This window comes from Myxine glutinosa, chromosome 13, assembly GCF_964187855.1.
Source record: "Myxine glutinosa chromosome 13, kmMyxGlut1.1, whole genome shotgun sequence".
Lineage (NCBI taxonomy): Eukaryota > Metazoa > Chordata > Myxini > Myxiniformes > Myxinidae > Myxine > Myxine glutinosa.
Genome location: NC_136273.1, coordinates 89,105,228 through 89,177,316, shown reverse-complemented (window position 1 = coordinate 89,177,316; position 72,089 = coordinate 89,105,228). Strand labels below are relative to the sequence as shown.

At 47.0% G+C, this 72,089-nt stretch overlaps 1 protein-coding gene across 2 annotated transcripts; it reads right to left on the bottom strand.

Annotated features, from left to right (window-relative positions):
- Positions 1-52,769: 52,769 nt before the first annotated feature.
- On the bottom strand, positions 52,770-61,906 carry OSR2 (odd-skipped related transciption factor 2). 2 transcript variants are annotated; one of them, XM_068134815.2, is made up of 4 exons: positions 61,764-61,906; positions 56,182-56,902; positions 55,847-55,984; positions 52,770-55,233 (listed from the first exon to the last, which is right to left on the bottom strand). In XM_068134815.2, the coding sequence occupies exons 1-3, from the start codon at positions 61,849-61,851 to the stop codon at positions 55,873-55,875; spliced, it is 921 nt and encodes a 306-aa protein (XP_067990916.1). In that variant the 5' UTR covers positions 61,852-61,906; the 3' UTR covers positions 52,770-55,233; positions 55,847-55,872. The 2 variants fall into 2 exon arrangements, with proteins under 2 accessions (XP_067990916.1, XP_067990914.1); XM_068134813.2 differs by having other exon boundaries at positions 54,607-55,233; positions 55,885-55,984.
- Between the last annotated feature and the right edge of the window lie 10,183 nt (positions 61,907-72,089).

Here is a 72,089-nt window from a genome sequence, read left to right as displayed (position 1 = left end):
TGTACCCCGGCCAACAATAAGTCGACCAGGGCCTCCCAATCGGCGAGGGTCTGGGCCGCGGTTTGGGCCGGGGGCGGTGCTACATTTGGCCAGCGTGCGTGTACTTTGGCCTGGTCCCACACCCGCGCGGGCAATACAGCCTTCCCCATGTGGCAGACGTCTCGCCAATCTGCGCCTGTATTTTGTATCCACAACCGCATAAATTCCGGTATCTGACCGGGATGTTCAGCCAGCAGGGTTCTCACCCGCTCCTGCATAGACGCCAAATCTGATTCCCTCCAGGGTATCCTGATGTTAATGGGTGCCCCCCTGTTCAGTCCTATTGTTTTTAAAGGACACATCCCAATTGCAGGTTGTGGGTTCTCTGATTCCGTGCACCCTTCCAATGAGGGGTACAGTTCTCCTGGCCCCTCTGGGGCCGTGAACCCGCTGTCCGCCCCATTAATTTCTTGTCCTCTAAAAGGATTGCCCGGGCTAAGGTGAACCTGAGGGGCGGCTGGTCTAGTTTTATGGGGGTCTAACCCCTGGGGGAACAGGGGCGGGGGTGGGAGAGGTGGCGCCTGTAGCCCTGGGACAGGGCTCAGGGCTTGGGGGGGTAGAGGCATGGTGGCTACCTCCCCTGTCGCGGGGTCTTGGTCCGGATTATGGACGAGCGGCATTAGCCGCTGATTTGCTTGCTTAACTACCTCCTTAATTGTTTTGTCCTGCTGAACCCTGTCTGCTTGTTTCTTTTGGCCCTGAAGCTTCAGTACTTCCCCTGCCAAGCTAGCCTGTCTTGAGGCTGCCAGTCGCTTCATTCCTTCCTTTTCCCACCAACCATACGCTTTCCAGTAATCGGGTGGGAAGTGTTTCTTTTCCCTTTGTAGCTTATCCAAAGCTCCGTACAACACTTCCAACTTGTCAAGTGCAAACGATCCCTCCTCTGGCCAGGGACTATTTAAATCTTTAGTTAACACAGCCCAGTCCTTTAATGGTCTTACCGCGGCAAAATGATGCCTCTTAAACATGAAAGATGCCGGGGTTCCCTTAAGGGGTTCCCTTTCTTTCGTTAGCTTGCTTCCCATCTTATTGCTCTGGGCTGATCCTTCCTGGAAAGTTCTTGGCCTGGCTCAACCTTTACGGCTGTCCGACCTCACTTTCCCCTCCTGGTGCTAACTGTAACTTTAAGCTTACTGTTAAGTCCTTACTTGTTTATCCTGGCTTTAACAAAACCACGTCATTCTGAGGCCTAAATGAGCCTTTACTTACAATTTCTGTTCGAGTGCAGACAGCGCGGATGACAGGGAAGCGGACTGAACCCGTTCGAAGAAGCAAGGTACAAATTTGGAAAGATAGCCCTCTGGTGTAAAACAATTGCTCACCTTAATCAAATTAGAGTGCCAGCGTCCCGGCCTCGAGCAGCCTTCCTTCTGTCGCCCGGGTTCCGCTTCCCGTCCTCCGCGTCTGTTGACATCCCACTTCTGACACCATTCGTGAAGAAGCAGCTCTTCGTTTGCAAAAGAAGTCCACAAATAGCCTGGAAAATGACGCAGCTTTATTAAAAACCAACTTATACAGATCCGGAGGAGACAGACATCTACAGCAAGAGCCAGTCTCATGCCAAGTCAAGCCTTCCTGAAAACGCATTGATTCTCATTCACTTATATACGAATACGATTATCAGAAAATCTCCGAGAGAACAAACAAAACTGGGAGAGGTTCCTCCCCGGTGGGCCAAGCCCCCACCGTCATCCGCTGTTCGGGGGAGTCAGCCCTTCCTTATCATTCGGACCAAATGTTTCTCTGGGCTCCGAGAAAACAGAAATGTAACTCACAAAGAGGAGAGTGTATGCTTGGCCAAACAAACCCATATATTTTATGGGTTTGTGTACATGAGTAATTCAAAGCATGTTTATACAGAGTCATGCGTTGCTGTGATTAAAACAAAATATATATGGTTAACGATAGGTTCATGTCATTCTACTAGCATTACGCAAAAACACGCGCATGTGGGCGTGGTTTTACGACCAGCCTCGAAAAAAGCACACGTATACAATTGTCCAGCATGACCTCATTTTAAACACAAACTGAAGCATGTTTATTAAAATTCAGGCGCCGCTATGATTATATAATTAATGTTTTTCAAGTTTATATCTGCAATTCGAGCACTCCGCTTGAAACTACACATTCCACGCGCGCATGAACGTCCGACATCCAGCGTCCGATATTCAGCAAAGTCGCAATGACCCACAATGCATTTGGGCACACATCCTCCGAGCAACCTCATACAGCACACCCGTGACTCGCGGCTCGCTCGGCTCTTGCCTAAAAACACAATAACTCTACTCTAACTTCCACGGAGCCGCACGGCGGAAACGCAGGTTTGTACCACATTTTAATTAAACGAACATTGCCAGGATTCTCGGATAGACGTTTAATTTTACAACACACATGACAAAAATCCGATTTAAATTCAGAGATCGCCGATCGACCTGGCACAACCATCTTAACGCGATGACGCCACGCCGCCCCCCCCCCCCCCCCCCGTCTTGGCGCGCACCCTCGTGCCTCCGCACGAATCTCAACACTCCCTGCACGCCGCTCTATTCGCGTTCACGGCGGGGTTTACCTTACGTTGGGACATGCAGTCGGCTGTCATAACAGAGAATTGTCAATAAAGAATCTACGACTTGACATTCCTTCCTCTTGTCTCGTCGAGACAAAGTATCTTAAGAGACAACGTGCCACATCGGGCTTTATTGAAAAATAATTGTGTAATGCGGGTATTGAAAAAATAATTGTAATGCGGGTATCTCCCAAGGGCATATCGTGCGCCCAAAGCGCCTCGCCCGTGCATTTGGCGAACGTGTCGTGTGGTGCGTGCTCGGAGCCTGAGGGCTCAGAACATGAAAGTCCATTAACGTTTCGGATCCACAACGAAGGTGTCTGGTCCAGATGAGGTTCTGCTCCGCCAGAGGGCCCGTCACCTCCCCTGCGGAACTTGCTCCCCCCACCCTTTGCAGACTCAGTCCTTGCAGATCTTCGAAGTTAATCAACGATCATGCCCATGAGGTCCCTCACGTGCTGCTGTTCTGGGGAATACATAGTATTGTCAGTATCTTGTGTCTCAATTTCCTGGTCAGGGTACAGAGCGTAAAAATCCGATTCACTTGAAGCATTTGAACTTAATACATATGAAGCAAAGAGAGGAACTTCCTTTATGTCAAAGTCTCCCATGGGCGCCTGGTCGGCTTGCGGGTCTAGGACATTCGCGTCGGGTCCCTCGACCGCCAGACCCAGTGTCGCAATCAGATCCATAGTTGGGTCGGAAGGGGGCGTGCAGCTGTCAGCTTGTAATACATAAGCAGCGTTAGCCAGTACACGCAAGGGGTTTATAGCACAAGTATCACAGTCATCACATACACCGTTACAGGCAGCAGCCAGTTCCCACATGGGATCCGCACAAGTATCACAGTCATTACAAAATTCAATGCAATTTTCTGGAGCGCCGGTCGCAACTGCCTTGTTGAAGGACCCGTTCAGGTCGACGGCCTCTGTGGTCAGAGCCATAGTCGTTGTCGGCGGCTTTTTCACTTTCCATCCTGTAAAATACTTTCTCATACAGAGGAGGACTAGAGATTTCATTAGTGCCCCCCAAATTACTACCCCGATTATCACAGCCAGTGCGGTCAATAACCACTTCACTATGGTGCCCGTCCATCCCTGGAACCAGTCAGTGAGCCAGCTAAATGTATAAGAATTTTCGCGCGCGATCCGATCGATCGTCAGGGCGTGGCTAGTTTCCCTTAGTCTCACTATTGCGGCTGACACTCCTTCAGATGGATCGGGTATGTAAGTGCAACATTTTCCCTCTATAATTCCGCATACCCCTCCTTTCTCTGCCAGGAGCATGTCCAAAGCCACCCGATTCTGCATCACCATTGTACGCATGTGAATTACCGTGTCCAATAGTATGTCATGAGCCGTAGCGGTGTCGTTTGCCACCTTTTCTAGGGTCAAAGCCAATTTGTCTATTCGGAAACTATCCATGACTGTGCCCGCTCCTGGGAAGAAGAAACCAAACACCTTTCCCATAGACTCCCGTGTAGTTTAGTGGTTCCATCTTCGTTCATGACTGACCTCTTATAACGCCTGTCCAAGGACTTTGGGTCTAGCTCATCCAGTATCTCAACGTCAGGAAGGACTGAACCCAGATAACATGTGCCCCCCCAATTATTTGGTAAATAGGGGTAAGCCTTGTCGCCGCATATAAACATTGTCCCATGGGGTGGGACCAGGTGGGTGGATAAGCACTGGAGTCCCTTTACCACCCCATTAATCCTACTAACCCCCCTAGAGAATGTTATAGCCGTTATGTTGTGGTTGTGTTTATCTTGCAGTACTATTCGTAATGTAATCCCCGAGCTCCCTTGTCCCAGCTTCCCGGGGAGAGTGTAGGCGCATTCTGATTCTCCCATACGCAAGTGGCCGGAACCCTGGAGGCAGACCGTCCCTTTCTGTGGTTTGACCCAGACGGGGGCAGGCCTCTCGGCCACATGGGCAATCATTGACGGGCGATAATTAAATTGTCGATTGCAACTCTTGCCGTTGTCAACCCCTTCTCTTTCCAGCGTGGTGACTAAACATGGGGAATCGATAGGTTGTGAGCAGAGGTCATTGAGGGACAGAGGTAGCACTATCATGTGTATTCCTGTGGTGCCTGCTTGGGGAAAGCGCATGCACGACCAGCAGTGTGTCCTATTTTGAATTGTTGCCACCTCCCTGGCCACTTTCCAATATGTGTTTTCACCCTTCTTTGGGGCCTTATTCTGGGGTTGTGGCGTGAGTATGTATTCGATGCATGGTATGTAGTTCTTTTCGCCACCGGCCGCGCCAGGGGTCCAGACGCTGCACCGGACCTGCATGGTCATGTCTTTCCCTAGGCGTGTGCGTGTTTGTAGCTTAAAATCAGGGGTTCCCCATTGGTATCCTGGTTGGGCCAAGGTCTTAATGCTAGCTTGCCCGTCTTCCCGGAACTCTCGTTGCTTTTGTAGTACCATGCCAACGCGTCCAGGCCCTGCCGACAGTGCTAGCCAATTTATGTTCACCCAATTTGTGTGCAGGGCTTTCTGTTCGAAACATGGTAGTGATACTCTTTGTCCCCATGTTACGGTGAGGTGTCGGGTTTTGTTTTCGCATCTATTGGAATCGGAGTTTCCCCTAGCTGCTGTCGCTATCAATAGTATTGTACCTATGATTAGGCCCATCCTTACTGTGGTTGCTGTGGTGTAGTGTCTGGTGCTTGTATGGCCAACTTACAGTGCGTGGCGTGGATCCACGAAGTCTTGCCCTCGCAAAAGACTGCCGTTGGTGTAGTCAGCAACACCTGGACTGGTCCCTTCCACCTTGGTTCCAAGGCGTTCTTGCGGGTGAAGTGTTTTACGAGCACGTAATCGCCGGTCTGGAAGTCGTGGATGGCGTGGCTTGTTGGTTCAGGCAACGCCTCTCGTACCCGGGCGTGAATTCTGCGTGCCACGTTGGACAATCCTCTGCAAAACTTTAAAAGCATGTCATCCATCACAGGCAAGTCAAGTTTGGACATGTCCATCGGTGCCGAAACAGGCAAACTCATAGGTCGTCCCATTAATATCTCGTGGGGGGAAAGGCCCGTGGTGCAGCCCGGGGTGGACCGGATACTCATTAACGCCAGCGGGAGTGCTTCCGGCCACTTCAAACCTGTGTCTGCACAGATCTTGGCTACCTTGAGTTTCAGCGTCCCATTGGTGCGTTCCACAAGTCCCGCTGATTGTGGGTGATAAGCGCAATGGAAAGATTGTTTCACGCCCAGTGCCTTTAGGATACCCTTAATCACCTCTCCCGTGAAGTGGCCCCCTTTGTCTGACGAAATTTTCTGAGGGATGCCGAATCTGCACATGAAATCCCGCACGAGGCGCTTGGCTACTGTCGGGGCGTCTGACTTGACGCATGGATAGGCCTCGACCCATTTTGTGAACATGTCCACGATTACCAGGACATATCGGAACGACATACTTGGTTCCATGTTAATAAAATCGAACTGGACATGACAGAAGGGCCCGATTGGCCGAGGATGGCCCGCATTATGTGGGTGCCTAGGGGGTGCCCCCCTGTTGTGTTGTTGGCAAACCGCGCATGACCGGCACACCTCTGATGCGATTCGCGACAGTCCCGGTGCCGCCCAGGTATAGTTTATCTGTTCCATCACCCCCCTCTGGCACACATGGCCATTTTGATGTCCCATACGTGCCAGCCAAGGCAGTAGTTCCTTGGGTGCTATCGGTTTTCCGTGAAGGGTCCACATCGCATTTGGTCCGGGGCGTGTGGCCCCTCTTTTTACCCAGTCATTGTGTTCGGCTGCTGTTGCTGCGTTTTGAAGTTTTATAACGTCCTCATTAGTTGGTGAGGCGGTGATGATGGTGCACCCAATTTGCGGGGAGGGGGTAGGTCCTGAGGTCGGTACGTTGGCAGTTTGCGTGTGTGCCCCCTTTGCTCGCGTTACCATCGGCATGTTCTGTCCTATTTGTTGGTTGGCCGCTTTTCCTGCCGCTGCGTCTGCTCTGGCGTTGCCTCGGGCGACGTCAGAGTCTGTCTTTTGGTGGCCGCGACATTTAATTACCGCGATAGCGCGGGGAAGCAAGATGCTTTGGAGTAGCCCTTCAACCAGTTCGCCGTTCTTTATGACCGAACCCGCGGATGTGAGAAAGCCTCGCATCTTCCAGATTGCCCCTTTGTCGTGAACTACCCCGTGCGCGTATGCTGAATCTGTATAAATGTTGACGGCCAGGTCCGCCGCCAAGCTGCATGCTCTAGTCAAGGCGCACAGCTCCGCCTGCTGGGCGGAAAATGTGGGCGGAAGGCGCCCACTTTCTACCGTCTCGCTATCTGAACACACCGCGTATCCAGATAGCAAGGAGCCGTCCCATCCGCGTTTAGCCGACCCATCGACGTAGTACACACGATCGGGGTCGTTGAGGGGAACGTCCTTCAAGTCCGGACGTACCGTGGAGACTTGCTGTACTACATCGACACATACGTGGGGTTCGCCCTCCTCTGGGGTGGGCATCAGTGAGGCCGGGTTGAGTGTAGTGCAACGTTTAATGGTGACGTTGGCGGCCGTAATCAGTGCTGTTTCGTAATGCATTAATCTAGTGGTCGACAAATGTTGTGTTGTCCGCTGTAGTAACAGTGAAGTGACGCAGTGCGGTACCTGTAGCGTTACCGGGTGCCCCATCACAATGTCCGCTGTCCTTTCCACAGCGTACCTAGCCGCTGCCACGGCTTGCAGGCACACCGGAAACCCTTGCTCGACCGGTTCCAGCTTTTTACTAAAGTAGGCTACCGGTCGTTCCTTATCTCCATGAGTCTGTGTCAAAACGGACTGAGCAAAACCCCTTATTGCATGAGTGTAAAGGGTGAATGGTTTCGCATAATCGGGGAGTCCTAAAGTCGGTGCCGTTACCAATGCCTTTTTCAGCCCCTCGAAACAGCGCATCAATTCGTCCGTCCAAACCAAGTAGTTTGGTTCTCCTACTCTAGTGGCTTCGTACAGCGGTTTAGCAAGTAGCGCGTAGTCAATTATCCAAGAGCGGCAGTAACCCGTCATACCTAGGAAGCGCAACATCTGTCGTTGCGTACTTGGCCGTGGCGATTCCATGATGGCGGTCACCCGTCCAACATGCAGTTCCCGCTTCCCGTGTGAAATGGCATGACCCAAATAGGTTACTACCTTCCGTACAAATTGGAGCTTTCTCCGTCCCACCTTGTGGCCCTTGGCCGCCAAGGCTCTTAGCAGGGCCATGGAGTCCACTTCACAGGCTTCCTTGGAAGGGGAACAAATCAACAAGTCGTCAATGTATTGCAACAACACCGAACCCCCTTTTAGTTCCACGTCTGCCAAATCGCGGTGCAACGCTCGGGAGAACAGGGTGGGGCTGTCGGAGAACCCTTGGGGTAACACCGTCCAGGTGAACTGGCGCCCCCTAAAGGTGAAGGCGAACAAGTATTGTGACTCGGGTGCGATGGGTACGGAGAAAAAGGCCGAGCATAAGTCAATGACGGTAAAATGTGTTGCGTCCGGTGGAATAGATGTCATAAGGCCTTCCGCGTTCGGTACCACTGGGTGTATGCCTTGTATGACCTTATTCACTTCCCTCAAATCCTGCACGAACCTCCATTTATCCTGCATTGGTTTCTTTACGGGCAAAATTGGTGTGTTGCATTGGCTGTTAGTTTCTACAATTATTTTCTGTTTCACCAAAGATTGAATCACTGGCTCTATGCCCGCATCGGCCTCGTGCCGCAATTTATATTGTCTCACGTTTGGGAGGGACATTCCTGGTTGGACCGGTATTACCAGAGGCTTGGCATCGCGAATTCGCCCGACATCGTTGTCGTGTTGGGACCACAAATCGGCCGGAACCTCCTCCAAGAGGTCATCGGACTCGCCCGGGCCCTGAGACACCGTTCGTACAACGTGGTTGCCCTTTGGGGGCAGGTCTGTCTCTTCAAATTTTCCTTCTATACTCTGCTCCTCAAGGGTGATCAAATACCCTTCGTCATTGTCGAGCATCGTCACTGTCCAGTGGTCCACTTCATAAATGGCGCTGCACGGAATTTCTCGCAAACGCCCCATCATCCATCCTATACTTTCCGCCGGCCATCCTTTGGCGGTGGTGAGGGTAACATGGGCGTCCACCCCTGCGGGGTACTGAGACAACGCCCGCTGTTCCGCAGTTAGGGTTACCTCGACGCCTATTCCCTCCCGTCCAACCCATATATTTGACAATATTAGGTCCGAATTCTTACCTATTGACCCCTTTATCTTTCCTCGGTATTCGTCGTCATCGCCCCTAGCATCGTAGTAGGCCGTGCAATGGGGAGGGTTGTCCTTTATGTCTGTTGTAATTTGGTGTACGTGCAGCCAATCTCGCAACCCGTCACTCTGGGAGCATACTGTGTCTAGGACGTGTGCCCAAGAGGCCAAAGCCCCCTTTTCCAGGCTCCACCAGTATGCGGTGGGGCCGGGCCGAGACAATGCCGTCATTAACAGATCGCGTTTGGATTCCGCGACGTCTACAAAAACTCCCTGCTCCGTACATGAAATTTGGCAGCCTAAACGGCAAAGTAAATCCCGTCCCAACAAGTTAGTCGGGGCGGTGGTAGTCATCAAGAAAGCGTGTCTAGCCTCTAATGGGCCGCACACCACTCTTACCTCTTCTGAAATGGGAAGCGCTTGGGGCAAGCCTGAAACTCCCACTATCTGAACATCTCTATCAGTGGGGCGCAAAGATGGTAGCTGCCCTTCGTTAATAGTACTGTGAGTCGCGCCCGTATCTACGAGAAAATCTACCGGTTGCCCATCCACGTCTAGTGTCCAGGTCGGCTCCTCGGTTGGTGTCATAGTCAAGAGGGGGCATTCTACGGGCGGCCCGCCGGCGTCCCGTCAATAGGCTACTTGATTTCTCTGTGGCGGGTATCCCTGGCGGGGCCCCCGGCAATCACGTTTCCAATGTCCCATCCGTCCGCAACGGAAGCACGCCCCTTGTGGAGCGGTGGATGCGGGATGCCTGTTACTGTTGCGCTGACCCTGTTGCGTCGGACGCCTCGCAGGCTGTTGGTTCCGCTGTCCCCATTGTGGCGGCCCATTCCCGTTTGCTCCGCTTGGGGTCCAATAGCTTGGGGGAGGCCCATCGATTTGGGGAGGGGGTCCCTGTGGATACCCGTTCTGGGGAGGGGGCGTTTGTACTGCCCAGGTCTGTGGAGGGGGTGGTTGCATGGCCCAGCTCTGCGGCGGTGGAGGGGGCCCCTGCATGTTCCAGTTTTGGGGAGGGGGCCCTTGTGGGTTCCAATTTTGGGGAGGGGGCCCTTGTGGGTTCCAATTTTGGGGAGGGGGCCCTTGTGGGTTCCAATTTTGGGGAGGGGGCCCTTGTGTCCGCATGTCGACTCGTCCATTGTCGTTGTCATCAGCGTCATTTTCGTTTTCGTCGTCGCGCCCCCACTCTTCGTTGGGCTCTAACCTGGTGTCCCGATTCTGGGCCCGTCCTTGGCCTTGATTTCCCTTCTTATTTTGGTTGAGTCGGTCCCGTTTCTCCTGGACGAGCATTTGCAACATGTCGTCCTTAACATCGGCCTTCTTCTCGTCGCCCTCGCCACATTGTTTGGCCGCTTCGACTAGTTGGTCGGTTGGGGTGTTTCTCCATCCTATCATAGCCGTTTGAATGCGCTTCTTAACTGTCGGTCTCATTCCTTCTACAAAAAAGTTGTTCACTACAGCGTGAGGGAGATCTTGTGCCCGCACCTGGCCCAGTCCTCCCCACCTTAACACTGCTCGTTCTACCCTCTCTTTCCAATCGAGGGCTGCCTCGCCATGCTTCTGTTTTAGGCCGTATATTTTATTCCAATCTGGCCCCGCGGCTGGCATCAGTGCGGTATGTACCCCGGCCAACAATAAGTCGACCAGGGCCTCCCAATCGGCGAGGGTCTGGGCCGCGGTTTGGGCCGGGGGCGGTGCTACATTTGGCCAGCGTGCGTGTACTTTGGCCTGGTCCCACACCCGCGCGGGCAATACAGCCTTCCCCATGTGGCAGACGTCTCGCCAATCTGCGCCTGTATTTTGTATCCACAACCGCATAAATTCCGGTATCTGACCGGGATGTTCAGCCAGCAGGGTTCTCACCCGCTCCTGCATAGACGCCAAATCTGATTCCCTCCAGGGTATCCTGATGTTAATGGGTGCCCCCCTGTTCAGTCCTATTGTTTTTAAAGGACACATCCCAATTGCAGGTTGTGGGTTCTCTGATTCCGTGCACCCTTCCAATGAGGGGTACAGTTCTCCTGGCCCCTCTGGGGCCGTGAACCCGCTGTCCGCCCCATTAATTTCTTGTCCTCTAAAAGGATTGCCCGGGCTAAGGTGAACCTGAGGGGCGGCTGGTCTAGTTTTATGGGGGTCTAACCCCTGGGGGAACAGGGGCGGGGGTGGGAGAGGTGGCGCCTGTAGCCCTGGGACAGGGCTCAGGGCTTGGGGGGGTAGAGGCATGGTGGCTACCTCCCCTGTCGCGGGGTCTTGGTCCGGATTATGGACGAGCGGCATTAGCCGCTGATTTGCTTGCTTAACTACCTCCTTAATTGTTTTGTCCTGCTGAACCCTGTCTGCTTGTTTCTTTTGGCCCTGAAGCTTCAGTACTTCCCCTGCCAAGCTAGCCTGTCTTGAGGCTGCCAGTCGCTTCATTCCTTCCTTTTCCCACCAACCATACGCTTTCCAGTAATCGGGTGGGAAGTGTTTCTTTTCCCTTTGTAGCTTATCCAAAGCTCCGTACAACACTTCCAACTTGTCAAGTGCAAACGATCCCTCCTCTGGCCAGGGACTATTTAAATCTTTAGTTAACACAGCCCAGTCCTTTAATGGTCTTACCGCGGCAAAATGATGCCTCTTAAACATGAAAGATGCCGGGGTTCCCTTAAGGGGTTCCCTTTCTTTCGTTAGCTTGCTTCCCATCTTATTGCTCTGGGCTGATCCTTCCTGGAAAGTTCTTGGCCTGGCTCAACCTTTACGGCTGTCCGACCTCACTTTCCCCTCCTGGTGCTAACTGTAACTTTAAGCTTACTGTTAAGTCCTTACTTGTTTATCCTGGCTTTAACAAAACCACGTCATTCTGAGGCCTAAATGAGCCTTTACTTACAATTTCTGTTCGAGTGCAGACAGCGCGGATGACAGGGAAGCGGACTGAACCCGTTCGAAGAAGCAAGGTACAAATTTGGAAAGATAGCCCTCTGGTGTAAAACAATTGCTCACCTTAATCAAATTAGAGTGCCAGCGTCCCGGCCTCGAGCAGCCTTCCTTCTGTCGCCCGGGTTCCGCTTCCCGTCCTCCGCGTCTGTTGACATCCCACTTCTGACACCATTCGTGAAGAAGCAGCTCTTCGTTTGCAAAATAAGTCCACAAATAGCCTGGAAAATGACGCAGCTTTATTAAAAACCAACTTATACAGATCCGGAGGAGACAGACATCTACAGCAAGAGCCAGTCTCATGCCAAGTCAAGCCTTCCTGAAAACGCATTGATTCTCATTCACTTATATACGAATACGATTATCAGAAAATCTCCGAGAGAACAAACAAAACTGGGAGAGGTTCCTCCCCGGTGGGCCAAGCCCCCACCGTCATCCGCTGTTCGGGGGAGTCAGCCCTTCCTTATCATTCGGACCAAATGTTTCTCTGGGCTCCGAGAAAACAGAAATGTAACTCACAAAGAGGAGAGTGTATGCTTGGCCAAACAAACCCATATATTTTATGGGTTTGTGTACATGAGTAATTCAAAGCATGTTTATACAGAGTCATGCGTTGCTGTGATTAAAACAAAATATATATGGTTAACGATAGGTTCATGTCATTCTACTAGCATTACGCAAAAACACGCGCATGTGGGCGTGGTTTTACGACCAGCCTCGAAAAAAGCACACGTATACAATTGTCCAGCATGACCTCATTTTAAACACAAACTGAAGCATGTTTATTAAAATTCAGGCGCCGCTATGATTATATAATTAATGTTTTTCAAGTTTATATCTGCAATTCGAGCACTCCGCTTGAAACTACACATTCCACGCGCGCATGAACGTCCGACATCCAGCGTCCGATATTCAGCAAAGTCGCAATGACCCACAATGCATTTGGGCACACATCCTCCGAGCAACCTCATACAGCACACCCGTGACTCGCGGCTCGCTCGGCTCTTGCCTAAAAACACAATAACTCTACTCTAACTTCCACGGAGCCGCACGGCGGAAACGCAGGTTTGTACCACATTTTAATTAAACGAACATTGCCAGGATTCTCGGATAGACGTTTAATTTTACAACACACATGACAAAAATCCGATTTAAATTCAGAGATCGCCGATCGACCTGGCACAACCATCTTAACGCGATGACGCCACGCCGCCCCCCCCGTCTTGGCGCGCACCCTCGTGCCTCCGCACGAATCTCAACACTCCCTGCACGCCGCTCTATTCGCGTTCACGGCGGGGTTTACCTTACGTTGGGACATGCAGTCGGCTGTCATAACAGAGAATTGTCAATAAAGAATCTACGACTTGACATATATATATATATATATATATATATATATATACATATATATATATATATATATATATATATATATATATATACATATATATACATACATACATATATATATATATATATATATATATATATATTTTTTTTTTTTTATATATATATATATATATAGATAGATACGTATATAGATATATATATATATATATATAGTCACGTGAAAAAGTAAGTACACCCCATGTAAAGTTTTGACTTTTTCCACATATTTCAACATACAACTATTTAATCTTCATTTCAACAATATTGATAGATAAAGGTGATATAAGATAACAAATATCATGAAACATTTACATTTTGTAGTCCGTTGTATCTATCTATAATTCCAGCAATCTCTGTGTGTGTGTGTGTGTGTGTCTGTGTGTGTGTGTGTGTGTGTCTGTGTGTGTGTTTGTTTGTCTGTGACCGCTGTTTCTCGACAACCACGGGTCCGATATACTTGAAACTTGCCAGGTATATTGCTGGGGACCCGAGGATGTGCCTTTTCAAGGTTTGAAATTAATCGCAGAAGTAGTTACCGAGCTATGTCCAAAAAACGATTCAACCAATCAGAGAGCAGCGAGCTATCACGTGTGCCGAACGTGGCGAACAGACTCTGCCTCGGATGGCACATTTGAGAGCGTATTCATTTATTTCCCGTCGGCAAACTATGTTGGCGCTATGTTGGCGTTAAACGATGTTTTAAAACTACTATAATTCCAGCAATCTCTGTGTGTGTGTGTCTGTGTGTGTGTGTGTGTGTGTGTGTGTTTGTTTGTCTGTGACCGCTGTTTCTCGACAACCACGGGTCCGATATACTTGAAACTTGCCAGGTATATTGCTGGGGACCCGAGGATGTGCCTTTTCAAGGTTTGAAATTAATCGCAGAAGTAGTTACCGAGCTATGTCCAAAAAACGATTCAACCAATCAGAGAGCAGCGAGCTATCACGTGTGCCGAACGTGGCGAACAGACTCTGCCTCGGATGGCACATTTGAGAGCGTATTCATTTATTTCCCGTCGGCAAACTATGTTGGCGCTATGTTGGCGTTAAACGATGTTTTAAAACTAATTAAAACTAATTTGCGATTCTTTCGCTTTCCTGCGATATGCGACCTTCCGGAGCTCCTGTGAGAGCGTGCGCCATTACGGATAGTAATTCAATTAAAAACATAAAAACATTGTCCCAATTCAGTCAGAGCGAAGGGCGTTGTTTTAAGCGAAGAGCGTTTTATTTTTCCCCTAAAATTCAGTCGCCGGACGGTGAAAACTTTTTTTGGGGGGCAGCTACTGGCAGCCACGTACGGCCAATCATAGGACACGTCGTTGTGTCGACGTGCCGTGTTGTTTTCCCTCGCGGTTTGGAATGTTTTTCCTTTTCATTTTTTTCCCTCTTCTCTTTCTCCTTTTCCTTGCGATTAAATTGCAAAAAGCCAAAATACGTTGGCGAAAATTGAATAATTGGGCATTAATAGATAGATAGATAGATATGCGATATGCGAACTTCCGGACAGTGAAGACGTCACTTCCGGCCTTACGAAAGTGCCGACTTACTGTCTCGATTGTATCTTCCCACTGTCTTATTGTTAGATCTATCTTTTCTATCTTATCTATACTTACCGTCTATATACTTACTGTCTATCTTATAGATAGATTGTAGATAAAGACAATGCCCCAATCGAGTCGTCGTTTACGAGAACGAAGGAACGAAGCTGCACGTAGTGCACGCGCAATGGAATCTGACGAAGAACGAGCTGCTCGCCTGGCACGCGACGTTACGCGCGTGACAAGGCGTCGTGCAGCTGAAAGGGATGAAGAATGGACTGCTCGCTTGGCAGACAACACTGGACGCGTGACAAGTCGTCGTGCAGCTGAAACGGATGAAGAACGGACTGCTCGCTTGGCAGACAACACTGGACGCATGACAAGGCGTCGTGCAGAAGAAACGGATGAAGAACGGACTGCTCGCTTGGCAGACAACACTGGACGCATGACAAGGCGTCGTGCAGAAGAAACGGATGAAGAACGGACTGCTCGCTTGGCAGACAACACTGGACGCATGACAAGGCGTTGTGCAGAAGAAACGGATGAAGAACGCGCTGCTCGCTTGACACGCGACGTTACGCGCGTGACAAGGCGTCGTGCAGCTGAAACGGATGAAGAACGGACTGCTCGCTTGGCAGACAACACTGGACGCATGACAAGGTGTCGTGCAGAAGAACCGGATGAAGAACGGACTGCTCGCTTGGCAGACAACACTGGACGCATGACAAGGCGTCGTGCAGAAGAACCGGATGAAGAACGGACTGCTCGCTTGGCAGACAACACTGGACGCATGACAAGGCGTCGTGCAGAAGAAACGGATGAAGAACGGACTGCTCGCTTGGCAGACAACACTGCACGCATGACAAGGCGTCGTGCAGAAGAACCGGATGAAGAACGGACTGCTCGCTTGGCAGACAACACTGGACGCATGACAAGGCGTCGTGCAGAAGAAACGGATGAAGAACGGACTGCTCGCTTGGCAGACAACACTGCACGCATGACAAGGCGTCGTGCAGAAGAAATCCCTCACCAGCGAGAAGACCGGCAAGTAAGGGATGCCCTGCGCCATGTGGATGTACACCGTGTGAGACTAGAGCAGGCTCACCATGACAATCGCAACCTTGCTCGATACGATGATACCGATTTTTTCCGAGAGGTACTTCATGGTGAGTACAGGCACGCGTTGAGCAGGACCTCAATATTTCAATGCACTAAATGCTCGCATTGTGCTGCTTTGGTGTGGAATGAGGAGAGAAGAGGATTTTGCTGCAACCACGGCAAGGTCGATCTTATGCATGATCCTACGACTCCAAAACCCGGTTCAATTCCATCACAACCTCCAGATGCTATTAAAAACCTTTTCCTTAACCAGGACTTTGTGAAGCACGCGAAACAGTACAACAACGCGCTGGCAATGGCAAGTATCGGTGTCCGAGAGATACGTATGCCTGGCTTCAATCCTGGAGTGCGCATACAAGGTAAGGTTTACCATTACATTGGTGCTCCTCTTGCCGATCTGGGTTGTACCCCACGCTTTGCTCAGATCTACTTTCACGATCCAGCCCATGAGCTGGATTATCGTCGTGCCCACACCTCGAACAGTGGCCTGAATGAGCAGTTTTTGCTAAGAGCATAACAGGCCATTCATGAGTGCAACCCATACGTCCAGCAATTCAAATCAGCCATTGAGTATGTGGTTCATAATGATAGCGCCAATGAACTGAATATTGTGTTAACAGGTCGCACGCGGCGCCAAGACCTTCATCATGGTACCGTCAACCTTCCCTCCCCAGACAGCGATGTGGCTGTCATTGCTCCAGGGGCAATGACAACTGAGCAGTTTGGAAGGCTGGCAGTCGCTGTTCACCTCAGAGGAGGAGGTTTACAGACAATAGACGCCATGCATCCAGCGTATGACCCATTATCATACATACTTCTGCTACCCTGCGGCTCTCAGGGGTACCACACTGAGTTGGCAGGGACAACGCCAACAACTTTCTACCGCTACCATCTACAAGTACGTGATCCTACTCATCACTTCAATCTACTGCTTCGTGGTGGAAGGTTGACACAGCAGTACGTATGCGACATGATGGCAAAAATTGAGTCACACCGTCTCACTTGGATTCGCTGCAACCAGAAGTCAATTAAGGCAGAAAAGTATAAGATCATCGTTGATGCGTTGAACAGTGATGCTGAGGTGCTACCTGGACGCCTCACCATTCTGCCACCGTCAATTTATGGGTCGCCACGTTGGTATGCCAAAGAGTTTCAGGATGCAATGGCTTTAGTCCGAGTCAAGGGAAAGCCAGACTTTTTCCTAACATTCACCTGCAACCCAAAGTGGCCAGAAATTAAAGAATCGGTTTTTGAGGGTCAGCCACCCAATGCTAGACCTGATATCATCGCCCGGGTGTTTCATATGAAGGTGGAAGCACTCCTCGCAGACATCCTCAAGCATGACATCTTGGGGCATGTGGACGCTTACGTGATGGTGAAGGAAACGCAAAAGCGTCACCTTCCCCATATACACATGCTCCTGACCGTGGTACCTCGCGACAAGCCCAGGACACCAGCAGATGTCGATCGCGTGGTCTCTGCTGAGATTCCTGACAGACTCACAAATCCGGAACTACACCGTATTGTGACATCACACATGATTCACGGCCCATGTGGGGAATGGAACATCTTGAGCCCTTGCATGGCAGACCGGAAGTGCACAAAGGACTATCCCAAAGCCCTACGACAAACGACAAGCTTCTCTGATGACTCCTATCCCCTGTACAGAAGACGGGCAGAAGCTGCACCTGGTGATCCCATCATGAAGACAATACGAGGCGGTGCTAACGTATTAGTTAACAATGCATGGGTTGTGCCTTACAATCCATATATTGTCCTCAGGTACGATGCTCACATCAACCTTGAGATCGTCTGTGCTGTCACCTGTGTCAAGTACCTGTACAAATACCTTGAAAAGGGCCCGGACCAGTGCCTGGTCAGACTTGAGCCTCATGAGAGGATGCGAGAGGCATTACGACATGATGAAGTGGCACGCTACGAACTAGGGCGTTACATCACCGCATCTGAGGGATACTGGCGCATATACGATTTCCCCATTCAACGCAAGTACCCACCAGTCGAGATGCTGGCACTCCATCTACAGGATGAGCAGGTGATCACGTTCAATGACGAAGGTGCCGTACAGAACGTGGCAGAGTCAGGACCCCCTGCAACAACCCTCACCGCCTTTTTCGAAGCCATGAATCTCCATCCACACATGCGTCATGTTCTATATCCAGATGTATTCCAACACTTCACCTACTTGAGGAAAAGGTTTCAATTGCGGAAGAGAAGGCTGAGTTTCCAGGATAACCGTAAGGCTGATACGGTTGGGCGGATCCCCATTATTCCCGTCAACTCACATACTGCCGAGTTGTACTATCTCCGCATGCTACTGTACCGCGTGCCTGGCCCCACATGCTTTCAGGATCTCCGTCGTGTTGGTGGTAGGGTCATGGAGACCTATCTGGCAGCCTGCATTGCATATGGCATCGTTGACAATGACCAGGAGGTGGATTCTGTTATGGAAGAGGCTGCAAATATTGCATTTGGCCCTGCAGTCCGCGAAGTATTTGCCAACATGCTCATATTCGTTCTCAGAGGCAACCACGTGCAGTTCTGGGAAAGGCACAAGTATGTGCTGTGCGAGGACTTCATGCGTGCAGCAGGTGTGAATGAACCAAATGGACGCATTGTGAGTGCAGTGCTACTAGAGCTGAGGAACAAAGTTGAGTGCCACGGCTTTTCGCTCAGTAAGACCTTTGGCCTTCCTGAGCCTGAACCAGTTCATTTCCAGTCTCGCATTCCGCGCGTCATCGAGCACGAAACAGTGCACAATATAGGAGAACTTGAGGCTCACATCGCTCAAACAGAGTGCCTTCTTAATGACGAGCAGCGCGTTGTTGTCGATACAGTGATGCGGAGTGTGGAACACGGACATGGCTGCATGCTTGCAGTTGATGCAAGTGGTGGGACTGGGAAAACATTCACATTGTCTCATATACTCAACAAAGTGCGAGCAATGGGCAAAGTGGCTCTTGCAACTGCTGCAAGTGGTATTGCAGCTACGCTGCTGCCTAAAGGGGCCACCTTCCATAGTAGGACCAAGTGTCCTCTCATTCTCACTGATGAGTCCACTTGCAACATCAGTGAAAATGACACCACTGCAGCACTCATACGCATGACTAATCTAATGGTGGTGGATGAGGTTTCAATGATGGATCGTCGTGCATTGGAGGCAGCAGATCGAACATTCCAGTGGCTTCGGGGCTCAGAGGAACCATTTGGCGGCATCGCAATGGTTTTCAGTGGTGACTGGAGGCAGATCCTTACTGTTGTGCCACACGGTAGCCGTATTGACATAGTTGGAAGGTGCTTCAAGAGCTCATACCTGTGGAGAAAAGTGCAGATACTTCGTCTCAGAGTAAACATGAGGATCATGCAGGGTGCTGGAGAACAACAGGACGAATCTGATTTTGCAAAATTCCTGCTGGATCTGGGTGAAGGGAAGATTCCTGTCAATCCAGAAGAGGGTGAATTTGCTATTGAGCTCAGGGAACCGCTCATTCTTCCAGGTGAAAAACTTCAGGATATTGTCACTTGGGTGTACGAAGACTTGCATAACAACATTAGCAACCCCAAGTGGCTATGCGAGCGTGTTATACTATGTCCGACCAATTCCGAAGTCGATCAGGTAAATGCCTACATGACGACCATATTTCCAGGGGAGGAACATGTTTGCTGTAGCGTCGATACAGCGGAATCTGAGGGTGATCATTTGTATCCGCCTGAGTTCCTGAACACCCTCTGTCCATCTGGTATGCCGCCACATCGAATCTCTCTCAAGGTGGGTATGGTAATCATGCTGCTGCGAAACTTCGACCAGCAAAGCGGGCACTGCAATGGCTCAAGGTACATCATTCTTCAGATCCTTCCAAATCTGTTGGTTGCACAATCTGTGATGGGTGTCAATTCTGGACGCACATTGCTCATTCCACGCATAACCTTGAGTCCATCTGACAACATGTTCCCGTTCACTCTGCGGCGTCGGCAGTTTCCGGTACGACCCTGCTTTGCCATGACTGTGAATAAATCCCAAGGACAGTCGCTACACCATGTTGGGATCTTCTGCACACGAGACTTCTTCAGCCATGGTCAGTTCTACGTGGCGGCCAGTAGGGTTGGCAGATCCAGCAGCCTCCGCATTCTTGCCCTGGACGAGGAAACAAAGAAGAAGCGCCGTTTCCTCAGCAACGTTGTTTATGAAGAGGTGCTAACGAGATAACGGTGTGTACAATGTACATGTAGACAATTTTTATTATTATTTATTTTTTGAAGAAAAATTGTTTCGAAACGAATTCATCAAAAAAAGTGCACAACTTCTTTTGCCAGTCGTACACCATGTTAGGATCTCCTGGAGAAGTGCCGTTTCCTCAGCAATGTTGTTTATGAAGAGCTGCTAACGACATACAGGTGTGTACATGTGGACAATTCTTATTATTTATTTATTGATTGAAGAAAAATTGTTACTAAAAGATTTCATCAAAATAAGTGCACAACTTCTTTTGGCAGTCGCTACACCATGTTGGGATCTTCTGCCCAAGACACTTCTTCAGCCATTGTCAGTTCTACGTGGCGGCCTGTAGGGTTGGCAGATCCAGCAGCCTCCGCATTCTTGCCCAGGACGAGGAAACAAAGAAGAAGCGCCGTTTCCTCTGCAATGCTGTTTATGAAGAGGTGCTAAGGAGATAAAGGTGTGTACAATGTACATGTAGACAATTTTTATTATTATTTATTTATTGAAGAAAAATTGTTTCGAAACGAATTCATCAAAAAAAGTGCACAACTTCTTTTGCCAGTCGTACACCATGTTAGGATCTCCTGGAGAAGTGCCGTTTCCTCAGCAATGTTGTTTATGAAGAGCTGCTAACGACATACAGGTGTGTACATGTGGACAATTCTTATTATTTATTTATTGATTGAAGAAAAATTGTTACTAAAAGATTTCATCAAAATAAGTGCACAACTTCTTTTGGCAGTCGCTACACCATGTTGGGATCTTCTGCCCAAGACACTTCTTCAGCCATTGTCAGTTCTACGTGGCGGCCTGTAGGGTTGGCAGATCCAGCAGCCTCCGCATTCTTGCCCAGGACGAGGAAACAAAGAAGAAGCGCCGTTTCCTCTGCAATGCTGTTTATGAAGAGGTGCTAAGGAGATAAAGGTGTGTACAATGTACATGTAGACAATTTTTATTATTATTTATTTATTGAAGAAAAATTGTTTCGAAACGTATTCATCAAAAAAAGTGCACAACTTCTTTTGCCAGTCGTACACCATGTTAGGATCTCCTGGAGAAGTGCCGTTTCCTCAGCAATGTTGTTTATGAAGAGCTGCTAACGACATACAGGTGTGTACATGTGGACAATTCTTATTATTTATTTATTGATTGAAGAAAAATTGTTACGAAAAGATTTCATCAAAATAAGTGCACAACTTCTTTTGGCAGTCGCTACACCATGTTGGGATCTTCTGCCCAAGAGACTTCTTCAGCCATTGCCAGTTCTACGTGGCGACCTGTAGGGTTGGCAGATCCAGCAGCCTCCGCATTCTTGCCCAGGACGAGGAAACAAAGAAGAAGCGCCGTTTCCTCTGCAATGTTGTTTATGAAGTGGTGCTAACGACATAAAGGTGTGTACAATGTACATGTAGACAATTTTTATTATTCTTTGTTTGGGAGGGAGATGGGAGGGTGATGGGGCAGGGTGATGGGGCAGGGTGATGGGGCAGGGTGATGGGGCAGGGTGATGGGAGGGTGATGGCAGGGTGATGGGAGGGTGATGGCAGGGTGATGGGAGGGTGATGGCAGAGGGTGATGGGAGGGTGATGGCAGAGGGTGATGGCAGAGGGTGATGGCAGAGGGTGATGGCAGGGTGATGGCAGGGTGATGGCAGGGTGATGGCAGAGGGTGATGGCAGAGGGTGATGGCAGAGGGTGGTGGGAGGGAGATGGCAGGGTGATGGGAGGATGATGGGAGGGTGATGGGGGGGAGATGGGAGGGTGATGGGGCAGGGTGATGGGGCAGGGTGATGGCAGGGTGATGGCAGGGTGATGGGAGGGTGATGGCAGGGTGATGGGAGGGTGATGGCAGAGGGTGATTGCAGAGGGTGATGGCAGAGGGTGATGGCAGAGGGTGATGGCAGAGGGTGATGGCAGAGGGTGATGGGAGGGTGATGGCAGAGGGTTATGGCAGAGGGTGATGGCAGAGGGTGGTGGGAGGGAGATGGCAGGGTGATGGGAGGGTGATGGGGGGGAGATGGGAGGGTGATGGGGCAGGGTGATGGGGCAGGGTGATGGGAGGGTGATGGCAGGGTGATGGGAGGGTGATGGCAGTGGGTGATGGCAGGGAATTAACATTAACGAATAAAATTTGTAATGTAATAATTTGTAATAATTTGTAGTAATATAATAATAATAACGAATTCTGCTCTGTTTCAATTCTGTTTCAATTTGGTGATATGCTTTGCAAACCTTTTTTTTTTTTAACTATTTTAAAACTACAACAATTCGAACATGGAATACATACTGACACTGCACTTTCAGGTCTCCTACAAATCCTACCCTGTCGCCTCACCGTGGCGTAGGAGTGGCAATGGTCAATGGCATCGAATGTCATGGCTAGCAAAGACAGGGAGGTAAACTTGATTTAAATTTGGCAAAAAAAATTTTTATTTTTATTTGGCAAGGAACGGGCACCCACGTACGGGCACGTCCTAGTAATATAAATAAACATAAATGCAAATTTCACATGTGGAAAAAGTAAGTACACCCCTACATTTATCACGACTTCAAATACCTAAAATTAGAATCAGGTGCACCAGCTCAGGTGCAAATGATTAGAACATCGTTTGAGAGGATCTTGGAGGAACCTGTCTTATTTAAACCTCAGACATTTAGTTTGGTTTGCTCTTTGTTGTTGAAGTGTGCGGCGTCACCATGCCCAGATCAAAAGAGCTCTCTAAGGCTTTCAGAAAGAAGGTTATAGATGCCTGGGAGTCTGGGAAGGGATTTAAAAAGATCTCCAAACAATTTGAAATCAATCATTCGACTGTCCGGAAGATCATCTACAAGTGGAGAAGATTCCAAACAACTGCCAACTTTGTTCAGGCCAGGCCGCCCCAGCAAGTTCAGCCCGGGAGCAGACCGCAAAATGCTGAAAGAAGTCTCTAAGAAGCCCAGAATGTCATCACGGGACCTACAGGTAGCTCTTGCCATTGTTGATGTCAAAGTGCACGAGTCTACCATTAGAAAGAGGCTGCACAAATTTGATCTACATGGGAGGTGTGCCAGGAGGAAACCTTTGCTGAAGAGAAAGAACATCAGGGCAAGACTAAAGTTTGCCAATGAACACCTAGGCAAAGACCAGCACTTCTGGAACAATATGCTCTGGACAGATGAGTCAAAGGTAGAGCTATTTGGCCACAGTACCAGAAGACATGTTTGGCGAAAACCAAAGACAGCATTTGACCACAAGAACCTGATAACAACTGTAAAGCATGGTGGTGGAAATATTATGGTTTGTGGCAGCTTTGCTGCATCAGGGCCTGGGCCGCTCACCATCATAGAATCCACTATGAATTCTTCATTGTTCCAGAGGGTGCTTGAGGATAATGTGAGGCCATCTGTTGGAAAGTTGAAGCTCAACCGAAGGTGGACCTTGCAACATGACAATGACCCTAAACATACCAGTAAATCCACCAAGGAATGGCTGAAAAGAAAGAAATGGAGGGTTCTGGAATGGCCAAGTCCAAGCCCCGATCTAAATCCCATCGAGATGTTGTGGGGGGATTTGAAACGAGCTGTGCATGCAAGAAACCCCTCAAACATCGCACAGCTGAAAGAATTCTGCATGGAGGAGTGGGCAAAAATTTCTCCCAGTCGATGTCAGAGACTGGTAGACAGTTATAAGAAACGCCTACTTGAGGTTGTTTCTGCCAAAGGGGTCAATACCACCTATTAGAGCCAAGGGTGTACTTACTTTTTCCACATGCGAAATTTGCATTTATGTTTATTTAAATTATACAATGGACTACAAAATGTAAATGTTTCATGATATTTGTTGTATTATATCACCTTTATCTCTCAATATTGTTGAAATGAAGATCAAATAGCTGCATGTTGAAATATGTTGAAAAAGTCAAAACTTTACATTGGGTGTACTTACTTTTTCACGTGACTGTATACTGTGATATATATACACACACATATATACTGTGGGACCCTGCTATTTGCAGGGGATATGTTCCTTGAAAATGCCGCGAATTGCAAAACCGCGAAGAGCGGGACATTGTTTCAATGGAAAAAGGGGGGATAGGGTCCTGAGTCGCGAAAATCTGCGAATAGAGAGGACCAAACCGGGAGTGGCGAGGGAAAATCCGCCAAAGGTGAGGCAAATCCCGAGAATGTTGATGAAAATCCGTGAATGCATGCTGTGCCAGTTTAAATGGGGGAAAAGAGAGACAGCTAATTGCACTCAGATTTTGTGGAGCGTTTTCATTCTTGACAGTAAATCGCGGGAATGACGTGTTATGCAGCTGGTGGAACATCCCGCAAAGCTCTCAATTATAGTGCGGCAAAAATTTGCGGCCTCAAAAGCAATGAAAATGCAAAACACACAGCAGTGAATGTAGAAGCAAGTCATACTTGCAGCAGATGCTTTTTTGTACATGTCCACCTGCTTCATGCAATACTGGTGAAAGATAGGTTTTATAAATGTGTCAGGATAGCAGCTCGTGAATTTTTTTTTGCGCCCCTGAAAAACCGCAAATTCGTGGAACACAGCCATGAATAGGAAAAAACAAAACTGCGATTTCGCGGAACACGGCCGCGAATGGAAAAAAAAACCCGCCACTTTGCCGGACACTTTTCAGTGAATGGAGAAACACGTCACATTTTATCAACCGCGAATACGCGGAAACCGCGAATATCGGAACCGTGAATAGTGGGGTCTGACTGTATACCTATATATATACACATATACCCATACACACACACACACATATATATGCAACTGCATATATGTGTACCGGTATATGTATACACACACACACACACACACACACACACACACACACTTCCAGAAACCCTGGGAACATTTTGAGGAACGATACCTGCAACAAACAACTAAGTTTATTATTGTTCTTTGGTGCAAAACAAAACATGATTACTCGTAAAAGGATGTGACCGCTTTAACACACACAGACGTCACGTGATACGCAACAGGGTGTGGTGCATCACGTGATATGGATCAGGGTGAGCTTCACTCATGTGCTGCACGCATTTGTCTTTGCATTAGTTCAGTTTATTGTGAATTAGACGCCCTAATATGACGGAGGATATCGTGAGACACAAAATTTGCGATGTACGCTTGTATTCTGCATCTGGAAATTCAGCTGAAGTTCACAGACAACTTGTCAAAGAATGTGGCACTGACACAATTGACAGAAGAACCATCGGCAGAATAAACAAGCAGTTTGATGAAACCGGCACCATCTATCTATAATTCCAGTAATCTCTGTGTGTATGTATGTATGTATGTATGTATGTATGTATGTCTGTGACCGCTGTTTCTCGACAACCACGGGTCCGATATACTTTAAACTTGCCAGGTATATTGCTGGGGACCCGAGGATGTGCCTTTTCAAGGTTTCATATTAATCGGACAAGTAGTTACCGAGCTATGTCCAAAAAACGATTCAACCAATCAGAGAGCAGCGAGCTATCACGTGTGCCGAACGTGCCGAACAGACTCTGCCTCGGACGGCACATTTGAGAGCGTATTCATTTATTTCACGTTGGCAAACTATGTTGGCGTTAAACTATGTTTTAAAACTAATTAAAACTAATTTGCGATTCATCGTAACTGCGATTTGCGACCTTCCGGACAGTGAAGACTTCACTTCCGGCAGCCAATCACAGAACACGTTGTTGCGTTTTTCACGTTGTTGCGTTGTTGTTGCGTGTTTTTCCTTTTCATTTTTTTCATTGAATTGATTGATTCCTTGCGCTTAAATTGCAAACAGCCAAAATACGTTGGCGCTAATTGAATAATTGGGCATTAACACTAAATGGCGAATAATCGTAACTGCGACATGCGAACTTCCGGACAGTGAGGACTTCACTTCCGGCCTTACGAAAGTGCCGACTTACTGTCTCGATTGTATCTTCCCACTGTCTTATTGTTAGATCTATCTATTCTATCTTATCTATAAGATTATACTTACCGTCTATATACTTACTGTCTATCTTATAGATAGATTGTAGATAAAGACAATGCCCCAATCGAGTCGTCGTTTACGAGAACGAAGGAACGAAGCTGCACGGCGTGCACGCGCAATGGAATCTGACGAAGAACGAGCTGCTCGCCTGACACGCGACGTTACGCGCGTGACAAGTCGTCGTGCAGCTGAAACGGATGAAGAACGGACTGCTCGCTTGGCAGACAACACTCGACGCATAACAAGTCGTCGTGCAGAAGAAACGGATGAAGAACGGACTGCTCGCTTGGCAGACAACACTCGACGCATAACAAGTCGTCGTGCAGAAGAAACGGATGAAGAACGGACTGCTCGCTTGGCAGACAACACTCGACGCATAACAAGTCGTCGTGCAGAAGAAACGGATGAAGAACAGACTGCTCGCTTGGCAGACAACACTCGACGCATAACAAGTCGTCGTGCAGAAGAAACGGATGAAGAACGGACTGCTCGCTTGGCAGACAACACTCGACGCATAACAAGTCGTCGTGCAGAAGAAACGGATGAAGAACGGACTGCTCGCTTGGCAGACAACACTCGACGCATAACAAGTCGTCGTGCAGAAGAAACGGATGAAGAACGGACTGCTCGCTTGGCAGACAACACTCGACGCATAACAAGTCGTCGTGCAGAAGAAATGGATGAAGAACGGACTGCTCGCTTGGCAGACAACACTCGACGCATAACAAGTCGTCGTGCAGAAGAAACGGATGAAGAACAGACTGCTCGCTTGGCAGACAACACTCGACGCATAACAAGTCGTCGTGCAGAAGAAACGGATGAAGAACGGACTGCTCGCTTGGCAGACAACACTCGACGCATAACAAGTCGTCGTGCAGAAGAAACGGATGAGGAACGGACTGCTCGCTTGGCAGACAACACTGGACGCGAGACAAGGCGTCGTGCAGAAGAAATCCCTCACCAGCGAGAAGACCGGCAAGTAAGGGATGCCCTGCGCCATCAGGATGTACACCGTGTGAGACTAGAGCAGGCTCGCCATGACAATCGCAACCTTGCTCGATACGATGATACCGATTTCTTCCGAGAGGTACTTCATGGTGAGTACAGGCACGCGCTGAGCAGGACCTCAATATTTCAATGCACTAAATGCTCGCATTGTGCTGCTTTGGTGTGGAATGAGGAGAGAAGAGGATTTTGCTGCAACCACGGCAAGGTCGATCTTATGCATGATCCTACGAATCCAAAACCCGGTTCAATTCCATCACAACCTCCAGATGCTATTAAAAACCTTTTCCTTAACCAGGCCTTTGTGAAGCACGCGAAACAGTACAACAACGCGCTGGCAATGGCAAGTATCGGTGTCCGAGAGATATGTATGCCTGGCTTCAATCCTGGAGTGCGCATACAAGGTAAGGTTTACCATTACATTGGTGCTCCTCTTGCCGATCTGGGTTGTACCCCACGCTTTGCTCAGATCTACTTTCACGATCCAGCCCATGAGCTGGATTGTCGTCGTGCCCACACCTCGAACAGTGGCCTGAATGAGCAGTTTTTGCTAAGAGCACAACAGGCCATTCATGAGTGCAACCCACACGTCCAGCAATTCAAATCAGCCATTGAGTATGTGGTTCATAATGATAGCGCCAATGAACTGAATATTGTGTTAACAGGTCGCACGCGGCGCCGAGACCTTCATCATGGTACCGTCAACCTTCCCTCACCAGACAGCGATGTGGCTGTCATTGCTCCAGGGGCAATGACAACAGAGCAGTTTGGAAGGCTGGCAGTCGCTGTTCACCTCAGAGGAGGAGGTTTACAGACAATAGACGCCATGCATCCAGCGTATGACCCACTATCATACATACTTCTGCTACCCTGCGGCTCTCAGGGGTACCACACTGAGTTGGCAGGGACAACGCCAACAACTTTCTACCGCTACCATCTACAAGTACGTGATCCTACTCATCACTTCAATCTACTGCTTCGTGGTGGAAGGTTGACACAGCAGTACGTATGCGACATGATGGCAAAAATTGAGTCACACCGTCTCAATTGGATTCGCTGCAACCAGAAGTCAATTAAGGCAGAAAAGTATAAGATCATCGTTGATGCGTTGAACAGTGATGCTGAGGTGCTACCTGGACGCCTCACCATTCTGCCACCGTCAATTTATGGGTCGCCACGTTGGTATGCCAAAGAGTTTCAGGATGCAATGGCTTTAGTCCGAGTCAAGGGAAAACCAGACTTTTTCCTAACATTCACCTGCAACCCAAAGTGGCCAGAAATTAAAGAATCAGTTTTTGAGGGTCAGCCACCCAATGCAAGACCTGGTATCATCGCCCGGGTGTTTCATATGAAGGTGGAAGCACTCTTCACAGACATCCTCAAGCATGACATCTTGGGGCATGTGGACGCTTACGTGATGGTGAAGGAAACGCAAAAGCGTCACCTTCCCCATATACACATGCTCCTGACCGTGGTACCTCGCGACAAGCCCAGAACACCAGCAGATGTCGATTGCGTGGTCTCTGCTGAGATTCCTGACAGACTCACAAATCCGGAACTACACCGTATCGTGACATCACACATGATTCACGGCCCATGTGGGGAATGGAACATCTTGAGCCCTTGCATGGCAGACCGGAAGTGCACAAAGGACTATCCCAAAGCCCTACGACAAACGACAAGCTTCTCTGATGACTCCTATCCCCTGTACAGAAGACGGGCAGAAGCAGCACCTGGTGATCCCATCATGAAGACAATACGAGGCGGTGCTAACGTATTAGTTAACAATGCATGGGTTGTGCCTTACAATCCATATATTGTCCTCAGGTACGATGCTCACATCAACCTTGAGATCGTCTGTGCTGTCACCTGTGTCAAGTACCTGTACAAATACCTTGAAAAGGGCCCGGACCAGTGCCTGGTCAGACTAGAGCCTCATGAGAGGATGCGAGAGGCATTACGACATGATGAAGTGGCACGCTACGAACTAGGGCGTTACATCACCGCATCTGAGGGATACTGGCGCATATACGATTTCCCCATTCAACGCAAGTACCCACCAGTCGAGATGCTGGCACTCCATCTACAGGATGAGCAGGTGATCACGTTCAATGACGAAGGTGCCGTACAGAACGTGGCAGAGTCAGGACCCCCTGCAACAACCCTCACCGCCTTTTTCGAAGCCATGAATCTCCATCCACACATGCGTCATGTTCTATATCCCGATGTATTCCAACACTTCACCTACTTGAGGAAAAGGTTTCAATTGCGGAAGAGAAGGCTGAGTTTCCAGGATAACCGTAAGGCTGATACGGTTGGGCGGCTCCCCATTATTCCCGTCAACTCACATACTGCCGAGTTGTACTATCTCCGCATGCTACTGTACCGCGTGCCTGGCCCCACATGCTTTCAGGATCTCCGTCGTGTTGGTGGTAGGGTCATGGAGACCTATCTGGCAGCCTGCATTGCATATGGCATCGTTGACAATGACCAGGAGGTGGATTCTGTTATGGAAGAGGCTGCAAATATTGCATTTGGCCCTGCAGTCCGCGAAGTATTTGCCAACATGCTCATATTCGTTCTCAGAGGCAACCACGTGCAGTTCTGGGAAAGGCACAAGTATGTGCTGTGCGAGGACTTCATGCGTGCAGCAGGTGTGAATGAACCAAATGGACGCATTGTGAGTGCAGTGCTACTAGAGCTGAGGAACAAAGTTGAGTGCCACGGCTTTTCGCTCAGTAAGACCTTTGGCCTTCCTGAGCCTGAACCAGTTCATTTCCAGTCTCACATTCCGCGCGTCATCGAGCACGAAACAGTGCACAATATAGGAGAACTTGAGGCTCACATCGCTCAAACAGAGTGCCTTCTTAATGACGAGCAGCGCGTTGTTGTCGATAAAGTGATGCGGAGTGTGGAACACGGACATGGCTGCATGCTTGCAGTTGATGCAAGTGGTGGGACTGGGAAAACATTCACATTGTCTCATATACTCAACAAAGTGCGAGCAATGGGCAAAGTGGCTCTTGCAACTGCTGCAAGTGGTATTGCAGCTACGCTGCTGCCTAAAGGGGCCACCTTCCATAGTACGACCAAGTGTCCTCTCATTCTCACTGATGAGTCCACTTGCAACATCAGTGAAAATGACACCACTGCAGCACTCATACGCATGACTAATCTAATGGTGGTGGATGAGGTTTCAATGATGGATCGTCGCGCATTGGAGGCAGCAGATCGAACATTCCAGTGGCTTCGGGGCTCAGAGGAACCATTTGGCGGCATCGCAATGGTTTTCAGTGGTGACTGGAGGCAGATCCTTACTGTTGTGCCACACGGTAGCCGTATTGACATAGTTGGAAGGTGCTTCAAGAGCTCATACCTGTGGAGAAAAGTGCAGATACTTCGTCTCAGAGTAAACATGAGGATCATGCAGGGTGCTGGAGAACAACAGGACGAATCTGATTTTGCAAAATTCCTGCTGGATCTGGGTGAAGGGAAGATTCCTGTCAATCCAGAAGAGGGTGAATTTGCTATTGAGCTCAGGGAACCGCTCATTCTTCCAGGTGAAAAACTTCAGGATATTGTCACTTGGGTGTACGAAGACTTGCATAACAACATTAGCAACCCCAAGTGGCTATGCGAGCGTGTTATACTATGTCCGACCAATTCCGAAGTCGATCAGGTAAATGCCTACATGACGACCATATTTCCAGGGGAGGAACATGTTTGCTGTAGCGTCGATACAGCGGAATCTGAGGGTGATCATTTGTATCCGCCTGAGTTCCTGAACACCCTCTGTCCATCTGGTATGCCGCCACATCGAATCTCTCTCAAGGTGGGTATGGTAATCATGCTGCTGCGAAACTTCGACCAGCAAAGCGGGCACTGCAATGGCTCAAGGTACATCATACTTCAGATCCTTCCAAATCTGTTGGTTGCACAATCTGTGATGGGTGTCAATTCTGGACGCACATTGCTCATTCCACGCATAACCTTGAGTCCATCTGACAACATGTTCCCGTTCACTCTGCGGCGTCGGCAGTTTCCGGTACGACCCTGCTTTGCCATGACTGTGAATAAATCCCAAGGACAGTCGCTACACCATGTTGGGATCTTCTGCACACGAGACTTCTTCAGCCATGGTCAGTTCTACGTGGCGGCCAGTAGGGTTGGCAGATCCAGCAGCCTCCGCATTCTTGCCCTGGACGAGGAAACAAAGAAGAAGCGCCGTTTCCTCAGCAACGTTGTTTATGAAGAGGTGCTAACGAGATAAAGGTGTGTACAATGTACATGTAGACAATTTTTATTATTATTTATTTATTGAAGAACAATTGTTTCGAAAAGAATTCATCAAAAAAAATGCACAACTTTTTTTGGCAGTCGTACACCATGTTAGGATCTCCTGGAGAAGTGCCGTTTCCTCAGCAATGTTGTTTATGAAGAGCTGCTAACGACATACAGGTGTGTACATGTGGACAATTCTTATTATTTATTTATTGATTGAAGAAACATTGTTTCGAAAAGAATTCATCAAAATAAGTGCACAACTTCTTTTGGCAGTCGCTACACCATGTTGGGATCTTCTGCCCAAGAGACTTCTTCAGCCATTGTCAGTTCTACGTGGCGGCCTGTAGGGTTGGCAGATCCAGCAGCCTCCGCATTCTTGCCCAGGACGAGGAAACAAAGAAGAAGCGCCGTTTCCTCTGCAATGCTGTTTATGAAGAGGTGCTAACGAGATAAAGGTGTGTACAATGTACATGTAGACAATTTTTATTATTATTTATTTATTGAAGAAAAATTGTTTCGAAACGAATTCATCAAAAAAAGTGCACAACTTCTTTTGCCAGTCGTACACCATGTTAGGATCTCCTGGAGAAGTGCCGTTTCCTCAGCAGTGTTGTTTATGAAGAGCTGCTAACGACATACAGGTGTGTACATGTGGACAATTCTTATTATTTATTTATTGATTGACGAAAAATTGTTACGAAAAGAATTCATCAAAATAAGTGCACAACTTATTTTGCCAGTCGCTACACCATGTTGGGATCTTCTGCCCAAGAGACTTCTTCAGCCATTGCCAGTTCTACGTGGCGGCCTGTAGGGTTGGCAGATCCAGCAGCCTCCGCATTCTTGCCCAGGACGAGGAAACAAAGAAGAAGCGCCGTTTCCTCTGCAATGTTGTTTATGAAGAGGTGCTAACGACATAAAGGTGTGTACAATGTACATGTAGACAATTTTTATTATTCTTTGTTTGGGAGGGAGATGGGAGGGTGATGGGGCAGGGTGATGGGGCAGGGTGATGGGGCAGGGTGATGGGAGGGTGATGGCAGGGTGATGGGAGGGTGATGGCAGGGTGATGGGAGGGTGATGGCAGAGGGTGATGGCAGAGGGTGATGGCAGAGGGTGATGGCAGAGGGTGATGGCAGGGTGATGGGAGGGTGATGGCAGAGGGTGATGGCAGAGGGTGGTGGGAGGGAGATGGCAGGGTGATGGGAGGGTGATGGGAGGGTGATGGGGGGGAGATGGGAGGGTGATGGGGCAGGGTGATGGGGCAGGGTGATGGCAGGGTGATGGCAGGGTGATGGGAGGGTGATGGCAGGGTGATGGCAGAGGGTGATTGCAGAGGGTGATGGCAGAGGGTGATGGCAGAGGGTGATGGCAGGGTGATGGGAGGGTGATGGCAGAGGGTTATGGCAGAGGGTGATGGCAGAGGGTGATGGCAGAGGGTGATGGCAGAGGGTGATTGCAGAGGGTGATGGCAGAGGGTGATGGCAGGGTGATGGGAGGGTGATGGCAGAGGGTTATGGCAGAGGGTGATGGCAGAGGGTGATGGGAGGGTGATGGCAGAGGGTTATGGCAGAGGGTGATGGCAGAGGGTGGTGGGAGGGAGATGGCAGGGTGATGGGGCAGGGTGATGGGGCAGGGTGATGGGGCAGGGTGATGGGAGGGTGATGGCAGGGTGATGGGAGGGTGATGGCAGAGGGTGATGGCAGAGGGTGATGGCAGGGAATTAACATTAACGAATAAAATTTGTAATGTAATAATTTGTAATAATTTGTAGTAATATAATAATAATAACGAATTCTGCTCTGTTTCAATTCTGTTTCAATTTGGTGATATGCTTTGCAAACCTTTTTTTTTTTTAACTATTTTAAAACTACAACAATTCGAACATGGAATACATACTGACACTGCACTTTCAGGTCTCCTACAAATCCTACCCTGTCGCCTCACCGTGGCGTAGGAGTGGCAATGGTCAATGGCATCGAATGTCATGGCTAGCAAAGACAGGGAGGTAAACTTGATTTAAATTTGGAAAAAAAAATTTTTATTTTTTTTTGGCAAGGAACGGGCACCCACGTACGGGCACGTCCTAGTTCTTCCAAAACAGTCACCAGGTAGGCCTCGTACTGTTTCGACTTAGGAAAGCAGAGCGCTCATTCAACAACAACTCTACAGTAACACACTATTATCAACTCGTCGTTTATCAACTTGAAACCCTCAGACACTTGAAACAATTCATCCGTAATGAGACTGCTGCCTTAACGACTGAAACATGCAGAACTGTGTGTCAGAGTGTTTCGTCACAGCTACAGCTGTGCATAGACAATGAAGGAAAGCAGTTTGAACATTTAAACTGATCTGTTTCATGTATATTAGACTGATTCGACTGTTTAACGATTAATCATATTTTGTTTTCCACCAAAGAACAATAATAAACTTAGTTGTTTGTTGCAGTATCATTCTTCAAAATGTGCCCAGGGTTTCTGGACCACCCTGTATATATATATACAGTCACGTGAAAAAGTAAGTACACCCCATGTAAAGTGTTGACTTTTTCAACATATTTCAACATACAGCTATTTGATCTTCATTTCAACAATATTGAAAGATAAAGGTGATGTAATATAACAAATATCATGGAACATTTACATTTTGTAGTCCATTGTATAATTTAAATAAACATAAATGCAAATTTTGCATGTGGAAAAAGTAAGTACACCCCTACATTTATCATTACTTCAAATACCTAAAATTAGAATCAGGTGCACCAGCTCAGGTGCAAATGATTAGAACATCGTTAGAGAGGATCTTGGAGGAACCTGTCTTATTTAAACCTCAGACATTTAGTTTGGTTTGCTCTTTGTTGTTGAAGTGTGCGGCGTCACCATGCCTAGATCAAAAGAGCTCTCTGAGGCCTTCAGAAAGAAGGTTATAGATGCCTACGAGTCTGGGAAGGGATTTAAAAATATCTCCAAACAATTTGAAATCAATCATTTGACTGTCCGGAAGATCATCTACAAATGGAGAAGATTCCAAACAACTGCCAACTTGTTCAGGCCAGGCCGCCCCAGCAAGTTCAGCCCGCGAGCAGACTGCAAGATGCTGAAATAAGTGTCTAAGAACCCCAGAATGTCATCACGGGACCTACAGGCAGGGCCGGTGCTACCATAAGGCCAACTAGGCAGCCGCCTAGGGCGCAGACATCAGAGGGGCGCATTACTGAACCTTAAAGGGTCACAGTTTTATACAAATTATTGTTTTAAGACCGGACACAGTATACCGAGCGCCCTTTAGTTCAAAATGATTTGTGTGCCAAAATATTTTCTTTTGTATTTGCAAAAGATAATCAAAGATTGATTTTTTAAAATTTTGTTTTTGCATATCTAAAACTTATTGCTCAAACCAAAAACTGTTTTGTTTATCTGTAATTTCCATTCACACACTCATAAAGGGACCACTTTCTTTATTTTGCATTGCAAACCACATGTAGTGTCATTTTTTTTTTTAAGTGAACCCATTTGCCCCAAAGCGTGGGGTAACAGGCCACTGCCATATTTATGGATATTGCGCCTTTAATATTGGTGCTGTTGGCATCTTACGGTACTTATTCTTGCAATTTAAAATAAATTTAGCAGTTTCAAGTTTTCTGCTTTTTATTTTTTCTGCAAGACATTTGTTTTGAATAATCGAAGTTGGCAAAAAAAAAATTGGGGGGGGGGGGAGGGGATGGAAGTAGCTGGCCTTGCCTAGGGCGCAAAATAGTCTGGCGCTGGCCCTGCCTACAGGTAGCTCTTCCCACTGTTGATGTCAAAGTGCACGAGTCTACCATTAGAAAGAGGCTGCACAAATTTGATATACCTAGGAGGTATGCCAGGAGGAAACCTTTGCTGTCCAGAAAGAACATCAGGGCAAGATTAAAGTTTGCCAAAGAACACCTCGGCAAAAACCAGCACTTCTGGAACAATGTGCTCTGGACAGATAAGTCAAAGGTAGAGCTATTTGGCCACAGTACCAGAGGACATGTTTGGCGAAAACCAAAGACAGCATTTGACCACAAGAACCTGATACCAACTGTAAAGCATGGTGGTGGAAATATTATGGTTTGGGGCAGCTTTGCTGCATCAGGGCCTGGGCAGCTCACCATCATAGAATCCACTATGAATTCTTCATTGTACCAGAGGGTGCTTGAGGATAATGTGAGGCCATCTGTCGGAAAGTTGAAGCTCAACCGAGGGTGGACCTTGCAACATGACAATGACCCTAAACATACCAGTAAATCCACCATGGAATGGCTGAAAAGAAAGAAATGGAGGGTTCTGGAATGGCCAAGTCAAAACCCCGATCTAAATCCCATCGAGATGTTGTGGGGGGATTTGAAACGAGCTGTGCATGCAAGAAACCCCTCAAACATCGCACAGCTGAAAGAATTCTGCATGGAGGAGTGGGCAAAAATTTCTCCCAGTCGGTGTCAGAGACTGGTAGACAGTTGTAAGAAACGCCTACTTGGTTGTTTCTGCCAAAGGGGACAATACCACCTATTAGAGCCAAGGGTGTACTTACTTTTTCCACATGCGAAATTTGCATTTATGTTTATTTAAATTATACAATGGACTACAAAATGTAAATGTTTCATGATATTTGTTATATTATATCATCTTTATCTATCAATATTGTTGAAATGAAGATCAAATAGCTGTATGTTGAAATATGTTGAAAAAGTCAAAACTTGACATGGGGTGTACTTACTTTTTCACGTGACTGTGTGTGTATATATGTGTGTGTATATATATATATATATATATATATATATATATATATATATATATATATATATATATATATATATATATATATATATATATATATATATATATATATATATATATATATATATATATATATATATTGTTGCGGATATGAGATTGGCCTCCATCCATATCCGCTTGTAAATATTCCCCTATTTCCCCAATACTTCCCAACTATCCCCAATCCCCCATTCCCTAGTCCCATTTTCTGTAAACAACACTCTGTAGACCCGACCTTCCCCTATTTCCCCCATTAAATGTCGCATCCAGGTCCACCGCATCTCACGTAGACAACTATAGGACATCTTGCTAGTTATTCTTAGTCTATGTCAGTTAAGGACTCGTTTCCATTAATTCTGACTCTTCGTTGCACCAGAATGTGATTGTATGGCACCGTTAGGAAGTTTAGGACCTCCCAATACCTCCCCGCAGCTCTTCCTCACGGTTCAGCAACAACAACAACAACAACAACAACAGCAACAACAACGGCGGCGGCGCGGGGAGTGCGCGTCCTCACTCCGGCTTGGTTAGCCGCCATCGAACATGTGCTCCGACGGGGTTACCACGTAGGGGCTCGCTGTCAGCTCCTCGTCAAGGGCGGAGCCCGGTAACCCCCTGCACCCAATAGAAGCGGCGGACCGATTCCATCTGGGGCGGAGCCAACGAGCCGAGGGCGTGTCACTCCCCGCTGAGCATGCGCAGGAAGAGGGAGGTGACGTCAGATACGCACTGGACTTGAAGGAAGAGAGACGCCACCTCCGAGCGCTGCAATACCTCCCCGCATCTCTGGACCGGACCGTGTTTGATTCTGCCCCTGAGCCAAGGTGCACCTTGTGCTATCGACTGCCTGTCCTTCCCTGCCATCAATCCCTGTGTAAGTCAGTCTTGTTCCGTTTGTCTGTGGTCTGTCAGGGATAGATAAGATTGTGTCTAAGTGCCCACCTTTTCTGTGCTTTACCTCTTACCTTGTAATCTACCCCTTTTTCTGCACCACCAATTATATCCTCCTCCGGAGGTCTTGAGAACTGTACCTCTTGTGTCGTTTCATTTATCCCAGCCGTTGTGTCCTTTCCTTCATTGATTTAGCATAGCGCGATTTGGTCAACGTCGGGTGGAATCGGGTAAACTGTGCGAACACGGCGGCCATTCCGCTCGGCCCATCATAACATCAAAGTCGTGTCCGTAACAATATATATATATATATATATATATATATATATATATAATATATATATATATAATATATATATATATATATATATATATATATATATATATATATATATATATATATATACATACATACACGTATATATTGTATACAGAATCGAGGCTCGTGAAAGAGATAACATTTATTTCACAAACAAATCAAACAGACAAACAAAATATATAAAAAGAGGGAGCGGAAGACAAGATGGGGAGAGAAGGAGAAGCACACAAACACAACATTTGAGAGCAGGGAGATGTGTGGGAGGGAGAGGGCTTGGGAGGAGGAGGCGTGGGAAGTGGGGGGGGGGGGGGGGAGAAGTATAAAACACAAGGACACCAAGGACTTCCAGGACAGAAGTTGGTATTTCAAAAAAGGTGATTTGGGGTGAAATTAGCGGGCGTAGAAAAGATCACGGTTTTGGATTGGGGAAGATAAGAGATGGGGAAGATAAGAGATGGTGGTGAACAGCTGTTTTAAAGACCTGGAGGGTGGAGTGGGATTGAAGAGAGTGAGGGAGTTTGTTCCCGAGGCGGGAGAAAAGAGGAATGAAGGCGTGAAGGTGAGCAGAGTCTTAATTTTGGCAGTTTAACCATAAGAGGGTTGCAGGCAGATCTTGTGCGACCTGTCGGAATATTTGGGGGACAGAGCCCAGAGAGAGCTGGGGGGGCAAGGCCAGAGAGGAGTCGGTAGAAGACGGAAAGACCACCAACCTGCCTGCGGTGAGTGAGTGAAAGGCCCTTGGAGTTACCTTCATCGCAGGAGATTCCAATGATTCTGAACGCTTTGGTTTCAACAGCATGAAGACGAGCTCGGTGTGAGGAAGGAGCACAAGCCCAGAGGGGAGAGCAGTATTCCATTGAGAGCAGTAGAGCATTGAGAGCATGAGAGCATTCTTCCATATATATACAAATATGGTGTATATATTGTTGCGGTTTTGGGAAACCACGAAGAAGTAATCACAACCACCATGCAGGTCCCTTAGAATAGTTATTTCATAGCGGAACATTATCTTAGTCCCTTGCCCTTATATGAGTTAGTATGTCATGCGTTGGGGAGGGAAAGACAGGCCCTCTACCCATAAGGAGATAATTTGCCAGGTAACACACACACAGCACAAAGGCACGCCATCCAAGCGTCATAGTAAAAGTCCCTTCGCCAAGGAGCATCACGGTAAAAGTCCCTTTGAGGGGGCTTGTGTGGGCAGGGTGACAAACTCCACCATTCGCCAGCCCCGAAAACACCCCAAATAAGTTATCAAAAAATTCAGCCAAAACAGCCCCACCCTCGCCAGGGCCTGACAAAAAGGCTTGGGACACTTGATTATCTCTCTTGGCCGGTCTCTCTCTGCTCCCTCTCTCTCTGCACGTGCCTGCCTGACACTCTCCACTGGACAGAAATGCCTTGGACTTTATCTCTGCACGTGCCTGCATGACGCTCTCTCTTGGCAGGACCCTCTCTCTGTCCTTTGCACGTGCTTGCTCTCTGCCTGCCGGTTTCACTCTGCATGTGCCTGCATGATTCTACCTCTTGGCCTGTCTCTCACTGCACGTGTGCACGACACTCTCTCTCAGGCACATGTGCTTGATTCATCTCTGTCTCTCTCTCTCTGCTCCCTCTCGCTGCACATGTGCATGATGGACTCTCTTTATGCATAAGGCCACGACTTGATTCTCTCTCTGCTGCCTTGGAATTTGTTCTCTTTGCACGTGCCTGCTCTCTGCCTGCCGGTTGCACTCTGCATGTGATCATCGGACACTCTGCACATGTTCATCGGACTCTCTGCACTCTGCACGTAGTCATCGGACACTCTGCATTGTTCATCGGACTCTCTGCAGACTGCACGTGGTCATCGTACACTCTGCACGTGTTCATCGGACTCTCTACACTCTGCATGTATGCATGACTTGGACTCTCTCTGCACTTCCCGTGTTTGTGCTGGGACTGCCTCTTCGTGTTCGTGCTGCGACTGCCCCATTTTTTAAATACTATTATTTTTTGTATACAAGATCAAGGCTCATGTGAGAGTTAACATTAATCACAAAAAACATAAACGGACACATAAAACATATAATAATGGGAGCTGGAGACAAGATTGGGAGAGGGAGGGAAGCTCACAAGCACAACAACGGTAGAGAACAGCGACATTGGGAGATCTGTGGGAGGGAGAGGGCTTGGGGGGAGGTGGCAGGGAAAGGGGTGGGCTGGGAGAAGTATAAAACAAATGGACACTGCCCCCTTCGTGTTAGTGCTGGGCACCCTGCCCGTGTTCGAGCTGGTGACTGCATATTTGTGCTCATGCTGAGGACTGCCCTTTTCCGGCATGGTGCTCGTTGGTGAATCAAGACAACAAGGTCCTGGTAACATCGAAAACCATTTTGCTGACAGGATCCCGACGTTTGTTTTCCCCTCCCCCTCCTCTGTGAATGTGTGCTGGGCGCTCTTGCTGTGTTTATTAGTAGTGATCGTCATAAGGCATAGATTAAGCTAAGTATCTGCCTCTTGTCCTTTTTTCTTTCCTATTGATAAGTTGCACTGTTCATGTTTGTAAATAAATCGAATCGCTAAACGTTTCCTTTCCAACTGTCCGTGAATGTCCTTTCTTTCATTAGTCCGGCGCCATTGCTCGCACCCAGAGTAGCGATCGGCCATAAGAAAATTAGCATCAGCCCGGCGGGTACCAACAGGTTTCTCTGCCTTCTAAATTTCCATCCAGGAACAAAAGTGGTACACCGCCGGAGGCTACATTCCCCGATTGGAACCGTCACGTGGTACAGGTAAGCGGTGTCAGACGATTGTACCCTGCCATTGCGCGACGGGCCAATTGGCGTTTATGGTTGCTGGTTCTCAACCTGCCGAAGTACGAAGTTATTCGTGCACGGCAGCCTTAGGTCCGGTAAGTTTGAGATGGAATGGAGGCTAACCCCCTCATAGTACACTCGAACCCCGGACCGTAACAATACAGTCGTGGCCAAAAATATTGGCACGCTTGCACTTTTAAACAAAAAATAAGGCACCATTTTTTCCAGAAAATTGTTGAAATTAAAAAGTATTTTGGTATCCACATATGTATTTATTTGGTGTGCAGTGGAACAAAACAAAAACAGCTGAAAAAATTACACAATCTTAGCTTATTCCACACAGAAATCCTAAAATGGCCCGGACAATATTATTTGCACCCTTTAAAAGTTGTTAGAATAATTAGATTTCAAGCAGGTGATTCGCCTTTACTTTGGAATTGAACTCACCTGTGGTGAGTTACAGGTAGGTGCCTGCAATATAAAAATCATGCATTCAACCAGTGTGAATAGAGAAAAGGAGTCTTTCTGCTGTTTTGTGTCATTATGTAAACCGCAATGAGCATGGAGAAAAGAAAGAAAACCAGAGAATTGTCTGAGGATGTCAGACCAGGATTGTAGCCAATCATGGACAATCTCAAGGCTAAACGTCCATCTCCAGAGTCCTTGATGTTCCTGTATCCACCGTATGCAATGTTATCGGGAAGTTTAAGGCCCATGGCACTGTAGCCATCCTCCCTGGACATGGCCGCAAGAGAAAACCTGATCGAAGATTGCAGCGAAGGATTGTTCAAATGGTGGAGAAAGCACCTCGATCAACTGCCAAACAGATTCAAACTGCCCTTCACACACAAGGTACGACAGTTTCAACTCGCACCATCCATCGCCAACTCAATGCAAGGGGGATCTATGGTAGGAGACCCAGGATGACCCCACTACTGAGAAAGCCCGACTGGAGTTTGCCAAAACACACCTGAACAAGCCAAAATCCTTCTGTGAGAATGTCCTGTGGACAGACGAGACCAAATTAGAGCTTTTTGTGGTAAAGCACATCATCTCTATGTTTATAGAAAACAAAATGAAGCCTTCAAAGAAAAGAACACCTTCCCTACAGTCAAACATGGAGGAGGTTCAGTGATGTTTTGGGTTTGCTGGGCTGCCTCTGGCACTGGTTACCTTGAATGTGTGCATGGCATCATGAAATCAGGAGATTACCAAGGAATTTTGGAGCGCAATGTTCAACCTAGTGTCAGAAAGCTGGGTCTCGGTCGAAGGTCATGGGTCTTGCAGCAGGACAATGACCCCAAACACACTTCAAAAAGCACCCAGGAATGGTTCAAGACAAAACGCGGGACTGTTCTGAAGTGGCCAGCAATGAGTCCAGACCTAAATCCCATTGAACACCTGTGTGGAGATCTGAAAACAGCAATTGGGAGAAGGCACCCTACAAATCTGGGATACCTGGAGCAGTTTGCACAAGAAGAGTGGGCCAGCACGCCAGTAGAGAGGTGTAGGAAGCTCATTCATGGCTTTCGGAAGCGCTTGACTGCAGTTATTTTGTACAAATGCTGTGCTACCAAATATTAAGTCTTGGGTGTCAATAATTTTGTCAATGCCATTTCTTTTCATTCTCTGATTTAAAAGGATATATTAAGTTCTGAATCAAAAACAAAGGTTCTGTTATATTAACAGTGAAATAAATAATTGTAGAGATCAAATACTTTTGTCAATTTCAACTTATTTTTCGAGAAAATTGTGAGTTATTTGAAAAAAGTGCAAGGGTGCCAATATGTTTGGCCACGACTGTATATACATATATTCACACAGTATATGAATATAGTATGTGAAGAGCCGAGAGGGTGGTCTATATATACAGACATATACACACAAGTATAGTGAGTGGATTGCAAAGATAAAGGGTCGTCCTTACTGATTGCTGATTGATTTTGAAATCATCAGTGTTCCCAACTACCTCGTGTGCTCTTGGTTCAACACAAACCGTGAACCGTCTCGACCCACTCTCAATCGGTGTACAAAGACAATGTTTGTAGTCACTGCCACGACGCCCCGCATGTTTTTACAAATTGTTAACAACCCAAACTAGGGGCGCGGTCCCGAGATAACGCCAGGGTAAGAAAGCCAACCGGTCCCAGTGGCCTTATCGGCAGCATCCATCTACCGGTTTCACCGCCAGGTCCCCACGAGGTCCTCTATCCGTTACCGATGGGGCAGCCATAAAGAGAGGCCATTAGGGGAGACCGCGGGCATCTCTCTCGAACCTGGAGCAGGTCGTCGAGCGAAGACAGCCGCTAGGTAAACAGCTTGCTGCCACTTTGATAGAAGACAGAAAACAAGAGGCCGCTTGGTCTAATGCAAGACAAATAAGCACGTGAGGCCGGGGGAGATGGGCCCAGCCACTGATAAGCTTCGGCCCATCTCCAGGATCAGTTAATTGCGGACAGTGATCGAGGTGCCTGGGTCACGGCAGTGGTTTCACGGTCCGGCTTGGTCCGGGAGGGGAAAACTTTTCGCACCGATACTGGAAGCGGTAGCCGATCAAAAGCCTTCTGGCGAAGGCCTTACGGGAGGGATAGCTCGATGGTATCGGGTCACGTGCTTATTTTGCCGATAGATTTGTTGTTAACTGGAGGATATTCTCAGGAGGGGAAAATGGCCGCATTCCGACAGATGCACCCCCTGCCCTCTCAGATAGCCAGTCAATGAAGTCTGCAGATAAACGGTGATCAATTGTAGCAATAAAAACATCAGTGGCGGTTCACTGTTCATGCAGCGCAGCGAGCCGGCGCCGATCCGAGCGACAGGACCCCGTGCGATGCCAGACGCGTGATCTCCCTGAGCGGTGGCATGGCTGGTGCGGGTGTCGGTGGTTTTGCCACTTCAAAGCGCCGCTCCTGCTGTCCTTGCGGATTTACAGGCGAATGAAACCCAACTCGAGATGTTTGCGGGAACGCAGGACTCCAAAAGAAGCACGGTCTTTTCTCGCACCCACTCAACCACGTCGTTAGATAAATATTGTTTACCCCCACCCCTTCACCTTTTTCTGTCATTGCCCTCCCCCACATACCCACCACCTCCTTAATGCCCCTCATACCCACTCTCTCTATCCGACTCTGACACAGACGCTGGAGTTACGTCTTGTCTTCTGAGTGCGTCTGAAATCGGGCACTCTGTTGACCCCGGGGGTAAACACATTTTTCCTCAACACACACATACACACACATGTTGGTGGTGTTAAATTGGGGTTACCATTTTTGATTTTCAAGAAAAAGAGGACAATATATATATATATTGGGGTATATATATATATATATATATAAATAAATAAAGAGTGGGGTGGGGTGTATCTGTATCAGTATCTATCAACTCATGTTGTATTAACGTGATAATTAATCTGGTATTAATTAATGTGAGTATCTGTCTTACTATAAATTCACCAAATGTCTGTCTGTCTGTTCCCAGGTACCGCAAAACAGCTGAACCGATCGCAACGAAATTTTGGGTGGGTAATCCTGGGACCCCCTGGAGTAAAATCCTGGGACCCCCTGGGACCCCTCCATTTCAGGAGTAAAATAGGCTATATTGTATTTCCAATTTTTCCAATTTTTCAATGTTTCAATTTTCCAGTTTTTCCAAACACGATGGAATAATATTTACCGATATGAACAGTGATGTGGCTTTTATTGAAATTCTACAAATACTGTTTAGATTTTGATGATTTGCATGTGATATGATTTAACGGATGTTTATATAAATCGTTTAAAATTAAAAAAGCCTTCAATTTCTGATATTTTGCCTTTTCATTTGGGCTTTCCAATTGAGCCCCACCCGTAGGGCGGATACCGTTGCTAGTATAAATAATAACAAGTGTTATGGTCTCAAAAATCAATGTTATTATAATTCAAATTTCAATGTACCTCTTTACATGTAGTGATGCTTTCCTTTGACCAGTCCTTCAATTTTGCGAATGACAATGATGCACTCTCCTCGAACTACTTTCTTGTACTTGTTTGGACCCACATGAGATTGAAAATCGATCAATTGCACCTTTATTTGCCACCGAGACGTTCCTCCAAGCTCTACGTACCAAGCATTCAGCTTCCCATTCTTCTTGATCTACCACTTCAAAAAACACGGAAATTTATCTTTAGTTCTGCAGCGAATTCACACTTTCGCTTTGGCAATTTAAAGAAGAAAATCAGATCCGGTATAACGGTACGGACCCAGAAAAGACAATTATCTCTCACTGCGAGCCGCAAGGTTTGACAGTAAGTGAACGCTTCATGTCCGAACATGTCCATTAAGCCATGACGGAGTAGTACAGACTTTTAACCAAGCTGTCATGTTAGAAACATTACATTAACTGCAATTTATCACCCTAAGAACATGTACAAAAATAGTTTAACCATTTAAATAAGGATGAAAGTATCCCAAATCTTAAAATTTATCGCTTTAGGAATGCAAACTCAATAAAACGGCAAAATCCGGACGTTTGTAGATATTTTTAAAACCCTGCCGGACGGACATTTATGGACCAAAATGGAGAACATGTCCGAGAAAACCCGGACGTATGGTAGCCCGAGCTAAATGAAACTAAATGCAGAAAAAAACTTTAACGTGCAATGATAACAGCTTTGTATTTTCATGCATTGTGATGGGTAAGCCTATAGCTTAATGTATCACTGCACCTACTGGTACTTATTTTACTTCATTTTCACACCACTTTATACTAAATACAACAATTGAAAATGCCAGTGACCATTAGGGTATAACTAGCAATGTAGGCCTATCATGGTTGTTCAGATTATTTCAGTCACTCTGGCTTTTGTGTTTGTTTGTGGTCGAGCCTAAATTGGTAGAGCCTAAAGACTCAAATTCCCTTTTATAGAGAGTACAGAAGTGTGATACACACTTGAGAGGTTCGATTCCATCTACAGCATGGCTCAAGGCATCACTTGGGTATTTGGATGATGTTCTGCTCTTCTCTAATTGCCTGTTCGCTCCAAACTCATGGATGTGACTGACGAAAAGGTAAATTCCTTCAAACTATCTCGGTACAATTGGCATTCAAAACTAATTATTTTCATGTTCACACTTTCCTTAATACCTATCGGTTATGTAAGTGGCATTCTCCGTTTTTCCGTTATGATTGATACAGTGAATGAGGCGTTGGGTTCTAGAGTGTACCCATAAGCCTTAATATGAATATGAAACATTAACAGGGAAAGGTTTTGTTGTTGTTTTTTGTTGGGTTTTTTTTCTTCAACAACGAGGCTCATGGAAGAGAAAGGTTGCACTGACAGTTTGGTAGTGCAGCAACAATTGGGTACAAGTACAACCAGCAAGGGAATGGACTAAGAAGAAAAGAAGAGACAGGAGGGCATGACTACATGTGAACGGAACTTGTACGACGAGATGTGAGCGGAACTTGTATAATGAAATGTGAACATGCAGAACTTGCATGATAAGATATGAATGTGAACGGAACTCGCATGACAAGATGTGAACAGAACTCGCATGACGAGATCTTGCCCTGAAGCATTTCCAGGGTTGTTTTGGCTGTATGCTGGGGGTCATTGTCCTGTTGGAACATCAATCTTCATTGCAGTCTAAGGTCTTTTGCACTCTGAAGTAGGTTCTTCTCAAGGATTTGCCTTTATTTGGTCCATTCATTGTTCCCTCTATCCTTACAAAGTCTCCCATTCCCTGCCGCTGAAATGCATCCCCATAACATGATGCTGCCACCACCCTGCTTCAAGGCCAGGATGGTGTTAGATGGGTGATGAGCCGTGCTCCGTTTCCATCAGACGTAGCGCTTTGAATTCAGGCCAAAGAGTTCCATTTTTGTCTCATCAAGACCACATAATAATTTGCCTCATGCTCTGAGTCTTTCACGTGCCTTTTTGCAAACTCCAGACGTGCTGTCATCATGTGCCTTTTTCTCAGGAGTGACTTCCATCTGGCTACTCTCCCATAAAGCCAAAATTTGTAAAATGCTCCGGAGACTGTTGTCCTTCCGGCAGGTTCTCCCATCTCAGCCATGGAACTCTAGTTCTGTCAGAGTGGTCATTGGGTTCTTGGTCACCTCCCGGACCAAGATTCTTCTTGCCCAGTTGCTCAGTTTGGTTGGACAGTCAGATATAGGAAGCGTCTGGGTAGTTCCATATTCTTTCCATTTCCTAATGATGGAGCTCACTGTGCTCTTGGGAACTTTCAACACTTGAAATTGTTTTTTACCCTTCCCCAGATCCATGCCTCCTCACAATTCTATCTCAGAGTTCTACGAGCAGTTGCTTGGAATCATGCTAGAGTTTCTATTCTGACATTTGCTGTCAACTGTGGGACCTTATATAGAAAGGTCTGTTTCTTTCTAAATCATGTCCAATCTATTGAATTGGCCGCAGGTGGACACCAACAAAGTTGTAGAGACATCTCCAGGATGGTCAAAGGAAATTGGATGCACCTGAGCGCAATTTGGAGTGCCGTAGGAAAGGGGTTGAATACTTATTGACTCAAGGCATTTCAGGTTTTTATTTTTAATAAATTTGTAAAAGTTTCAAAAAAAAAAAATCCACTTTGACATTATAGGGTATTTTGTGTAGATCAGTGACAAAATATCTCTATCATCCACTAGTACACCCGCAGGGTCATTTGTCTATATTTGATATTATATTTAGTGTGGTGTCGTTATGTATATGGATTACAGTAGATCTAGGGTCAGGGCTCAACAACATCGGATCTGTGTTCATTTACCAAGTTTCTTGTGAAGTACTCGCCAAGTGGCTTAAGCATTCGAGCAAGCACTTCATTCAAAACCGTTGATAAGGAACGGTTGGCTTGGCAAGTGCTGCTAGCTGCTTGATAACTGAACAGACCCCGGATTTTCTCCCTTTCATTTTCATGTTAAACACCACTAGCGACTGTTTCAAATGGTAATCAAACGTGTTTGTGGTTTATAATATCTTTACTTCTGGTAGGGGGTGCTCCTTCAAAAACGTCACGACAAGATGTTTATACACGTTAACACGCCATCTGTTGAAGGAGGAAAAACCCCTTGAGGAGACTGGATATTATTCGTATTAAGATTGTTTTGTGATAACATTAATATTATGCTATTGTAGCGGTTGCCGCTGAACATACACAATCGCCTTACACCTGCCGAGGACGCAACCACGGAGCGATCGCTGTGCCAGGCTCGCCCAGACCACCCGGAGACGCTCAGTCTCGCCTTTCCCGGGCATGTCCGGACTCGCCTTTCCCGGGCTCGCCCGGAGACGCCCAGTCTCGCCTTTCCCGGGCATGTCCAGACTTGCCTTTCCCGGGCTCGCTCAGACCGCCCGGGCACGCCCACTCTCGCCGTGTTTGATTGTATATATATATATATCGCTACCCGATAAACGGGCTTTACAGAGTGTGCTGGGTTCTGTACGAATAAACATGCTTTGAACTCAACCAAATGGCCTCGTTCTCTCGCCGTCCACGACTCCTAAACTGGTGACCCCGTCTACCCCCGAACGGATTCGGGGGCTGCAAACGAAAACGGCGGTTTCGATCGCGCTGCCGGAGTTTTGGCACCGACGAGCGGCCATGTGGTTCGCGCACCGCGCTCGGCTCCTCCTCTACGACCGGAGGGACGAGCCCGCTCCAGGACCCTCCGAAGGAACGCAGTTACGCGATGTGGGTGGCACTGCTGCTCATCTCTTGCGCACGCTCTGACGTTCGCGGCACGGCTGCTTCGTTACCTTCGCGCTCACTGCTGTTCGTCACCTTCGCACAACTTCACTCTACAACTACAGCCGCAACTACTTCTCCGACCCTGCATCCTCGGGAGGCCCACGAGGAACCTCGGCAGCCTCCCCCGAGGACTTGACCAGCCCCTCGGTCGGCTCAACCCCGGTCCTACGTCCCCCCAGTGCTTCGCACAGCTGAGTGCGTCGCGGTGAGGCCACCCCCCGTCCACGGTTCCCCCCGCTCGACCACCCACCACCACGCCGGACCCCCCCCCCACGACCCTCCAGGGGTCGCTTCGGCCAGGTCATCAGGACCCCCCTTAAATTGACCCTGCCGGTGCAAGTCGATTCTGGGGGGGCGCGTGTAGCGGTTGCCGCTGAACATACACAATCACCTTACACCTGCCGAGGACGCAACCACGGAGCGATCGCTGTGCCGGGCTCGCCCAGACCGCCCGGAGACGCTCAGTCTCGCCTTTCCTGGGCATGTCCGGACTCGCCTTTCCCGGGCTCGCCCAGACCGCCCGGAGACGCCCAGTCTCACCTTTCCCGGGCATGTCCAGACTTGCCTTTCCCTGGCACGCCCAATCTCGCCGTGTTTGATTGTATATATATATCGCTACCCAATAAACGGGCTTTACAGAGTGTGCTGGGTTCTGTACGAATAAACATGCTTTGAACTCAACCAAATGGCCTCGTTCTCTCGCCGTCCACGACTCCTAAACTATTCTATTTACCGTTGGTGTTACGTTTGTAATTTGAAGCGTCTTTGGAAAAACGCCATGATAAAGCTAGTTTAACACAGATATACACCTCAACATGCAACCCTATTGGTGGGAAAAACCCTTGGGGAGGGAGGGGTCGTTAAATCGGCACAACCTCCATTGTGTGACCCTTAGTCTCCCTGTCAAATGTGGATGTGATTGGATAAGTAATGACTGGATATCGTGGTCATAAATCGTCAGACAGACAGACAGACAGACACCAAACTGTGTATTTTAGTATGATTTTAAATTAAGACTGTAACACACCAAAATGTGAAAAAGTCAAGGGGTGTGAATACTTTCTGAAGGCACTGTACATATATAAAACAGTTTCAAATTGAGCATCTGGCCACCATTAGAACATTTGGATTGCATCAGATGTGGCAATAAATGGGAATTGTTGCTCCCAGCTTGTCTGCTCGATGACAGAAGACGCCATTTGTATTTTTGCCCCTCTCCATCCTTTTTTTATTTATTTTTTTTGTACCCGTAAAAAAAGAAATCTACCCCGTTTAAAATCCCGTGTGGGAACGGGCAACTTGATATTTCGGATAATTTCATATTTATGCAGTACATGGTACATGTGTTGAATGATTGATACATTATATGATAATATTGATATGAATACGGAGTGGGGTTGGGGGCGTCAATAATCCCTTTTAGGGCCTTAGCACCATGTTTTGCATACTAATAGTACTTTTTGACTACCACTATTAAGGTTGAGTTGTCTGGTATGTTTTGCTGTTCTTTTAACAAGTTTGCGGTTCTGAAGTTCGAGCCTTGCGCCTCCGCGTCCGAGCGCGCACTTTCCGTGGGTTCTGCTCCGGTCGCGCTCATCGAACGGTTTGAAGTGTGAAACGAGGAAAATAAACAGGTCTTTCCCTTTAACTCGGTAATCACGGCACAATCAGCTACCTTGGCCAAGCGCCTTCTACTCGCAGTCCCACCCGGTTCGCGGGTTCCACGTGCGAGCATTGTGTGTGACGTCACGCGTCTTCGCGCCACTCGCGGGTTGTGACCGATGTTTCAATCCTATTATTAATTCCTCGAACTTATCGTATTACCAGATTATCGTATTACCAGAACTCCGCCACCAAAGGTGGATGTTGGTTATGTTTTCACACCTGTCTGTCTGTTTGTTACTTGCAAAACATAAGATTTTCAAGTATATTGGTCGGTTGCATTAGTTATTCTGTTTGTTTTTGTCTGTCTGTCTGTCACTCACCTACAGGTCACAATTCTAAACCGATCGTCACTAAACTTCCTCAAGTTGTATAGGTCGTCACAATTGAGAAGCCTCTTGATTTTGAGGTCAAAGGTCAAAGGTCATCTGGAGGTCAAATTTCTAAAATCGCCATTTTAAATCCGATTGACTTGGAAATTGAACAGCATTTGTATATTGAGTCATTAAATAGGGAAACCAACTGTTTTTGAGGTCAAAAGGTCAAAGGTCAACTCAAGGTCAAACTTCCAAAATCATCAATTTTCATCTGAAAACCCGTCAAGTTTCATCCGATTGACTTGAAAATTTAACAGCATTTGCACATTGAGTCACTGAATTGGGAAAATTAACGATTTAAGGTCAAAGGTCAACCCAAGGCCAAACTTCTAAAATCATAAATTTTCATCTCAAAAATTGTCAATATTCATCCTATTGACCCGAACTTTGATCAAGATCGTCAATTTTAATCTTGCTGAAATGGACAATTTGCTGGATTAGTGGCAACCTTTTTTTGGGGGGGGAGGGGTGTGGTTTGCAAAACATAGATGGGGGTGGTTTGCAAGTATCGTGCTCTGCATGACGTCTTCTTGTTTATTTGTTTGTCTGTGAACTAGATATCTCAAAAAGTGGTGGACGGATTCGGACAAACTTTGGCAGAGATGTAGTGTATATGACACGGAGGAAATGATAAGATTTTGGTGAAGATCCGGATTCAGATCCGGCTAGTAGAATTTTTAAAGTGATTCTTCACCTTTGGGAGATAGGGCCAAAAACTATACATAGCAGGATATCTCAAAAAGTTATGGACGGATTTGGACGAAACTTGGTGGACCAGTTGGGTGTGTGAAAAGACTAATCGAATTCGATTTTGGTGAAGATCTGAATATGTATTCTGATACGATAATTATTTAATTTTAAAGTGATTCTTCACCATTGAGAGATCAGGCGAAAAGCGATATATAACATGATATTACAAAAGGTTATGGACGAGTTATGAATAAACCCGGTGGATGAGTTGGTTTGGTGACAAGAACAAGCCGATTAGATTTTGGTTCAGGTTCAAATCGAGATCCGGCCTATCAGTGGGATGCAGAACATAAACTGTTCAGCCTGGCAGAGGTTTGCGCTCTACCGAGTGTCGTTCTAGTTCATAACTGTGTTCGTAAAATAATAAATGTTCGTACCTGTTTCGAAGTAGAGAATAATTGTTTATTTTGATTATTGATTATTGATAATGATTAGCAGCACGATTCGAACTGCGTTGTTTTTTTTCCACTGATGGTTTTAAAAGCCAAAAACTTGACTTCTGTTCAAATATATCGGAAGGCTCAGCAAACGTTGGGAAGTGTTTGATATTGGCTCATGTAACTACACAGAAAAATAACGATCATTTTTTTCCTCCTTTCATTTTTGCATTCAATGTCGAGGCTCATGGAACTCCATCTTGCATTCAATGTCGAGGCTCATGGAACTCCATCTTGCATTCAATGTCGAGGCTCATGGAACTCCATCTTGCATTCAATGTCGAGACTCGTCCCTTCACGGTCAGGGGAAAACTTTGTGACCCATCCTATTATTACTATTATTTTATCGCAAAACTTTATAACGCCATTCCTAATGGAGTGTAAATCAAACTCTTGATAGATATATTATGGATACTGAGGTTTACGGTGTGGATTGTTACCTATATAATGTATACCTGTACAGCCAGGTTGGGAAAGATAGCCATCCTCACCCTTGTATATACTCCACCTTTCTCTTTCCATTTGCTCAATATACTCAACATTCCCCACTGGACCGGAAAGCTGAGATCCCTCTGGTGCAAACGTTCAGGATACCAAACATATCACTATAGGACTGGTGATGGTATACCGGGAGGAGGGCGGTGTAAGGGGGCACTGTTGAGGTATACCGGGAGGGGCGGTGTAAGGGGGCACTGTGGAGGGTGTACCTGGAGGGGGCGGTGTAAGGGGGGCACGGTGAAGGGTATACCTGAAAGTGGCGGTGTAAGGGGGGAACTGTGGAGGGTATACCTGGAGGGGGAATTGTGGAGGGTATACCGGGCAGGGGGTGGAGTAAGGGGGGCACGGTGCATGCTCATCTCACCCCCTCTTTACATTCCTCTGCTCCGCCATCTGCAGCTGCACAATCCCACTCCTTTGGAAACGTTGAATCTCGTACATCCGATTTACATGTACACAGTTCATGGACCCCGTGTCCTAAGGTCTATTTATAGACTAGCTTCGTTTACATGGTCTGATGGACACTCGTGCACGGTTATCATGGAGATTTCTCCACGAGACAATGAGAACCATCTTGGTGAACGACGTGTAAATAAACGTACCTTTCATTATGTGTTCGCTGAAAGCTTGACAGTCCCAACAAAGACTCCGCCATGAGCTAGTTCTCTGACAGTGCGGGATGTTTATGCTCGACGTTCCATAAAGTTCCATAATGTTTGATAAGGTTCCATAACGAAGCCCCTTTCACAAGGACCAGTGAACATATTTTCATACCTCATAAAGATCATATGGACCCTGAAGACCTCTCCTAATTCCAACCTGCAATGACTGAATGACATTAATCTACAGGGTCCATTCCTGCTGATGCACTAGACCCAAAATGGAACATCATGGAGATGCCGAAGGATGTATGCCAGCCTTTCTTTTTAACACCCCTAGTTATTCAAACCTTGTTGGCCTAACTCTTTCGCGAACTCTTCACAATTCTTCACTCATCCCTCATCATGAGCTCCATCAATATTCCAGCAAAAATTTCACCCGTTGTTCTCCTTTTGAAAGTTTTCCCAAAATCTAAGGATTGCGCGCCTCTTCCGATGCTCGATTAATAAGACCTGATGAAAACATTCGACCAATATCCTCATTCACTCCGACCAACCGACCGAGTTAAACATTGCAGTTCAGAAGGCCGTGTAAAAGAATCCAGAGCGGATGGTTTTTATTATGGGACAGACAGAGCGCATTGTACCGAAACAAAGGAGAAAACCCTCAATGGACGTCACAATCAGAAATACATACATGTTTGGTTGATTCGTTAGCGGAGGTTGTGTTTTGACGCATGTTTTGTTTGGCTGTGTGCAGGATAACTCAAAAATGTTGAGGACGGATTCGGACAACACTTGGTGGACAGATTTGAGTGTGTGAAGAACTGATTCAATTTCGGTGAAGACTCGGATAAGGAAACGACCCATCAGTGGAATATGACATCGGTGGAATTGCAACCGATGTGAAGACATTGGTGGAATTGCAACCGATGTGAAGACATTGGTGGAATTGCAACCAATGTGAAGACATCGGTGGAATTGCAACCGATGTGAAGACATTGGTGGAATTGCAACCGATGTGAAGACATTGGTGGAATTGCAACCGATGTGAAGACATCGGTGGAATTGCAACCGATATGAAGACATCGCTGGAATTGCAACCGATGTGAAGACATCGGTGGAATTGCAACCAATGTGAAGACATCAGTGGAATTGCAACTGGTGCGAAGACATCAGTGGAATTGCAACCGATATGAAGACATCGCTGGAATTGCAACCGATGTGAAGACATCGGTGGAATTGCAACCGATGTGACGACAACAGTGGAATTGCAAAATTGCAAAATATAAAACTTTGGAATTCATTTTTGGAATAGCAAAGGCGAGTGTTGATCTGTGCAGGCGGACAGGTAGAACAATGGATGGAATTGACAGGACATTCGTCAAGGTGTGCTAACCGCAGTGGGAAGCAAGGAGAAGCTGACGTTTTTGTGGAAGCAAAATATCTCCTTTCTAAATTAAAAAAAAAAGACACTTTTTGCTCCGACGAAGGGACCAAAACGACATCTGCTTGCTTCCCAGGCCGGTGAGAGCATACGTCCTGTAGATTTCATCCGATTCCACAAAATGGCCACGGAATTGTGTGGAGCAACAAGTCACATGCACGTGACCACACTTTTTATTATTATTATAAAATTTGCAATCTACAGGGTCCATACATTGTGCAGTCGAACATGTCAACTCGATTGACGATTATCATCCCCTTGTGCGAACCACTTGCATTGCACGAACACTTCGTTGGCGGGACAGGTTGGTCACTCCGCAGCATCAAAAGGTATGCTGAAGCTGCTGCCTGCACGTGCGGGGTTCACAAGAAGCGACGTAATGTTGGTTTTTAAAAGAATCATTGCAGTCGAACGTGCTTCACTCAGCCGTCGGTTATATTTACTCAGCTGTTACGTCATTTACTCTTGTGAACCGAGCACGGAAGCACGGTCCCACCTGTCGGTCCTCCGCAGAGCAGGCTTGCTTCGGGATTATTTTCTGCACCACGTTATAAAGCACCCGGGATGAGCAGAAACGTCAGGTGGGCAAAGCACTTGTACAAAAACTGCACAAAACCCCTTAAAATGTGCCAGCGCACCCTTCTCGCAAATTGCACTCCTCGATTGCGCGTGTGACGTCAAACGTTTTAGCAACTTCATTTGCAAGATCCGTTTGAGCGAACAACCTGCCATGACCGCCTGCACTTTGCTCGGTTTGTAGCTTTGCGCTCATTTGTCCAGGTGAGTGGCAACTTCATAGAGTACGATTTGCTAAATTCATGGTATGATGTTTTATGGATATATCTTGTGGCCAGAAAGAAAAGGCACGTCGGTCGCTTTACCGGCTTTCCTTATATATACACACACACACACATATATATATATATATGTATGTTATATATATATGTATATGTTATACAAAAAGACAAGGCACATAATTATTATCATATATATATATTTATATACTGCGGCATATCACATATATAAATTCCTTATTGAAAATATAAAGTTGAAATATTGGTCCATAAACATAAGCGAAAAGGCTTAGAATTATACAAACGGAGACATTAAAAAATATATCCCTCAGTACCTTTAAATAATTAAAGGTGGCGTATTGTTGGTTCCAGCGAATTATTGTATCCTTCTCATCCCTTGGTCAGAGCTTTATCGCTCTTTTCAGTCAGGCTCTTGTGAAGTTGTCATTGCAGGCGTCTTCTTCATTGCGTGCAAAGGACGCGTCTTCAGCTAAAGGGGCCAGGCACATTGTCATCACACGCGTACTCAAATCTCGTGAGATTTGTATTTTAAAAGTGCAGTTTCTCTCTTGGGGAGTCCTTCGCATTCTCGGTCTCTCTCTGACACACGTCCTCGATCCTCGTGCACGGACTCAGACACCGCCGCGCAGGCCGTGCGTAAGACTGTGTCTCCGCAGGTCGCAGTTCCGGCGGAACACTTTCCCGCAGTGCTCGCAGCTGTACGGTTTGATGTCCGTGTGCGTGAGCAGGTGTGTCTTCAGGTTACTGCGCTGATTAAACGTGCGGGAGCACGTCGGACACTTGTGCGGCGATTCCTGTATGGGAGAAACACAACACGTCAGGGCTTTCATTGTAACCATGCAGGTACAGCAAAGGTGAACAGACATTTGTGGAGGGAAGGGGGTGTGAGGGGAATGGGCAGTAGTTTCAGAGACTGATATTGTCCACATAAACAAATCAAATATATAGTTTGCGCACACATGTTTAAAACTATGTATTTAAAATCTACACAGCAAGTACAAATTGCGTGAAATCGTTTGGCAAGTCTGTGGCCTAATATAGACGTTTTTTTAAACGTCAAACCAGGCGTACTGATAAACATTCATGTACATACACACACGGGTGATACATAATAAAGCGAACGTTGTGACAATTAGAAGTTCTCGAAAGGTGTTTCTCCAATGGAGATGCTCGGTAAGCATCATTATAATTAGATTGTATGAGCATTACACGATTATATGCTCTCGGCAATATTGGCACCAGATCTACGTGGATCGCACAAACACTCGGCATAGACTATACATGTATATAATCCTTTGCACTGCATTTTCGGGCAAATCAACATCTAAATTCCATGCAAATCGTTACTGTGTGCATGCAAACAACATACGTGTCATTATGGAGGTTTTGCTGTGGGTGAAAACTTACTGTGTGTTTAATCTTTTGCATCTTCCTCATTCCTTTACCTGCAAGTGCAACGTTTTGTGCACTGCTAGAGTCCGCGACTGGCAAAACCCTTTACCACACTCTTGGCACTTGAACGGTTTTTCTTTGGAATGGATGTATCTGCAAGGTATGCACAGGAATTATGAGCCGATGACCATGGATGGGGCACATACAAAACCATGTGACTTTCATATAGTACATGATATACGTTAAATTATTTTTACATGCGTTAAAAATACCTCCGAGCTCAGGCCCCGAGGTAGTTTTTAGGTGGGTAATGGTGAGCGCAAATGTTTCGATACGTATGGCTTGACTACCTGTGATCTCGCAGGTGGTCCTGCCTCCGAAAGGCTTTGTGGCAGATGTCACACGTGTACGGCCGTTCATCTGTGTGCGTGCGTTCGTGGATAAGCAGGTTGTAAGATTTGGTGAAGTGCCGACCACAGAACTTGCAAATAAATTCCTTCCTCGTTTTCGCAGGGAGGCGACCGCGAGCAGGCCGCATCCGCTCGGCCCCAGCGGGTGAGAGCGGCCGAGCGGATACGAGGCGAGACGCAGAAGCGACGTGCTTCCTCGGAGGATCGTCCTGCGTCGCGGCCAAGGCTAAATTGGCGAAGTCGAAGCGCGGCCGGTCCTTCTTCGGACCTTTGTTCGACAGGATTTTCGACGCCGGGTACCCCTGGTTAGGCAGCGGCATTCTGTGCACCAGAGGTATCTGACTGCAGAGCTCCAGGAAACTCCCGGAGGCTGGAGTCATCTCGGAGCGGTGCAGCGCGGCCAGCTGTTGGTAACCGAGGGTCCAGTGGTTGATGTGCATGGCCTGCAGGGCACCAAAGCCTCCGTAGAGACCTTGCAGATGATCCGCAGAACAGGGCAAGGCGCTCACGGCTTGTAGGAACGAGTAGTTGGTGATGTGCAGTGACGGGTGGATCGGAATGGGAGCTGCAAGAACCTTGCCGGCCATGTTACTTGCGGGAATCCCTTGCAAAGGCGTTGGTGGAGGAGTCGGGAGTTGCACGTGATGTTTAGAGCCACGTTCTGTAAAACACACACATACACACCGCTGTATTTCTAATGATTAACCTCATACCTAAAGGGCCGTGGTTAAATTGCAAGTTCTACACTTGAATTATACGGTCGGTTGTACAACAAATCCAAATAGCTGAATGAGCGAGCGCCGTGTCTTCAATGCACGCTCAAGAAAACCTCGCAGGCGACACCGAATGATGCTCGACATCGCAACGGGGGCGAATCGCAACAAGTTGTACTCTCGAATAATTCCCGGGGAGCGCACGCGCTCAATCACAACATCGCAAACGAGTCGCCACATTGCGGTGTCCCTTTTACGATGTGATTTCGTAAAATTGAACAATTGAAATGAAATGAACCCGTCGGCATTTTGTAAAATGAGGCAAAATGTGAAAGTGTACGCGCATGGCGGCGCTCGAAGTAAAGGTAGTAAAGGTACGCGCACGTAAAGGTACGCGCATGGCGGCGCTCGTAGCAATTTCAAAATACCGGCATACTCATTGATATATTTGGTATTTATCCCTCTACTCTGGATCTCATATGGAGTTTAAAGTTTGAATTTTTTTTTTTGTAAACTTACTCTGTCGAACAAATCGTTCAGCAACTCGTTCCTTCTCATTTTTTACCGAAGCAAATTCAACAGGAGATTTGTTTTATGTTTAAATATATTCGACTGAAAAGAACCACGTGATGTATAAACAGTATCTACCGCATGTCAATAGTGGAACCATTAAAAAAAAATTCAAATAAATCATTTAAAAATTCACCATCACGTGCAAAGATCTGATATTTAGTATTGAAATCAGTTGTGATGTAATCTTTTCGGCAATTTACCGACAGCCTGCAACGAAGGGTTCATTCGTCGACTTTACGTGGCAGTCAATAGTAAAACTAGCTTAAGCAAAAGGTCAATTTTGTAAAATAATTTAAATAATAACGTTCGGCCTCACCCTGACTTGCCGACCAATCCTTATTCTAAAGTTACAGCAGTTGCGGCGGCACAGCAAAATATTTTTAATCGACATCGTTTGAACCCCGCGGTGGTCGAGTGTAAATGAGAAAAAGCGCAATAAACAAAAAAAAAAGAAGCCAATTTACACCGTTTAACATCAAGTCGTTTACAGGAAGTATATTTCCTATCAAAGCACCGGTTTGAAACGTTTTCTTTTTTGAACCGATACATCTGAAAGATCAGAATTATTACTGGATATAATTATATGCTCAGAGGAAGTCTTTTGCGCTTTTGCGCTGTTGCTTCAGTCAAATAAATTTGTAAAAAAACAACAAAAAACAGTTACGTCCTAATAATTCCAGACAGTCATATATATATATATATTTACCGTGTCAGGGTAAAAAAAACAAGAAGGCTACCCTTAAATTGGATATCATGCGATTTATTATTTTGTTACAATCTTATCTTGGTATTGGCATTCTGTATATTAGGAATAATCACGATAATTTGTATGTAAATGCTGGTATTAAATGAGGTGTTTATTTATTTATTATTATACTGTGTACATACTGGCAGGATAACTCAGAGGTATGTGCACTTACCTTTGACCGGTCCAGCCTGTGTCCGAATCCCGACCCAGCTATAAAGCGTCATCAGAAGGATGAAGTCGGAGGACCCGTTTGCCAGCGCTGTTTGTTGGTGGACGTCAAACATCCCACGGTACCTTTCATGATGAGTAGCTGGCACCCGGAACTAATTTTAAATTCCTGGCCAAACTCTCTCACCAGCCGGCACTTGACAAACGTGGCGAGAGCAATATTGTTACCTTCCCCTTCCCCAGCGTGAGTTGAGGCAGGCCTTCATTTTGCAGTGGACTGCAAACATTATTATATCTATATATTTATATATTTTTTATATTTATATATTTATATATTTTTTTTACAAAATTATGAAATATAAAAGTGGTAAAATTATAATATATATATGTAAATATATATATATATATATTCTAATTTTACACTTTTATATTTTATAATTTTGTATATAGACATTGGTCTATTGACCTAAGGAAGTCTGCTGTGAAGCGGGTGAAACGTCGCCTGAGACCAGGTCTGCTCTTGCTTGTTTGCTCAAATTTGCGGAGTAGATCTAGTTTTACTTTCTGGTTGAAAGTGCGTTCTTTCTTTTAAAATGTACAATCCCAACCGCCCAATATTTTAGCACACACACAAATATATATATATATATGGGCTGGCAGGATGGCCTGGATGTACGTACACTCAAATCCGGACCCAGCTATGAACTGTCATCACAGGCAGGGTGATTCATCAATGAGTGTGCCATCCCTTGGATGGATGTTAAAATGGGCATCCCATCTGTTGATTACTAAGAGTAGGCGAACTATCGCCGACATGCTGAACAAATTATAAATTCCTGCTGGGAGCGCAATGGCAAACCAACCAGTGTAACCCACGCCAAGAAACTGCTTCAGCAGCAGCGATGCTCTGTAACACGTAGTATGGTACATCAGAATTATATACACACAGACACACACACACACACACACACACACACACATATATATATATATAAACATACACACACATACACACGGTTTGGAGACCCTCAGAGCGCAACCCTCAGGGTGGGGTAAACCTTCCCCCAGCTGGCAGGGAGAGGGCTTGGAAGTCGATGGTTGCAAATTGTACAAGCAGAATGACTGAGCGGTTGTATTTGTATATCGGATGAATCTGCCCATCTGCGCATTACGTAGTCCATCATATGGTGTGTTTGTGTGTGTGCGAATGCTCGCCTTTGAAAGGATCTGGGCGGCGATTCTCTGTCATTCGGCCTGCTTGCAAAAAGCTTTAGTACAATATACCCCACAATCAGACGTACGTGCACCTACACACCACGATCAGAACACATACCTGCACTTACATACCACGACCAGCACACATACCTGCACTTACATACCACGATCACCACACATACCTGCACCTACACTGTTACACACCACGATCAGCACACATACCTGCACCTACACTCCACGATCAGCACACATACCTGCACCTACACTCCACGATCAACATGCATACCTGCACCTACACTCCACGATCAGCACACATACCTGCACCTACACTCCACGATCAACATGCATACCTGCACCTACACTCCACGATCAGCACACATACCTACACCTACACTCCACGATCAGCACACGTACCTGCACCTACACACCACGATCAGCACACATACCTGCATCTACACTCCACGATCAGCACACATACCTGCACCTTTTTTTTTCTTCTTTTTTTTTGTATACTGAATCGAGGCTCGTGAAAGAGCTAACAAACGATCTACACCCCACGATCAACATGCATACCTACACCTACACTCCACGATCAGCACACATACCTACACCTACACTCCACGATCAGCACACTTACCTACACCTACACTCCACGATCAGCACACATACCTGCACCTACACTCCACGATCAGCACACATACCTGCACCTACACTCCACGATCAGCACACATACCTACACCTACACTCCACGATCAGCACACATACCTGCACCTACACTCCACGATCAGCACACATACCTACACCTACACTCCACGAGCAGCACACATACCTGCACCTACACTCCACGATCAGCACACATACCTACACCTACACTCCACGATCAGCACACATACCTGCACCTACACTCCACGATCAGCACACATACCTACACCTACACTCCACGAGCAGCACACATACCTGCACCTACACTCCACGATCAGCACACATACCTACACCTACACTCCACGATCAGCACACATACCTGCACCTACACTCCACGATCAGCACACATACCTACACCTACACTCCACGAGCAGCACACATACCTGCACATACACTCCACGATCAGCACACATACCTGCACCTACACTCCACGATCAGCACACATACCTGCACCTACACTCCATGATCAGCACACATGCCTGCACCTACACTCAACGATCAGCACACATACCTACACCTACACTCCACGATCAGCACACATACCTGCACCTACACTCCACGATCAGCAGACATACCTGCACCTACACTGTTACACACCACGACAAACACACATACCTACACCTACACTCCACGATCAGCACACATACCTGCACCTACACTGTTACACACCACGACAAAGACACATACCTGCACCTACACTCCACGATCAGCACACATACCTGCACCTACACTGTTACACACCACGACAAACACACATACCTACACCTACACTCCACGATCATCACACATACGTACATCTACAGTTTTACACATCTCGATCAGCACACATACCTGTACCTACACACATTCCTGCACCTACACACTTACCTGCTCCTCCGTGCTGGGATCGATTGTCCATGACTCGCACAAACACTCAGGAAGAACCGCCATTGAACCCGCTGGAGTTGTTTGGCAATAAAACGACTTGGCTTACTCTTATCAGTCGCCGTGGGTACGGACAAAGAGCATGTCGTAATGTACCTACCAGGTGGTGTAACTGTAAGGGCAGAGCCGTAAAGATTAAAGAAGACAGGTTGGGGAGAGGGAGAGAGGGTTCCATGTTCTGCGTAATCGACCTGACAGACCTACCTGAACACGAGATCCTTCCGCACCTGAGCCCGTTTTGATATAGCATCGATGCCAACACCTAGGTAGAGTGAGCAAACTCGACACTGATACGATGAAGAAGATTCTGCAGGTAATCTGGCGCGTGTTGGTGTATTTTGCCAAAATAAGCCGTTTATACCAAAATGAATGAGACACACAGGACGCACTCAGGTAGTCGCTGATAACGCGAGATTTTACACCTTGTGCTCTTCCGACCCGAGATGCTTTAGTCCCGTCAAAAGGTCACGATGACCTACCTGCCGAGCATCCGCACCGCTCCGGAGAAGCCGCACAGGTTTCAGGGCCCTGGGCTCGCCTCGGGCTCTGCTCGAACAGACAAGACATGCTCTCGGAGCCGCTCCCGCTCGATCCGCGCTCCCGGCGCCTTCTGCGCCTCCCGGAGCCGCTCCGCCTCAATTTGAAGGCGGCGCCGCTTCGCGCATGCTCGGTCCGCCTCCTGGCGGAACATTGAGGGGGGGGGGGGGGAGAGGCCGATGGGGCAGGTGCCGCGAGCCCGCGAATGTGATGGGCAATATTTGGGGTGGGGTGGTTAGAAACTCGCGTTGCGTTAGATCCGTGATCCGTCCGTCCCGTATCCACAACACCAAACCACATTCACAACTACCACCCTCCACCCCCCCCCCCATATATATATCACTACTGCCCCCCCCTCAATAGTCACCACCCCCACCCCCCTCCTACATAGGCACCAACACACAACCTCCCCCCTCAATACTGCAGGACGAAAAGTGTGTGTGGGGAGGGGGGGAGGGGGGGGATGAAGAAAGATCCAGAAAGTTTGGAAACCCCTCCTCATGAAAAATACATTCTCATTCTTTATTCATAAATTGTACATTAACCTGCTTTTGCTTGGGGGTGGTGGGGTCAGGTGTGTACCTATCCTCCTATTCCTCCTCCCGCCCCCCCCCCCCCCCCATCATTTGTCCCCACTCATTCAATTCCCACAACGTTCCTGAATCCCTCGTTGCTGAACCTGACATAGATTCCATTATAGATCTATAATTATCGATCCATATAATCTATTATTATCGATCCATATAATCAATTTATCGATCCATAGAATCCATTATCGATCCTTATAATCAATTGTCGATCTTTCGAATCAATTATCGATCATACAAGTAAACGAAAAAACATGTTCAGCACACCTCTATTTATAAAAACTTTTAAACTATTTTTTTTTTTAAATTACATTTTGTTAGATGAAAATGTACCAGAAAAGGGGACCGTGGACCAAATTTCAGCTCTCCAGGGCATATGGAACATAGAAAACAAACAGCTCAAATATTTGAAACGGGACAAACAAACAAAGTTCAGATGAAGTTAAATAAATGTGTAAAAATAACATACTTCTTCAGAAAAGGTGAGTGGTGGGTTCAAAAGGTTCTCAGAACGAGATACCTGCTCACTACTAACAATAGCCCAAGACAATGAAGGCAAGGTTTATTTATTTTCCAACATGTAAATATATTGCAGTTCGATATGAGAACTCTTTTGGACACGACCGGCTCGTTACATTCCTTTGTGGGCATTCAAGATCCCACTGTATCCTTCGATAAGAGTAGGCCATGTGTGTGCCGGTGCCTTAGCGAAGGCTTAAACTCCGACCCTGACCTACTTTGGCCACTGCATTAGCAGCATAACCACTCCTTGAGAAATGATGCAACCAGCAGATTGAGCAGATAAGAACGTGTGTGTGGGTGGGTATAGTAAATGAGTGAAATGAAGATATTGTTTTATTGTGATTTGTTAATATCTCCGAACATCAGTATCACGAGAAACTGAGTTTCCGTGGGATCGGAAATGTCCTGGTCGGAAGAAGAAAGTCATACCAACTACAAAAACAACAATCAGAGATTGCAGACCCTCGCAAGGACATGGTTTTAGAGGTTTTTAAGGCCTTTGTGTTAAAACAAATATGTCGGCCAAACCACGTGACCGATGACGCCATCAGAATTTTTTTTTTCTCCACCAATGCATCCATAGATGACGCTCAAGAAATGTCATCTTGATTGGATTACGTTTTGTACTTGTCGAATTATGACATCATAATGGAGGAACCTATGACATCATCATTAATATGTTATTCCCCATGGAGAGTTCTTTACAATAAGATATGTCTCATTTTTTTTCTATGCAGCGCTTACGGAGATATAGAGGTGCAAAGTTTTTTGGTTTTTCCAAGATGGCGCCTCTACCACGTGACCTATGACGTCATTAAAAAAATTTCAATTACAGGAGGAGGTGCACCCATGGTGAAAATTTCCTGTCAAGTGTGACCCACTTTCCCCCGTGTGTGACCCACTCTCCCCCGTGTGTGACCCACTCTCCCCTGTGTGTGACCCACTCTCCCCCGTATGTAACCCACTCTCCCACGTATGTGACCCACTCTCCCCCGCATGTGATCCACTCTCCCCCATGTGTGTGACCCACTCTCCCCTGTATGTGTGTGACCCACTCCCATGCGTGTGTGTGACCCACTCCCCCGCTCCCACATGTGTGTGTGTGTGAGACCTGCTCCTCTGTGTGTGTGTGTGTGTGTGTGTGATCCGCTCCCCTGTGTGTCACACACTACCCCGTATGTGACCCCCTCCCCATGTGTGTGATCATGTGTGTGATCATGTGTGACCATGTGTGTGATCCATTCCCCTGTGTGTATGACCCACTCCCCCCTGTGTGTGACCCTCTCCCCCGTGTGTTTGACCCACTACCCCGTGTGTGTGACCCTCTCCCCCGTGTGTGTGACCCACTCCCCCGTGTGTGTGACCCACTCCCCCGTGTGTGTGACCGACTCCCCCGTGTGTGACCCACTCCCCCATGTGTGTGACCCATTCTCCCCCATGTGTGACCCACTCTCCCCTGTGTGTGACCCACTCTCCCATGTGTGTGATGTACTCTTCCCAGTGTGTGAACCGCTCCCCCATGTGTGTGTGTGTGACCCGCTCCCCCATGTGTGTGTGTGTGACCCACTCCCCCATGTGTGTGTGTGTGTGTGTGTGTGACCTACTCTCCCCCATGTGTGTGACCCACTCTCCCTGGTTTGTGTGACCCACTCTCCCCCATGTGTGTTACCCACTCTCCCCCGTGTTTGTGACCCACTCTCCCCCCCCCGTGTGTGTGACCCACCCTCCCCCGTGTGTGTGACCCACCCTCCCACGTGTGTGTGATCCATTCTCCCCTGGGTGTGTGACCCACCCTCCCACGTGTGTGTGACGCACTCTCCCCCGTGTGTGTAACCCACTCTCCCCTGTGTGTATAGCCTACCCCCCCCCCCACCCCCCGTGTGTGACCCTCCCCCCCCCATGTGTGAACCACTCTCTCCCATGTGTGACCCACCCCCCTGTGTGTGACCCCACCCCCCGTGTGTGGGTGTGTGCCCCCCCCCCCCATGTGTGACTCACCCCCACGTATGTGACCCACTCCCACGTGTGTGACCCAGTGGATCTGATAAATTGCCAGTTACCATTTTGTAAAACTATATGTGCAGCATCTAAATTCTTAATGAAGATGTCCAAATGTCACACACGTCCATGCCCATGGGATTCCCATGGGTGACCCCACCAGTATCTATTTCTATAATAGGCTAATGCTCTCTGCCTGTCCCACTCTGAAACATGGGAACGCTCTTGGGGTCGGAAAAATATGAAGTAAAAGCTACTTCAAGTTTCCCCAAACTTCCGGGAAAATTATATATATTTTAAATCAGACAAAAGATTCAAACCAGGCGGTATATAGGCAACAGACCGCTACTTCAATCACTCCCAAATATATTTTTTAATGTATTTCTTTGCTGTTAAGTAATATATCATCTCCAATTTTTGAACTCTTTCAACCAGCACAAGAATAAAAGGCTTCCTTTTTTTCTCTCTTTTTTTATACTGTGGTGCTTTACCACAGGCTTCTGCTAGTTATAATATAACAGTATAAACTTAGAGAGTAAAACACAATTTATGAGGTACAAAGGTTTGTTCGTTTTCCCTGCAATTTGCTGTTTGTCTGCCTCCCTGTCCTGTCTCTCTGTACGTACGTACTCACAATTGAATGGTCGGTGTGATGGTGTTGACCTCCACTAACCTTACTATAATTCACCAAATGTCCATCTGTCCGTCCGTCCGTCCGTCCGTTCGCAGGTACCGCAAAAACGGCTGAACCGATCACAACGATATTTTGGGTGGGTATTCCTGGGACCCCCTGGAGTAAAATAGGCTATATTATTTTTCCAATTTCAGCATTGGTCTTCAGCATTTTCAGGTTTGGACTCCCGCATAACGTTATTTTCCCGGGTACCGCACAAACGGCTGCACCGATCCAACCTGACGAATGAAAACACACAGTTAAAAATAATGACCTCGGACAAAGACTTTTTATAAGGACATGGGTTGAATCCCTGCTTGAGAGAATGCCAACCCCCTCCCCGCCATCACGGTCGTCTCTCCAACTCATAATCCCACGAGATATGCGGAAAGGATGACCCAAAACCAATTATCTTCTTTTTGATTCGTATATAAACGTCATTAAAAGTAAATAATGACCTTGACCAAAGTTCAAACGATGTGGGTTTAATCTCTACATGAGAGAATTCCACATACAGTCACGTGAAAAAGTAAGTACACCCCAAGTAAAGTTTTGACTTTTTCAACATATTTCAACATACAGCTATTTGATCTTCATTTCAACAATATTGAGAGATAAAGGTGATATAATATAACAAATATCATGAAACATTTACATTTTGTAGACCATTGTATAATTTAAATAAACATAAATGCAAATTTCGCAGGTGGAAAAAGTAAGTACACCCCGACATTTATCACTACTTCAAATACCTAAAATTAGAATCAGGTGCACCAGCTCAGGTGCAAATGATTAGAACATTGTTAGAGAGGATCTTGGAGGAACCTGTCTTATTTAAACCTCAGTCATTTAGTTTGGTTTGCTCTTTGTTGTTGGAAGTGTGTGGCGTCACCATGCCTAGATCAAAAGAGCTCTCTGAGGCCTTCAGAAAGAATGTTGTAGATGCCTACGAGTCTGGGAAGGGATTTAAAAAGATCTCCAAACAATTTGAAATCAATCATTCGACTGTCCGGAAGATCATCTACAAGTGGAGTAGATTCCAAACAACTGCCAACTTGTTCAGGCCAGGCCGCCCCAGCAAGTTCAGCCCGAGAGCAGACCGCAAGATGCTGAAAGAAGTCTCTAAGAACCCCAGAATGTCATCACGGGACCTACAGGTAGCTCTTGCCACTGTTGATGTCAAATTGCACGAGTCTACCATTATAAAGAGGCTGCACAAATTTGATCTACATGGGAGGTGTGCCAGGAGGAAACCTTTGCTGTCCAGAAAGAGCATCAGGGCAAGACTAAAGTTTGCCAATGAGCACCTCGGCAAAGACGAGCACTTCTGGAAAAATGTGCTCTGGACAGATGAGTCAAAGGTAGAGCTATTTGGCCACAGTACCAGAAGACATGTTTGGCGAAAACCAAAGACAGCATTTGACCACAAGAACCTGATACCAACTGTAAAGCATGGTGGTGGAAATATTATGGTTTGGGGCAGCTTTGCTGCATCAGGGCCTGGGCAGCTCACCATCACAGAACCCACTATGAATTCTTCATGTACCAGAGGGTGCTTGAGGATAATGTGAGGCCATCTGTCGGAAAGTTGAAGCTCAACCGAAGGTGGACCTTGCGACATGACAATGACCATAAACATACCAGTAAATCCACCAAGGAATGGCTGAAAAGAAAGAAATGGAGGGTTCTGGAATGGCCAAGTCAAAGCCCGGATCTAAATCTCATCGAGATGTTGTGGGGGGATTTGAAACGAGCTGTGCATGCAAGAAACCCCTCAAACATCGCACAGCTGAAAGAATTCTGCATGGAGGAGTGGGCAAAAATTTCTCCCAGTCGATGTCAGAGACTGGTAGACAGTTATAAGAAACCCCTACTTGAGGTTGTTTCTGCCAAAGGGGGCAATGCCACCTATGAGAGCCAAGGGTTTACTTACTTTTTCCACATGTGAAATTTGCATTTATGTTTAGTTAAATTATACAATGGACTACAAAATGTAAATGTTCCATGATATTTGTTATATTATATCACCTTTATCTATCAGTATTGTTGAAATGAAGATCAAATATCTGTAGGTTGAAATATGTTGAAAAAGTCAAAACTTTACATGGGGTGTACTTACTTTTTCACGTGACTGTAGCTATTAGGGCTGTGTATAAGCTAACAGATCGCTGTTTCCATCGATATTGCCAAGGTCGTAACACCTATCCACTCAAAATCCTTTCACCTGTTGACTTAGTAGTTTTTACAATGAAGGAAACATTAACAATGTTGTTAAAAGTTTATTTTTTTTTATTCATGCTATTTAATTTGTGATTGGAGTTATGCTGTTTGGAATGAAAATCGAGATATCGAGTTCAAGTGAATGACGAAATGCCGTGATGGTTTCTACTTTCTAAACGTGAAATCGCGGATCGCTATATGCAGATTCGCCACGGTCCCACGATCGATGTTTCTCTACGTGAACGTACCCGTTTGTTTGCGTACGGGTAAGATTTTCATGGAAGTCCTTCACGAACTTGCTGTCCATGTCTGACGTGCGACTGAAGGTGCTACAGGAATGTGGAATTTATTGGTTTCATTCTTTAGCATTCGCCGTTTCTGCATTGTCTGTTTGCTTCTGGCCTCCCACCCGTGCGTAGCACGGGTACCTCACGAGTAATTATAATAACTAGAACGGCACTCAGTAGAAAGCATACCTCCACCTGCTTGGCCATATCACTCAATGGTAAAGAATCACTTAAAAAATTATACTAGCTGGATCTGGATCCAGATCTTCACCAACATTGATTTCATATCTGAAGCAATGATGGATTCCATGACTTTGCTGATAATTGGGAGAAGGCTGATTGGTCTGTAGTTTCTGGGATATGTTTTTGCACCTTTTTTGTGCAAGGCATTTTTGGCATGCGCAAGATTGGAGGTCACGTCTATTCAAAGCTGTCCCTGCTCGCACGCTTTCGAAGTTAAGTAATTTTTCACAATTGTGTTTTTGTCGAAACTGTATCTTTCTTTCGGTGTATGTACCTATTGGGGTGTCTTTAATAGGATTCTCGGTGTTGGTTTTTCATACCTGTGTACAGAATCGTCGGTTCTTTCGTGTCGCGTATTCTGAGGCCTAGTGTAGTTGGCTACCGTGTCCGACCTTGGCTTGAGGCTTTGTTTTTGTCTCAGCGGTTCTTCGATCGCGCTGCAATTACTTTCGGTCTCTGGTTTTCCCGGTATTTTCACCCCATACTTCCTTGTTTTAAAATCTCCTCAAAAAAAAAAACCAAAACAAAATTTTTTCCTTCTCTGTTCTTATCCGTTTGTTCGTTTTTATTTGTTCGTTCGTTCTTCGACCACATTGTTTGTGATCACGTGATCACGTTGTGAAAAAATGTTTAATCTGTCCCCTGAAGAACTGTATTCTGTCGTATTCTACAACACCTTTTCCTTCTGATTCTATAAAAGGATGCTTTCGACTTGCTCACCAAATCTATTCATTCCAAAAAAAAATTTCATCTCTTACAGTGCATCTTTCATTCATTCCCTAAACTCTCCAGCACTCCACCCATCCTTCAGCGTCCTCAAACGTATTTTTGACTCGAATGTCTCCAGAAACTCATTTTGCAATAAATGTTCGTTTCCCATTAATCGTACACTTTTCAAAATCCAATCTCACCCCTCCCCTCCAAATCTTCCCCATCACCCCTTCCCTCCAAATCTACCCCCTTGCCCCTCCCCTCCAAATCTACCGTCTTGTCCCTCCCCTCCAAATCTTCTCTATCACCCATCTCTTTCAAATATTCCCCCTTGCCCCTCCCCTCCAAATCGTCCCCATCACCCATCCCTTTCAAATCTTCCCCCTTGCCCCTACCCTCCAAATCTTCCCCAACACCCCTTCCCTCCAAAACTTCCCCATCACCCCTCCCCTCCAAAACTTCCCCATCACCCCTCCCCTCTAAATCTACCCCCTTGCCCCTCCCCTCCAAATCATCCCCATCACCCATCTCTTTCAAATCTTCCCCCTTGCCCCTCTCCTCCAAATCTTCCCCATCACCCATCCCTTTCAAATCTCCCCCCTTGCCCCTTCCCTCCTAAACTCCCCCCACACCCCTCCCCTCCGAGACTCTCCCTCGCTCCTCCCCTCCTAGACTCCTCTCTCACCCCTCCTCCTCAAAGTGTCCTCCCCGCTTCTTCCCCCTTCCAACTTTCACCTTTATCTCCCTCAACCTTCTGCCTCACTCTTCCCCCTCCTCAAATAACACCTCACTGCACCTCACCCAATCACCATCAAACCTTTTGTCCGCCCCATTCTTCCCTTTCTCCAAGCTATTCTGAAATCTCTGACACACCTTCAACAGCTCTCCCTTCCTCTTCCTCCTCTTCCACATCTTACCCTACCGCTCCACCCCCCCCCCCCCCCTGTTCTGTATCCGATGCTCCCCCTTCCTCTTCCTTAAGAGTATGGACTCCAAACGTCCGGGGCCTTCGCTCAAACTTGACTGATCTCTCCATACAGGTTGCTTCTGACAAACCAGACGTGATCTGCTTAACAGAAACTTCCCTCCTTCATGATGTCTCTGATTCCTTGGTATCTCTCCCAGGTTACTCCCTCCTCCGGTATGATAGACCTGAGCCTCGTCCTGGAGGTGGGGTTGCTATCTTTATAAAAAAACTCTCCTCCTCACTCGCCCTGCACTGCCCTCTCTCCACCTCACCCCCAGGAATACCTTTGGCTACGGCTTCCCCTTCGCTCCCACCTTTTGTTCATATGTGTGTTGCACCGTCCACCAAACAGTGATGACTCCATCTACATCTCGCTGTCTGATAATATGGACCAACTTCTATTTCCCCATCCCAACTCTCTCTTCCTCATATGTGGTGATTTCAACTGTCACCATGCCAGTTGGCTGGGTGTGCGTAGCTCTCTCACCAGCCATGGCTCTTCAGCAAAGGAATTCTGTGACTCACTGGGACTGACACAATCTGTCAATTTCCCGACCCGGATCTCATTCAATGGAGCATCTTCTCTTCTGGACTTGGTTATGACTAACTTCCCTGAAAATGTCTGCTGCTCTTCTTCTGCTCCAATCGGCTCTTCTGATCATGTGCTTGTTAAAGTCGACATCTCTCTGACCATTCTCAGAGAGCCTCCTCAGCATCGATGAGTCTGGCATTTCACTCAGGCCAACTGGCATGGTCTTCAAGCAGCCATCAATCATCTGGACTGGTCTCCCATCTCTACCGCCTCTGACATCAACACATCCTGGGAATTCTTCCAAAGTAAATTGCTCTCTCTCATGCACAGATTTATCCCATCTCGTCTTCAGTTGTCATACCCTTCCTCCCGTCCATGGTACACGGAATCTTGTGGTGAGGCTATTGCCCAGAAACAACTTGCTTTCGTCTCCTGGAAAGCAAATCCAACGGAAGGAAATCTCATTTCCTTTCACAAAGCCTGAAACAAGTGTGTGTCCACCCTCAGGAGAGCCAGGAAACAATATCTCCCTGTTCTCAGGACCGAACTCTCTCATCTGTCTCCCTCTTCCAAATCCTGGTGGCGTCTGGTCAAATCTGTTTCTGGTGTTTGTTCCCCCCTCCATCCCCTCCCTCACCTCAAATGGCCACACGGCTGAATCCACACGTGAAAAAGCTGAATGCCTCAACTCTGTGTTTGCCTCTAAATCTTGTGTCCCAAACCCATCCCTCTCTGTACCCACTGTATCCAGTCGTACCCAGCTGCTCCTGGACTCTGTGTCCTTTCCTCCTGACAAGGTGGAAAAGTTTCTGTCAATCCTCGACTCTGATTCTGCAACTGGACCTGATGGCATCAGCCCACGGGTCCTAAAATCCTGTACTTCCGCTCTTTCACTCCCTCTCTCTGTTCTCTTCACCCTCTCTTTTGCTCAAGGTCATCTTCCATCTGCTTGGAAATCTGCCAACATCACCGCTTTGCACAAAAAAGGTGCAAAAACAGATCCCAGCAACTACAGACCAATCAGCCTTCTCCCAATTATCAGCAAAGTCATGGAATCCATCATTGCTTCAGATATGAAATCTTTCCTCTTCTCCAATGGCTTGATCTCTGATCATCAATTTGGTTTCAGACCTGGTCACTCTACTCTGGACATGCTGCTTCTGCTTTCTCAACAATGGATGGAGGTCCTCAATGCCAAACAGGAAATTAGAGCAGTCTCCCTTGACATATCACGTGCCTTCGATACGGTTTGGCACCCCGCTCTGCTCACCAAACTCTCCTCTTTTGGTATCCATGGAAATCTCCACGCATGGCTGGCGGACTTCCTCTCTAGTCGTAGTCAACGTGTGGCCCTGAATGGGTTTCGCTCATCTCCTCTTCCTGTTCAGGCTGGAGTTCCCCAAGGCAGTGTTCTGGGCCCTGTGCTTTTTCTGGTCTTCATCAATGATCTCTCTGACTCTCTTGAAAATCCTCTCTATCTCTTTGCTGATGACTCTACTCTCTGTCACTCCATTCTTCATCCCTCAGA

Excerpts from the sequence above, each read along its gene's own strand:
- OSR2 (XM_068134813.2), bottom strand. The coding sequence starts at position 61,851 with ATGTCTTGTCTGTTCGAGCAGAGCCCGAGGCGAGCCCAGGGCCCTGAA. Across the intron at positions 56,903-61,763 it reads GCGGTGCGGATGCTCGGCAG|AACGTGGCTCTAAACATCAC; the intron begins GTAGGTCATCGT and ends TGTGTTTTACAG. Across the intron at positions 55,234-55,884 it reads ACAAAACGTTGCACTTGCAG|GAATCGCCGCACAAGTGTCC; the intron begins GTAAAGGAATGA and ends TCTCCCATACAG.